The 53,298-nt window shown below is 39.7% G+C and overlaps 2 protein-coding genes across 2 annotated transcripts; both read right to left on the bottom strand.

The window, feature by feature from the left end:
* Positions 1–16,478: 16,478 nt before the first annotated feature.
* Positions 16,479–36,796, bottom strand: LOC114566035 (S-arrestin). Its single transcript, XM_028594379.1, has 18 exons — positions 36,689–36,796; positions 34,805–34,874; positions 31,919–32,001; positions 31,209–31,269; positions 30,121–30,165; positions 27,817–27,850; positions 27,462–27,732; positions 26,064–26,123; positions 25,908–25,975; positions 25,081–25,216; positions 23,879–23,963; positions 22,406–22,450; positions 21,744–21,912; positions 21,534–21,611; positions 20,810–20,824; positions 20,110–20,162; positions 19,875–19,884; positions 16,479–17,227 (listed from the first exon to the last, which is right to left on the bottom strand). Exons 1-18 carry the CDS (start codon positions 36,794–36,796, stop codon positions 17,104–17,106), a joined length of 1,515 nt encoding a protein of 504 aa, XP_028450180.1. The 3' UTR covers positions 16,479–17,103.
* Positions 36,797–37,718: 922 nt separating this feature from the next.
* Positions 37,719–46,280, bottom strand: cldn15la (claudin 15-like a). Its single transcript, XM_028594085.1, has 5 exons — positions 46,064–46,280; positions 40,382–40,546; positions 39,832–39,913; positions 38,155–38,268; positions 37,719–38,053 (listed from the first exon to the last, which is right to left on the bottom strand). Exons 1-5 carry the CDS (start codon positions 46,278–46,280, stop codon positions 37,975–37,977), a joined length of 657 nt encoding a protein of 218 aa, XP_028449886.1. The 3' UTR covers positions 37,719–37,974.
* Between the last annotated feature and the right edge of the window lie 7,018 nt (positions 46,281–53,298).

The raw sequence follows: 53,298 nt of genomic DNA, 5'->3' as shown, positions 1-53,298 counted from the left end.
AAAACAAACCAAAACTGTACTCATTTTTAATTATTCTAAGTAGGTAAGAATTGTATATGATATGCATGTTTTTATATTATGTTTAGATTCTTTTTATTAGGACTGGAGTTGTTTATATATCATGTTTAGATCTTTTTTTTTTTTTTTTTTTTTTTTGAATTGAAATAGTTAAGTATGTAAATTTTATTGTGTATAAAAGCCCAACCAGGGACTGGAGTTGAAAATTAGCATCTGCTATAAACTTTTTATGCAGCACTTCAGTGACAAGCTTTGTTTTGACACTATGTCTGTTTGCATTGTCCCTGTCAAATAAATAAATAAATAAATAAAAAACTCTATGGAGAGTTGGTGGTATGTAACACTTGTGCTTATTTAGTGCCCCTAAATTTGCATGAGGCCACTCCATTTGAAATGGTCTAGATCCGCCACAGCTGTCCACGGAGCATATGTCCGAACTAGTCTCCACAGCATCCAGCCACACTGATCTCATAAAGTGGCGTATGTATGACACGCCAATTCGTATGCCATTTTGGCGTGTTATCAAGACACATAATCGCTTTTTAGCGTGTTTATCAACGCCGTTCAGCTGCCATTGACGTACATTACGTATGAAGGGATGTAAGGCTGCAGAGGGAGGTTGGTTGGGATGGGGGGGATGGGTAAAACACAGGACTTTCACCCAGGAGAGCTGGTATCGCGTCCCACGTGTGGTTGTTGTTAAGCCTTCGCCAATGTTTCTTTCACAAACACAACCGTTTATTGTTTTCCTAAGCGTGTGACGTTGGTCACGTCATGTTTTTGTCGTATTTTTGTCGTTTTTTTTGTGTTACTTAAGCCTTTCCCAATGTTCTTTTCCTAAACCCAACCTTTTTTTTTAAAATATTTCTTTATTTACACGCGTGTGATGTTGTTCTCACGACAGTACGGCACGTTCTCGTGATATGTTTACATCCGCTGTATACAGCGTAGACATACACGTGGATAGCCCAAAATGCGTCCAGATAACACGCCACTTGGCTTTAGGAAAGTGACGTGTATGTTTACGCAAATTCATGATGCCACGTTGGTCCACCTGCGAGTGTCAGCTGTGTCTGCCTGGCATACTCTGTGTGTATGACGGCTGATTAAACCCGCCATTCTTCATGGATAAAGTTATCATCGTGACATCGATGACATTTTTCTGTATTCCTTCAGCTGACCTCAGGATGCTCTTCAGTCCGCGGCAGAAGCCTTCAGACAGGAATGCAGGTTTTGTTGTTGACTGTGAACAGGCACAGGCTGTGGAAACCAGGCCACTTATTAAGGTTAGCTATTCATCTCTTTGTCTTCTTTTGTGTGTCAGCCTTGTTCCCTCAGGCTCGGTTTACCTTTGTGTCCATTTTGGTTTTGATTTTTTAGAATAAAAGCTGGCCCCGGGACATAAAGGAGACGTCTCTGATTCCACGGCCGACTCTGCGATGGGGTGATATACAGCGTTTCGGAAAGGGACCGAGGGAGGGCGCGGTCTTCCCAAAACATGCCTTTTCTTGTGATGGAGAGGACCGAGAACTGGCAAGCCGCCTGCTGCTTTGTGTGCGAGCCTCCTGTTTGTTCCCTTCACTTCAAAGATGAACTGCTTTAAAGACAGGATTTGTGGGGCAACCTCTAGCTCACCCAGTAAGAGTGTGCGCCCCATGTAGGCTTAGTCCTTTGCAGCTGCCCGGGTTCGAATCTGACCTGCGGCCCTTTGCTGCGTGTCGTCCCAACTCTCTCTCTCTCACCACGTTCCTGTCTATCCACTATCAGTATCAAATAAAGGTCAAAGCCCCAAAAAGTAATCTTATAAAAGACGGGATATGGATTTTTGTGCAGTTGATGCTTCGGATTGAAGGCGTCGATAATTTAGTTCCTTGCTTGATAAATTTACTTTCATCATGCAGCACAAAGAAACACAAAAATCATCAACTACAAAACCTAAAAACACATCTGTGAAACAACATGAGCCCAACAATAACGTGGGTAAGAAAGCATGAAGTTTGCTCCATTTCCGGGCTGCAAATAACAACAGCTTGCATCATCTATTAATCTATTAGGGCTGTATCCAAATATTCAAGTTTAGATTCTCTGCCCGAGCCCGAACTTATTTCATATTTTCCGCCAGGCCGGGCCGGGCTCTCGATCAAGCGTTTGTGTTTTTTTAATCATTACTTTATTAGTCTAATTGGGTGGGGAGAAAGCTATGCTTCTCCAGCTTCTCCCGTAGCTCTGGGTGTATGTCCTGCACTGATTTGAGTGTGAGGTAAACTGTGCTACATCATGTCTCCCACATCTGCAGCACGCATGCAGACCGTGGCGAAGGACCATATTAATTAGGTGACAAGACAAGAAAGTCTCCTATATGGTTCCATGGCTTTGATTATGTTGATGGCTTGATCTGTCACCAACACTATTCGGCTGAGGAAGCTAGGGTTGAGTTTTTTTTTTTTTACGTTTCTTCCTTTGGATCCATTTGCGATCCATTCCAGTCTGAATAAACAGCGCAGTTTACATGCTTCGTTTGTCGGGTTTAAATCAGGCTCGGGCTCATAATTACAGTTAATGTGTCGGGCCGGGCCGGGCCGGGCCAAACGTGCAAGGGCTTGGGTAGGGTCTGGCTTGATTTTTTTGGGCCCGATCTAAGCTCTACCATAAATTGGGTAGGTGTTTGTGTGTTTTGAGGCGGTGTGAGAGTCCCGTACAGGAAACAGGAAACATCACTGCCTCTATCTCTGCCACAGGAAGGTTTTAAAACCTCAAACACAAGCTCTGAACTGCCCGGGAGTTTGTGGAACAGCTGACTGTTTCCTCAGTCCCATCTCTTTTCTTTCTCTCTTTCTCCGGGAAATGAAGCTGCCTTCAAGTGCGCTCGCAAACGTTGAGATCTATAAACGATATGATGGTTTTGTTGGTCTGAACATGCCTAGTTCTGAAGCACAAAAGATGATAATTAGGACAGCCATATATAATCTATCCATTATTTTATCAATTAAAAATACTAATTATTTAGTTTATGAAATTTCACAAAACAGTGAAAAATGTGCGTCCCTTTTGACTTGTCTGACCAACAGTCCAAAACAACATTCAGTTTATCATATTAAATCCTCACATTGGAGAAGCTGGAACAGGAGAATTTTTGGCATTAATTGACTTGATAAATAATCAATTAATAAACTAAATGTGTACGTTCCACGCTGCCTAGATTATGCATGAAAATGTTGAAGTATATTAACATCCTATTTTACTCTGAACATTCTATAATTTGTATTTATAATCAAGAAACAGTGTTAGCGGATTCCTCTCCATAATGTACTATGGAAATACTGACAGTTTTAAACATTAAAAAACAATGGATACAGTACATAAATGTTAAAATCAACAACAAGAGTGTGTGGTTTAAGGGGGAGTTACGCCCCGGACCTATTTCTTGGCGAACAATGGCCAGACTTCCCTGAATAAGAATTTAACTGATAAACATGCTTCGTCTGGACTTTAATTTTCTCAATATCAAAGGATATTTGTTTAAAGTCTGAGCTTCTTATCGCACATTTACACCGAAAGTGACAAAGAAAAGACAAGCAGAGAAGAAAGGGAGGGAGAGTGAGATGGAGAGATGGGGGAAGAGAGAGAGAGAGAGAGAAAGAGAGAGAGAGAGAGAGAGAAGAAAGTAAACCCAGCTTCACTGAAGTAGAGTAGTAGTAGATAAGATATTTAAGTGATTATGTGCCAAAACTGTACATTTTATGTTCGTAATTAGTTAATGTCATGTATCCATACGACCCCGTGAGCTGTAGTCGTTTTGTGTTGTTACAGAATGAAATCAGTGTCCTCGGATGTGAAATGTTCTAAGATAACAAAAGTAGGCTGCTCATTGTGAAGACTAGGTGCTTTCACAGTGTTAGATTACTGTATTGTTGAGCAGTTTCTTGTATCTACTGTTTGTTTAGAGGATGAAAAAAAAATGATATTGTGCAAGTACATGGCAGAAAAAAATCCCTCTTTTGTCCATTATGGAGTCCTAAATATGTAGAACAAGGCAGTTAATCAGGATGAAATACATTTGTTTATAAGAAAAAATCTTGAAACCGTGGAATAGTCTAATCACAGGCTGAATGTTTCAGAAGGTATTTACACCTTCAATACTTTTTTGTTTGTTTGATTATGGTAATTCATTTAATAAATAAAGCTCATTAGAAAACAGTTTTAAGGTTTTGGCATATTTTTCTTAATATGTAAGAGCTAACAGAGTTAAAGGCCGAGTCCATCCATCATTCTTTCTTTTCTCAGCGTTAGCAAAAGCAGTCACTTAGGTTACCACAGTTAGCTAATCACTAGTGATGGCCAAATGAAGCTTTGTGAACCAGTCTTTATTTTCTGAGCCCACTAGATGGCGTTCTTGGTTTTAAGAGAAAGGCCTAAGGCATTAGCCTGACAAGCCATTGGGAACTCACCATTGGCAGGGCTCAATCCGAGGGGCGGGATAAACGGTTGTCTTTCAAATTCTCTCTGCACTCATAGCCAACCAGAGCAACGCTAGTTGATAGATTAAACTTTTGCCGTATCCAGTCGGCAAAACTCTGAACACTCCGAACACTTTTTTAAGAATGATTTCAGTGCTGAACTCCAAGTCTTTCAGAGTCGCAGCAGCAGCAACCATCTTCTTTGTTTTCAAGTAGCGGGGAATTCACGCGGAACCGTCGCAACTCTGCCGTCCTTATGTTAAGCCCCGCCCACCGACTCTATACACAATGTGATTGGCCTGCCCAGAGTTTGGTTTTTCCAGCTTGCAAGCCAACATAGACTTGCTAGACGGAACCTGACTGCAAATTACAGTTGCTGCCTTTAGGGTGCGTCTAGATTTCTAGGCTACTAAGGCATTGCAATTCAGTGTATTCTCAACCCGTTGTTAAACAGAGAGCGCCATCTAGTGGGCTCAGAAAATAAAGACACTGCTTCACGAAGCTTCATTTGGCCATCACAACTAATCACTAGTCTTGCATTGCCAGACCTTCCTCCACAGCGCTGCGGAGGATGGGAGAACAACGTGCTTTGGTTTATTGGCATTTCTTTAAACCAATCACAATTGTCTTGGGTGGTGCTAAGCTCCGGACGGAGCCACGGTGCCTCTGCTAAATAGTCTCAGGAAGGAACTTGTTTTAGTGGAACATGTGTACGTTCAAAAGTAGTTTTAGTCGTGCAACAGAAAACTCAGATTGGACAGATAGTCTAGCTAACTGTCTGGATTTACCCTGCAGAGATCTGAGGAGCAGTTAACCATAGTCCTCACAAATCAGCCCGAGGTTAGAACGCCAACACAAAGGAATCCCAAGGCAACAGATATCCGGCCTAAATGAGTGAAATCCGGCGGGATTTCCGTTGGCAATGGAGTAATCCCGAAGTGAAACGATGTGGATATAGAATAGCTAATCCGTAAGGTTATGAATAATGTTAACACTGCCACAAATACTCACAAGAGCACTAAATGTGGATTAATAAAATATATATGAAAAGATAATGACGCATGTTTGTGATGGTTTAATTGCTTTTTCTTTGTCTGACAAGAACAAAATTCTGCAGGGAAACAAGACTGGAAAAGATTAAAAATGTAATCTACAGTATCGGCGCAACATCTTTATCAAATCAAATGAAGAACTTGATAAATAAAGAAGAGCTGTGAAAGGAAAAGATTAAAGAGAGAAATCTTGTACTTTTTTTAAAGGATATTGAGAGAAAAAGGAAGGGTGGAGAACGATGGAGAGATAAACAGAGAGAGCATCTCTTCTTTCTTTCTCTATAATATGTTTTTGCTGTTTCATGGTGAAGGAGGTCACTTTGCAGGCAGAAGGCCCAGTTCTTCCTCAGCGGGACAATAAAGACGCACCACCCCCCTCCATCCCTCCTGCCCTCCCCCCTACATCTTTGTCTGCCGGCCTGGCAGGTAACACCGAGCCTGAAAGAACTTTTGTTTTGGGCGAGGTTTATAAATGGATCAAAGCCTGTTCGATCCTGCTCATCTTCTCACAAATCCTTCTACAGACGATGCTGGGCAACTCGGACAGAGCGGTGAGTCTTTCCCAAAACGACTCAGGATTTTATTTTCAAGTCTGGCGGCAGCTCAGGTTTGCTGGGATATGAGCTTAGTTTTTCTTTTTAAAGCAGCACTTTCTGCTAAAGTAAAATTCGGAAAAAAAGAGCAGTTAGCTCTTTAAATAGGCAGTGGCAGTGACCAGCAGTGTTGGGGAAATTACTTTTAAAAAGTAGTGTTTGCTCGTTGCTTCTTAAAAAAGTAATTCCTTACTTTACTTAGTTACCCCCTATGGAAAGTAACTTCTTACTTTACTTGTTACTTTTATGTTACTTTTAAAAGCAGGCATCTCAGGCAGAGACTGAAGTTAATTATACAAAAAATATCTTTTTATCAGTGAAGTGTATGAACTCCACTGCAGACTGGATTCTCTTCTCACAGAGTGACGACTGATTCATTATGAACGAGTCCAGCACGGGTTGAATGCACATCGGCAGGTCATCGGCGTTACACAGTGTTATGTATTATGTTACACGGTGTTATGTATTATGTTATGTAGTGTATGTAATGTCTGTGTCAACTTGTACCGGTCGCACAGCCATGATGGTCCGTGCATTGTCGTAGACACATGCAGCCTCTTTTCTGAAAATCTCTTGCTTGCCACAATTGCTCTGCTACCAACCTCTGTCACACACCGTGTGGAGCTTGCGAGCGCGCAGCTGAGAAGGCTGTGTCACATCTGTCCCTGGGAAAAGTAACGTTGCGCCGAATTGAAAAACACACCACACACCACACTGGTGACCAGCAACTCTCGTGTAAAATTACATTTTTTGTAATTTTTTTGTAATTTGTGATCTGGGCAGAAATGCAGATATGTGACTAAATGTAAATGATTAGTGTCTCAAATCTCGTCCGGATTTTATCAGTATGTGAGAGACTTTAAATGCCACATCTCAGCCAGTCAGGTAGGATCATCTTACCTTTTTCAGATCCAAATCACTTTTGTTTTAAAGACATTTCCAGACACGAGTGTCAGTCTGCTGTTACATGTCAGAAAGATTGTGGCAGATGAAAATGACAACCGAGAACACTAGAATCTGGAGAAATCCTGAAACAAACAGATTTGTATAGGAAACAGCTTGAAGTGATTTCACTCAACTGAAGTTTATAATGATAAGAATACAGAATGAACACTCGACTGAATGATGTGTAGAGATTATCCCCAAGTGTAATTATCTTACCTTCGTCCTCTGGGCTCCCATCATCCCCCTCTTCCTCCAGATGTTGTTGAGGCTGCTGGGACTCCTCGTCCTCTCCTCCCTCTGCTCAGCCATGCTGCTACCAACCAAAACCAACACCTCCAACGAAGTTAACAGAGAGGAGGACCCCAACACCCACCACTGGAACAGTACCTTAGAAGATAAGGAGTTTTCTGGTTCAAGTGAGTCGTCTGGCGAGATAGGTCCCCCGTGGTTACCCGCCACCCGTAACATGCCGATGCCGGTGCCGGTGCCGATGCCGATGAACCCTGGAGGACCGTGGCTACCCGGTGGCAACATGACTGATCTCCGGGCAGGGCCCATTGACCTGGCGAAGCCCCCCACGCCTAACACGGCGATCTGCGACATGTTGTTGAACGCACCAGTTCCGCCGCCTCTCAATGAAATTCCTTTATTCTGCATCTGTTCGTACTGTAAGGGCACCGGGGGGCCCAAAGGAGACCGCGGAGACCGGGGTCCTCCAGGTATGTAGATCAATTTAAATTACTTGTCTGGTAAAAAAAAAAAAAAAAGATATCATACTGTTTTTTGTGATGGCTTGTCTAATTTTTACTTTTTATTTATAATGCATAGCAAAAACGGGGCTTTAAGGAAGCAATATCTTCTTGTAGAAAGATTAAACCTTGTGTTTGGATAACTAATCTTGTCAAGCAGTTTGCCATAAATTAGTAAACTTGTTTCAAGGCAACTAGACTTGATTGCTCTGAGGCCTAGTCCACACGGTATTTTAGGAAATTTTAGGTTTTTCATCCTTCATTCTAAAACTAAATACCGTCCACACAAACCCTGTTTAAAAAGATCTATCCAAATGAAAACACAAAAGCTGTTACTGTGCTACCTGGCAGCAATGGTGCATCAACCGCTCTGTAGCATTCTGACGAAAGGCCAAAACGCAGAGAAAAAGATAAGTTTGAAAAAATACCTGCGGACTGGGTCTGGGTCTTACTGGGTCTCAGTAAGATATTCAATCTTTTTTTCTGCTTTTTTCATTCCTGGCATACTCATCTCTCAAACATCTGTTGAGCGAAAAAAAACAAATGACTTTTGCTGCTTCAAGAGTTAGACTAATCTCAAAACTAGACTCATGTCATAGATCCATTGCAGAGGGGCACAAATGACCAGGGGGAAAGTACACATCTAAAGTTGAACCAATCTGAGTCTCTAAGAAACAAATAAACCAGAATCCTCTGATGCTGCAAGACAAAGATTAATGTTAGAATTCATTCAGAGCGTAATGTGTAGCGAATAGGGCTGCAAAATATATAGTTTTTTTTATCGTCATCGCAATATGATCTGGCGCAATATACATATCGTGAAAGGTTGCGATATTACGATGACACTACGAGTTTTTTTGTGTTAGTTGAAAGAAAATATCAGTAGAAAACTGCACTTTCTAGTGTATGTCATTCTTTTTTAGTAGTCAATTCAATGTTCAATTTGTTCAATAAAAGAATGTTAGAAATGATTATTTGTTTTAAATTCAACAAGCAATTTGTTGTATTTTAAAAGAATACTGAAAGCAACAGAAAGGCAGAACTGAGTACACTCTAATATCTGTTAATTTATCGCAAGTAATATCGTTATCGTGATATTCAACAACGTTACCGCATATCACATATTTTCCTCATATTGTGCTGCCCTAATAACGAACAAAGCGCACAGACTACCGATAGCAAAGAAAACAGTGACAACAAGCTATAATATTAAATCCAAAATGCGAAGACGCTTGAGAGAAAAACCCGCTCTTGAGTGTTGTAGCTTTAACCTTAGGACACTACAGAATCTACTGAAAAACATGCATTAAAAAAAGAAACAGTTTATAATTTAGATAATGTTTTAATAAAGTAAAAAAAAAGCTCCAATAGTGTTAATGTTTGATAAAATTAAATCTGTTCAAATGGGAATTAAAAAATGTCATGACAATTAGAACCACTGGCCTCTGCAGGAAAATGTGAGGACTGTAAATTAGGCAATAAAAGCACCAACAACTGAGCTGACTGTAATCTTTGATCAGGTTTTCCTGGGAGTCCTGGGCCAAGAGGATTGACGGGGTTCCAGGGTCGACCAGGATTCACAGGCCATCAGGGGATGAAGGGTGAGTTACACAAAAAGCACTCTCCGTCACGCTACTGGAAATGACAACAAACACAACACAACATCTTGTCTTGTTGTTGCAGTTTGGGGCTGCACATCTACAGGCTAGCTTGCAATCACAGTTGTCACTTTGGAGGGCACATCACTTCTTATGGACACAATACCACAATGAGTAATGATAACATGTTTCAGATGGATATCAGTTTCATCCGTCCGGTGCTTGGTTAGCCTAGCTTACCTCAAAGACTGGAAGCAAGGACGAACTACTAGTCTGATTTTATAAATCTTCTTATCTGATTTAACCCTGTACAATAAATCGTTAAGAAATCGTGACCTCGATTCACCCCTGTTCGCGTTTTAATTTTCAAATGACTTGACATGTTTTAATTGTGTAAAGACATGTTCAAGGAGTTCAGATAGAGCCTGTATCAGGGCCATATTTAGTTCAATGTGTTATAAGTCACTATTTTTGGTAGCCTACTGTACTTAAATGGCCAGTATGTACTTTATTTTCTTTATTCATTGAAGCCTCTGTGTTTACAGGCTTGTGGTGATGCGCAAGGTGCTATAGGTGCCAAAAAAAATCTATGTTTGGTAATGCCAATTTGTTTTGTTTTGTCATGGTTCAAGTGCGCAATAAACATTACACTTTGTGAGATAAAAATCGTGGCAGAGAATCGAGATATCAATTCTAAGCTAAAAAATCCTGATTCATATTTTTCCCCGAATCGTGCAGGCCTAATCTGATTCTAGATTTGACAGAGAAACTATGTTGAACCAATGAACTGCTCTCTATAAAAGCCACTTTGTGAATCATTCTGTGAATGTAGTAGCTTTCAATTGATTATGATATGTGAGTTAGAAAAATGAAAAAATCAAGGTGAAAATTGTTGCAGTGTCAATGTGTCTCGTTTCAGCCCATTTATCTCAGTGTAGCTGTCTAGGTTCTGATCCGTTGGTGAGTATGAGACTTTGTCATTGTTGATGCTACCTCCAGATGGCGCCACAGACAAAAAAACTAAACTATTCATGTCCTACATGATAATGGCTGCTGTGTGCGCTTGAAGGCTATATCTAAACTACTACCTTTTCATTGTTAAGCGGCGTTTTGTGACAAAAACGATCTATCAACGTCCACACAAGAGTTTTAGCTCCAGCAGCAGAACTAACCTGCATCCATATTAACACGTCTGACAACGTATATCACATGACAACACATATCACATTCACACACACTGAGCATGCGTGTGCCAGTTGAAACAGGAAGTAGATTGTTTGACTTTACTCTGCGGTTGAAAGTCATGGATGTATACTGTAAGTTGAAAACACAGAAAATACTGTGGCGAAAGAACAACATTTGCGAAAAGTTAAGAGCAGGGATTTATTAGCTTGGAGTAATGGCAAGTGGAACTGTTTCTGAAAGATATGTATGAGCCTACCTAACCAATATGACTGGGGTGCGTCCTTGTTTCCAAAGGTCTCTGATTGTGACTAAAAAGTCCAGACTAAAAAGCAACCTCAGCGTTTTCAAACCAAAATGGCAGCAGCAGTGTTTCCAAATGTCTCCATTTTAGAGACTTAGAATTGGCGGAGTAGTGTGAACCCGAGGCGTAAAGATAGTAAGATATTCCTTTTTAAACCAAAATGTAGGAGTTAGATGTAGCCTAGATGTTCCCTGACACCAAACAAGTATAATCTGTCTCAAATCCATCTTGAAATGGATCTTTAAAACCAGCAAATGGACTGGACCTAGAATGGTTGCTTTTCAATAAACCATTAAAGGTGCATTATGAGTTCCTGCATGACGTCACTTCTGTTGACGTTCCAAGTAAATACCAAACAAAACCGAGCAAGCTCGCCCCTCCCCTCATGTTTCCGTAACTGTCACGACTAACTGACTAACTGTCACTAACCCCCACCCCCTCCCACAACCATCTTGTCAGTGATTGGCTGGAACGTGGTTTATTGTATTTTGGTGCACAGCCTGTGCCCCTAGTGTTTGTTTGACGTTTACGACCCCTGTGTTGTCTCCCGAGACCGGGCTTTTTCAGGGTGTATTCAGGGGGCAGGCAGCTAGCGGATCAAGGAGAGATGCCTACGATTTGAGACAAAAATGAAATTGCGCTGAAACCATGCAGGAACTCATAGTGCACCTTTAATTTAGTGTGTCTTAATGCGGGTCACCTCTTGTTGCTTTTAATTTCTATTGTAATCATTTCTGTCTTTGTTGTTACAGGTGAGAAGGGAGACGTGGGGCAGATAGGGCAGGCTGGCCCTCAGGGTTTCACCGGGACGAAGGGCGAGCGAGGCTTCAAAGGTTTGTTATGATCACTCTACATTAAAAGCTCACTCTATGTAAAGAGTTATTAGTATTACATTAACACCACTATCACCAAGACAACATCATCTGTCACGGTTTCAAAAATAAAAGTTTTATGATCTGACATCGAAGAGTTAAGGTTTGATTGCGTTTAGGCACATAAATGACGTTGAGGAAAGATGGTGGCTTGAGTTAAGACTTTGTTAACGTTGGGGGACATTCCTGGTCATCATGGCTACAATGATAACTACTTGTTTAACCTTAAGGGAATAATCATGTCATGGTCAAAAGAAACCAATGTTGACTGTTGGAAACGGGAAGAGAACATCTTGTCGGCTCATCCAAGAGTCATAATTTGAACGACCACAAGAAAGCTTTGTCACTTCAATGTAAACATATTTTGTATGTCAAAATGTAACGCAAATATTGTGCGTCTCCAGGAGAAAAAGGGGACCAAGGATTGGATGGCCCCCCAGGCTCACAAGGCCCCCAGGGTGAAACTGGCACATGCCCTGCCACCTGCCAGAGTGTCCAGGGTCCACCAGGTCTACAAGGCGTACCTGGACCAGCCGGAGCCAGGGGCCTGCCTGGGGTCCAGGGACCTATGGGACTCAAAGGTCTTACGGGCGATAAGGGTGACATGGGTAAACCGGGGGAATCCGGGAAGAACGGAACAAAGGGTGATCAAGGTGAGAAAGGGGTGTGTATGTGCAAAGATGGGGTGAACGGCACTAATGGGAGTCCAGGAGTAAGCGGGTTGAAAGGGGACAAAGGTGACACTGGTGCAATGGGTGTACAGGGCCCCATTGGACCAAAAGGCAACGAAGGCAACATGGGGATCATGGGGCCACCTGGGCCCTGCTCCCCGGCCATCCAATCTGCTTTCTCCGCAGCTGTCAACCAGTCGTTTCCTCCTCCAAACTGGCCTGTTGCTTTCCCTGTCGTCATTAACAACCAGCAAGGGCACTTTAACTCAATCATGGGCATATACATGGCCCCCATCAATGGCACCTACGTTTTCACCTATAACCTGGCAGTTGCTACAAAGCCCCTTACAGTGGGCCTGTTTGTTAACTACATCTCTGTAGTCAGAAATACAGAAGTATATAGCCGCTCCAGTACCAGCCAGACTATTGTCCTAAACCTCAAATCGTTTGACCGGGTGTGGCTGCAGGTGAAGAGCGACCTCACCAACGGCATTTACACCGACCTGGATAGCAGCAGTACGTTCTCCGGGTATCTGCTGCACCCTGACTCCTGTGAAATGCCCTTTGGCCGTATGTTCGTGCCCGAGTATCATTATAAACCGGGCGACTTCACCTGGGAGGATCCTTCAAACAAAACCACCACCGCCCCTCCACAACATTAGGTTCTAGACAGTCAGTCAGTCGCACAGTTATAGACGAAGAATCCACACACACCCAATCAAACACTTAGGGCCCTATCTTGCACCCGGCGCAGCGCAGCACAAAGCCAGACGCAAGTGTCTTTGCTAGTTTAAGACCGACGCAGTTGTTAATTTCCCTTCCAGTGCCCACGTCGTTTAAATAGCAAATGCACCTGCGCCCATCTTTGCGCACATGGGCGTGCTGGTCTTACAGGGAAGTGTGTTTAGGTGCATTCTGGGCGTATTGCTATCTTGAGTAGTGGAAAGGGATTGCACCATTGACCAATAAAGACCTGGTCTAAAGTCAATAACGCAGCATTTCATTGTTATTTTAACAGCAAATTAGTAAAATGTGCCTAGGCTCGTGCACAGCGGGCACACACTATGCTTGTTACACACACAGGGAAGCGCAGCAGCACACACACATGCAGAAGATAAAAAATTAAAATATTACGGTGCAAATCCTCCATCATAATAGCAATGCTCCAAGGTCCAAATGCGCCTGGCTTTTAAAGTGAATAGGAGATGACACTTTGATTGGTTTATTGCATGTTACGCCCAAAACACACCTATGAATTATAGAAGACACTAAGTACAACACTTTTGAATCATGCACCTTTTGAATCCTAACCCTAGCAAAAGTGGATTTGGACACGCCCTAAACGCACCTGCGCCATGCGCTTCACGCCGTGTGCTTAGATCGTTAAAATAGGGCCCCCAGTGTATTTATAACTGCATGTTTTAAAGGAGGGGTATTCCGTCACACAGTACATTTTGATGATATATTAAATATTGACTCTCTTTCACTTGTGGACTGCATCTGGGCCGTTCTAGACATGGTCATTGGTGGTTGAGTGTGGTAGGAGGTAAAAGGCGTGCTTTGCAAAAAAGCCAATAATAGTGCTGTTATTACACTGCAAAAAAAATAAAAATAATAATAATCCCTGATGTTTCCTCTAGCTCTACCATGAGTTTGACGTTGGTGGTTTTGGGTGAAATAATTTAACAACAATTGGATGGATGTCCATGAAATATGGTTCATATATTTATGTTCCTGTCAGGATTAATCATAATAACTTTGGCCGTCATCAGGTCAGATTTGTTTGTGTGCAGTGTATTGTGTGCAGTATATGGCATTTCTGGAAACCAAACAACATCTTAGAGAAACTATAAGATATTTCAAGAAATTAAGAAGAAATGTGATACAGGAAAATACCCCCCCTTTAAATGTTGAGATAAATTTACTCTTTTGATTCAGCATTTACTGAAATATGAAAATGCATGTAGCCTTACATGTGCCAGCTCGACAAATGCATTTAATCATGAACTTACTTTAATAAATGGCCAGACCGCTGAGCTGGTCGCAGACTTTCAGTCGTCTGTAGTGGTTTTTACCTGCTCAAATGATAAATGTTTTAAAGCACTTTGCATCTTCAGAGAACATGTATTTTTAAGTAAGAGTTCAGCTTGCTGTAGGTTAGTTTTAGAGCCTTTATAAATTTTGCCTTTCCAAATGTTTATGATGCATAAAGTTCATTGCCTGAGAAAGAAAATTAATTGTATTTAATTGCAACCAAAGTGGCTGCTTCAATCACGAGTCATTTTATTTCAGACAAAAGCCGAGTTTGCAAAAGAGTCAAAATCAACCTCGTTTGAAGTTCGAGGTGTCTTGTCGACAGTTTTACAGATGTCTCTTTTACAATGCTGATCTGTGGTGAAAATGCGTTTTTGGAACAAGTGGACTTATTATGCATCATATCTAAAAGAAAAAAAAAATTAAAAACGCCAAAATGCCTGAATTTTCATGACAACTAAAATGTATAAAAACCTTAAAAGGAAGCCGAGATCATGAGCAGTATAGTACACCTTTAGGAGGATTTCTGGACATGTGATTGGGCGATAGAGCTGGTGATCAGACTCTGCAGAAAGGTGGCATAACAGGGATAAAATATCCTCTTCAGCCCTCGAAGTGTTTTCAGCGACTGTGTCATTGTGTGATGAAAGCTGTGATCTGTGCATTGTGGTTTTTGTCTGAAATTAAAAGTAAACTTTCTCTTGAGGATTTGTGTTTGACTGTTTCTTCAGCGGTTTCTTTTTTTGTGCATAATTCAGAAAATATCAGATCAGCATATTAGGTCCAATGTGTAGGAATTTCTCCCATCTAGCGTTGAGATCATACATCGCAATCAACTCTCTCACGCCACGCAGTTCAAAGTAGGTATTACAGCTACAGTAGCCTTCACGCTTCCAAAAGCTGGTCTCTTGCACTTTTCAATCTCCTTTTTCTTTTTCTGGGTGAAGAAGAAGACTCCTGTTCCTGAAATTTGGATTTTGAATACGTGTGGTCCTCCATGTTTCCTTCTTCAACCTTGCCAGGACCGGGAAGCTACGATACCCATTAGCAGCATTAGCAGCACCTGTGAGTTTATCATGTGACAGCGAAAACGCAAAAGGTGGAGCAGTATGTCCGGTATGTCCCTTACCAGCTAACGTATTTCAAGATGGAGCATGAATATGGAGCATCTACCCCAGTTCATGCAAACGCAAATGTAAAATTTCAAGTCAAAAGGAATACTTGGATTTATATGGTGGTGGTAAATATGTATGAAAAAGGACAAGTTTGTGAACGGGCAACACAGATTTTGATAATGAACGACTAAACACGTTACACACTGGACCTTTAAATTGAGATAAAGCTCAGTATAAGTCTGGTGATACTCAATATTTTTGACCAGACAAAACCAACAGTGAATGCATCTACAAATGTGTGGATACAACTTAAGAGGAGAAGCCTTTTGGGTGCAGAGAAAAGGTCTTGGATGTTTTATTTCAACTCGTGAAAAATGCAAGCTAAAACAAAACTGTGTTTATATCTTTGTTTAGTGTAGTTGTGTTTTTACAGATTCACATCTTCAGTAGGAACCAATGGGCTTGGAGATGAGAGTCACACACACTATATTTAGAATATTTCAGTGCTTTACCTTGCTGTCAGAAAGCCTTTTACAATTAGAAACTGAAGCCGTTATCTCTGCTCTCTTCAAAGCCACCAGGATCCTTTGACAAAAACAGTAATTTTACCTCGCAGAACACAGGAGTTGCTGCTCCACTGATGCCTCTGTTGGTTAGTCTGTTTGTATTTTTGTATGACTTTGGTGTTTTAAAGGGGTTGGAACAAACAAATCTAAAAACCTAACTGACTATGAATACAACCACACTTACACAAAATATACAAACTATCACTTTATATCAAAACTATCACATGGAACCACTAAAAAAAAGAGCAACTAATGTGAGAAGGGATCAATCAGCTTTTATTTCCAAACTGCACCGTTGCACAGAGCATTAAACCTTCTTTAACTGCCGAGTACAGTTCATGTTTTTACATACGTGTTGCTAAAGTAAATCTGAACTCAGCAGCAGCAGTTTTACAGTGTGATCATTTCCTCCAGAGCACAGGCCAAAAGGAAACTCGGCGTCTGAATGGTGACACAACTTATCAATTGTTCACTGATTGTAAAAAACGAACATATAACTAGTGATGTTGTCTCAAAATGCTTTGGATCTAAAAATGCTCTTTTCTTACAAATGACTTCTAATCTAATTCATAGACCATATCGGTCTTTGAATGAGATTTAGCTACCGTATTAAACTGCTTTTAATTAGCCTTCAGCCTCAATATTATTATCCAAGACACATTCAGACAATGACATCTCCACGTTAAGTCAGCGTGTCTATATTTATATATTTTATAATATAATATTATACTTATATTAGACATCACTCCTGGGATGATCACGTCGCTCAGGGCCTGCTGGATGTGGAAATAAGTAGCTGTCTGCTAACATCTAAACTTTTGCAGGCACATTCCTTTAATTAAGTCTAAAGCTATTTTTAATTAAATCTAAAACTCAGAGGTGACGTAAACTTCCAGTGGTCTTATTTACAGCCGTCGTCACTCTGGCTGACTCTCCGTCTTTCTCCTTTATTTCTCTTTGGGCTCCATATCGTCACCGCCCGACACGTTTCCATCTTCGTCCTCGTCATCGACCATCCCCTTCAGGTAGGAGCGTTTGAACTCCTGGAACTCCAGCTCGTCCTCCTCCTCACTACAGACGACACAGACGGACGACAGCAGCGTTGGAGAAGAACTGCTAGCATTTACTGTCAGACTGTCAGAGTCAATAAATCAATCAATCACATGGTAAATAAAAATTAGGTTGATAATTTTTCCGGCCGCGATAATTTCCATTTGCATCCTTGTTTATTTTCCTCGTCTTTCTCTCTCTACCAAAGAGACTGGAAAACCACTCTCGGTTCCTCAGCGTAACGAGGAGTGAACCCTCTAGTCACTTGTCAACCGCATGATCTCTGTGTGGGCAGGCGGGACTCCTGGTGTAGCCTACCACAGAGTGCAGCAAAAGAGCTACGTGTGGAGAAAACGCTGGTTGAAAGTTGGAGGAATAAAAAAAAAAAAAAAAAAGGCATGGCAATGGTTTCAAAGCCAAACGCGACATCTGCAGTGTGGGAACACTTCGGATTCAAACCCGAATGACCGTGGTGAACCACTTAACCTAAGCGAGCCGGTATGTCGCATTTGTTGTAAAACAGTAGCAACTAAACACGGCAACACAACAAACATGCATATGGACCTAAAACACAATCATCTGGTGCAGTTGGGCCGTTTCTGTCTTCCCGACAGTAAACAATCAGTGGGGCGTTTAGTCGACAAACAAAGTACAAACAGGACAGTGCAAAATGGTGTGCACTCACAGACAGTGTAGCTCGCTTCATTGCTAAAGAGATGCTGTCCTTTAGTATCGTCGAAAAGCCGTCATTTCGGCGAATGCGCACTCTCTCTCTCTCGTCCTTGGTGCACACCCTGCTGTGGACATAGACTGAAATTCACTTTTGCTTTATTTGAACAAAGCTTTATGCTGGAGAAATTATTTTTAAAAAGCATTTTGCATATGGCCTGTTGAGACATATGCTTCATCTCTTTGGCCCTCTTTATGTCTGAGCCTAATGTTTAAAATGCAATTTTGTTTACATCCATTTTATTTATTGTTTTGGTTGTGTTTGGTTTTATTCCAGTGCATTTTTTGTTAACAGAGACTGAGAGTCCACGACAATATTATCGTTTATCGCAATGATTTCTGGGACAATTTATCGTCCAGCAAAATTTGTTATCGTGACAGGCCTACGTAAAGCTGAAAACAGCCCTTTACGACGGCGAACTGAAGCCGTTATCTCTGCTCTCTTTAAAGTCACCAGACTCCTTTGACAAAAACAGTAATTTTACCTCGCAGAACACAGGAGTTGCTGCTCTACCGCTGCCTCCACGAGTTAGTTGGATTCACTTCGGTGAACCAAAGTCACACAATAACACAAACTAACTGATCAAGGCAGCACTAGACCAGCACCTCCAGCAAATCCTCTGATTTTGTTGCCAAGTTGGAACATTGAGTGGAGGGACTTCGCGTAATGCCTTGTGTATTTACACCCAACTTGACCGTGAGTTTGCAGTGTTTAGCGATTGTTACCATAATTCTAAGCCAATAAAGTGTGTTCAGTAGGGTGGAGAGGACAGCACGGTTGTTGTGTTTTTAGCGGTTCCTACAGTAATTCTAAGCCGAGCAAGTGTCTCTGTCAGTAGGAAACAGAGCTCCGCGTGAGCATGGGCTTTTATGACTGTCAATATAGCCAGAATCTAACGTTAGCTACTTTGCTGTGCTGTAAAGTAATGTCCCATGTGAGACAAGCATCTCTCTGCTGTGGTCTCAGCCGTGAACTTCGAGTCTGGGGAGGAGGGGGGTGAGGAAGACGACTCTCTCCAGTATTTTGAATTTGTACTGCAGTTACTATTTTAAATAATGGCTGTCAGTATTACATATTGCACCTTTAATTAAAACAAAAAAATGTATAGTAGAAAAAAGGAGCATGAAGACACAGAAAAGCAAAAACACCAACAGAGGGAAGGAGATACTGCTGATGAAGATATAGAATAAGGAGCTGATAGAACAGTGTTTTTCAACCTTTTTTGAGCCACGGCACATAAAAAAAATCCCGCGGCACACCACCAACCAGAAATGTTACAAAATGACACATTGTAATAATCTAATCTAATGTAAAAATCTAATAAGATCAGAATCTGCATTTAAAAATGTATCCATCGCTGTTGCAGGCTTACGTCGATGATCTCGGCCCTACTGCTTACATCCTGTCACTGCGGGATGCGTTCGAAAGGTGGAAGTAATTCTATTGTCTTAAATCAACAAGGTCATTATTGCGCTATACTGCCACCTACTGATACAGAATAGTATTTAATTTCTCTGCCAGTCATCATATTGCAGGTACAGATGCGCAACAATCTCAAATTATTTGCAGTAACTCAATAAAAAAGTTTGTTGGACCAATTAAGTAAAATCGGATAATTTCTCACGGCACACTAGTGTGCCGCGGCACAGTGGTTGAAAATCACTGTGATAGAGGGATGAAGGCCTAAGAAAATAAGAGCTGATGAAATGGTAAAAGATCCTGGAACATGATCTTGTCTCTGGATGAATTGAACACACAGAGGACATTTACACGAAAGCGTCACAATAAACAACAATGTTGGTCTTCAGGCACAACGACTAGACAACCAATCCTGTTCGATTATTAATTAATTCCAACTGGGAATCATGATTCTTTGAGAGTCAAACACGACTAAAACTAATTAAAAGTAATATAAATTTGCTTGGAAAACCATCTTACTTCTCCTTTACTGTTGGCAGCAATAAAGAAAGGAAAGACAGGAAAGACCAGAAGGTTTAGTTTCTCCATTTTCATTCACCCAACAACAGAAATCATATTTAAACACATTGCTATACATGAATAAATAAATCTGTTATAAACTAAATGTAGATGCTACATGTAGTCAACAGAAGAACCAACAGAAGTGTTCATCTGCCATAAAACTGAGAGAATGAAATGCGTGTCTGTGTCTTACCTGCATCAGGTTTAGGATGCATCAGTTTGAAGGGAACTTCCAGGCCGACCTCACTGCAACACAAACCAAAATGTTAATTAAAGATTTCACAACAGTGTCAACAGTGTTCAACAAAGAGTCAAGGGCTGCACGATATTGACGAAATGTGATATTGCGATATCAGTTATGAATATTGCGATATCGATATTAATTTCGATATTTTTAAACATATGCAAAATTACAAAGGTTACGGGAAAACACATCAAAATAGATTCATAATAAATTAAACAAGTTTTCTTACAAAACAAGGTTTAGTTCAACTGACGGTCATATTGGACTAAAAACATGAATAAATAAATAAGGCCATGTCTACAGAACAGGACAAGTTTTACTGGTTGTACAGTATTAAATATATAAATAAAGAGAAGAAGACACAACTTTTCTTTCTCTTCTCTGATTCGTTCCGTTTTGTTGTCTCTATTTCTTCACTTGCACTGTCACTATGCACACACGTGGTACGCTCCATAGGGTTTGACACGTAGTGGAACCGTGCGCTGACGTGCACTGCTTTGGATTTCTGATAATAACTTGCAAGGCAACTCAAGATTTCTCTATATATCGTGCAACAATTAATGAACATTCATTTGTTTCTTCCGCATACTGTAATTTTTGTATCACTTTCTACAATTCTGCAGAAGAGAACAAGTAGACATGAACTCACCTTGATCCCATTATCCTTTGAGCCGCAGCAAATAGGGGGAAAAAACTGAATTATGTTTCCATTTTAACGCAAACATTTGAAAGATGGAAACAGTCAGGAGGCGGCAGGTTCAAAGTCAACCCAAAATAAGCAACACTTACACAATAGGAAGTTAATAAAGAATGTTAACTAAACATGCAATGAATGATTTTTATGTCAACTTGTTTGCAGCAGAAACAAGTTGTTGGACGTATCATTACAAAAACCAACTCCCGAGGGAAATATTTTTTACATTGCATGTAATTTAGCTGATGTTTTTATCCAATTGCTGTATACAGTATGTCAGAGGTTGCACACCTCTGGAGCAACTATGGGTAAGTGTCTGGGACACACAGACACACACTCCCAAAGACACACACGCAAACTCACACACACAGTGCGTTTCACTATCTTTGTGGGGAACCGTCATTGACATAATGCATTCCCTAGCCCCTTACCCTAACCTTAACCATCACAACTAAATGCCTAACCTTAACCCTTACCCTCACCCTAACCATAACCTAATTCTAACCCTAAACCTGCAACCAAGTCTTAACCCTCAAAAAGCCCTTTAAACTTGTGGGGTCCAGCATTTTGGCCCCACAAAGCTATCCGGACCCCACAAGTATACTGGACTCCCGGTTTTTGGACCCCACAAATATAGTCAAACAAGAACACACACACACACACACACACACACACTTACCCTCCGACGATGAGCTTCACCATGACTCTGTATGAAACCATGATCCCCATGACTTCCTTCAGAACACCTTCCTTGATACTGAGAGAGAAGAAAAACACAATTTAATAAAAGACATTAATCTGCCGCGATGACTGAGCTGTCCTTTAGATCCGTGATTGATCCATCCGTCCATCCATCCATTAGATCCATCTAACGTTTGTGTTTGCTCACATGCTCGATGATGCCAGGTTGGTGTCTTCATGCTTCAGTTTGCCGTCCAGAGCGATGCCCTTCCTCTCAGTGTTGTTGGCCAGCAGAGGCAGCAGCTTGTAGACTTTCTGCAGAGTCGCTCCGGGAGACACCGAATCCCTGAGACATGAAGACACAGATACACATTCAACTTTAGGAAGACACACAGAGTACAGCAAACCAAGAGGTATAGCAACAAAACACAACACTAACTTACAGGATCACTTTAAACTTTTAAAACTAGGTTCACAGTTGAATTTAGTGAGACGTGAGGACGATGTAGGGAAGCTAAATCAGACATTTTGCTTCAAAATTTGATGAAAAGCAACATAAATGTTATCCTGCATAATTTTCCTTCTGGTGGTAGAGACTTTGTCGATGGAGTTTGGAGTGGAGTTTATACAACCAGAAAACTGTCATGGAAATACATATTTTTTTCTTTTTTTTAAGCTGTAATTTCAACGTGCTGTGACTGGGCTGTAAAACGTGATGCTCCGTTTTTCTTTTTGTTATGAACAAATGAATAAACTGTGATGATAAAAACTCTCTTTGTAATGTCTGTTAAAAACCACATGTAGTGATGAGGAAGACAAGAACAAACATGATTACCCAGTTTCCAAGTCGATGGCCCCAGATTTGAGGACTGTAGCTGTCGTTGGAGTACAAAACCACATTGGCGATCTGATCCACTGAGGAAGACAAGAACAAACATGACTCATTTCGCAGATGCTCCCCACAATGCAGCAGTGTTTCAGCGCATTCTCAAATGGGGGGAGCTAGCGGTGTCCCCCACCTTAGGGGTACAAGCTGGAGGATTGCAATGGGGTGCCACTCATTCCGTTTATGTTACAGATTTTACTTTACCGATTTGTGTCCCCAGCAGCAGGGGTACTCTGGAGGACTGTTCAGGTAAGCGATACAGCATGTCCCCCAGGCAGGGGTTATTCTGGAGGACTGTCAGGGGTACGTGTCCCCTTGACGGCTGGCTCTCTGTCTCGGGTACTGCTGGAGGACTAAATATCAGGTAATAATCAACTGTAAAGTAGGGATCCCTGTAAGAAATTTTTGACAAAATGTTTTTCAGTATAGTTACAAGTAATGAGAAACTATAAAATATTGACTTACTCTCTGGTAGCAAAATATTGAATTATTAACTCATTATATATGATCAGTATCTCAGAATATAAACAAGAATATCAAAGTAATGAGAAACTATAAAATATTGACTTAATCTCAATATATTGGCTTAGCTGTTGTACCAGACCATTGAATACCTCTTTATAGAGACTTTTTTTATCTCAAAATACCAAAAAATGTGATGTTTTTTTGTATTATGTCGCCTTTTTCTTTTGGACATATTTGTTTCTACTCCTGAATTTGTTGATAGTGTTTGGATGCTTTCAATTTTCTTCCTTCCTTCCTTCCTTCCTTCCTTCCTTCCTTCCTTCCTTCCTTCCACTGTCTTTAGGACTTTCTCCTAGTTTGTGCAGGGGTGCGTGTCCTTTTTTCAAAGTTTTTGTAGTTGATTTTGAAGTTTGTCACTTTTTTTGATGTTTTTGTCACTAATTTTGACCTATTCCTTGCCTTTCTTCCTTACGTTTTTCTACTGTCTCTGTTTTTTCTCAAAGTTTTTGTTGCTTATTACAAAGTTTTTTCCCACTTTTTTCTAAGTTTGTCACTTTTGTCGCCCTAGTGTTTCCTTCCTTCTTTCTACTGTTTTTTTCTCAACGTTTTTATTAGTATTTTTGACTTATTAATATATTCTTGCCTTAATTCCTTCTACCGTCTTTTTCCAAGGTTTTGTCTTTTTTTAAATGTTTTGTCACCTTTCTTCATCATCATTTAAATGTTTTCTAAGTCCAAGGCTGTTGTTTAGTAAATCTATCGCTGACATTGCTGTATCCTTCCTCTTCATAGAGAATTTTTTTTCTACCAATATATCTGCACTGGTTAGGGGGTACATGACTTAAAAATACTGTTCAAGGGGGTACATTATTGAAAAAAGCTTGAGAACCTATGGTCTACAGGCTTCATAACACTAATACATCTCCGTATTACAGTGTGTGTCTGAACGTCCCTCCTGTTATACTGAATATAATATGAGCAGCCATGTTTACCAGAGACAATGATGTTCTTGATGTTTTTGCTGGAGTTGTTTGTGACGCTGACGTTCACTTTGATGACCTCACCGTGGTAGTAAATCTGGAAATGGGACACAAGGTTAGACAATGCAAACCACTATTATCATCTTTTCACACTACTTACACACAGTATATGCAGGAATCCTGAAGTTAAATTGAAACCTAAAGACCCTTTTTCAAACTATTTAAGTTGAAGGTTGGATGCAGTATTTGGCAGAAGTTTTTTTTTAAACTAGCTGAGAAATGCAGGCTCTCGTCTCAGTCCAGCTGAGTGTCAAACGAAATTCACACCGACAGGCAAAATATATCTAATGTTGAAACTAACGGACACTGAAAATCCTTAGAGACGAAGCTAAGGTTTGAGGCTAAATAACAGTGGATGTAAATCTCTGCAGCTATAGCTCTCCTGCATGGACTTTAAATGTTCATAAACTACAGACTTCAGATCACTTATTATCATCAATGAATCCCACAAGGAAGATGACATTGTTTTTAAACAGAACGTAGGCGTAGAAATCATAACGTCTGGTAGATATAGTTGCTTATGTGACTGTTTAATACTTTTTAATGGTCTTCATTTTCGCTGAATTGATTTATCAACTTTTAATAGTTTTTAAGTCCCAGCAGAAAACCTTGTTATTTCCCCGTTTTACAAATTGTTAAAAGTATTTTACATATAGTTAACGAGCTGATCATAATCAGCCTTAAACTGGAGACAGAAATATAAAAAATAAAAAACATCTTGAGTTATAAAACAGTGTTTATCAAAGAATATAAAAAGACAACTCTTCACATGATTATACATGATTATATTGTGTCAATGTTGTAGGCTGATATGCACTTTTTCCTACCCTATGTAGGTTACTTTGACGCTGCTATCCATGCACCTTGTACTGGTATCCAATTGTCCTTGTACTGTTACGGTTGTGTTGCAGTTGGACTGTGTGTAGAACTTGTATGTATTTATATGTCTTGTAGTGTTTATACTTGCTGCACACCTAGTCGCCCTTCAGGGACACAAATAAAGTTGAAGTTGAGATAAAGGTGTGACGAGCATAATGTGCACCAACCGTTAATAATTTGATCCACTGAAACCTTTTTTTCCTGACTGACGGCCTGAAAGAAAAACATTCACTACGTTGTGCTTTGAGCTAAAGATAACCGTGAAGAACACCCACCTCTTTGTCCAGACTGGCCTTGAGGTGCAGCTGTTTATCTGACATGACAAAGTCCTTGGGGGTATCAACAGAGGGCTGCACTCCCTCGCTGTCTGGAGCGTATTGGACCTTCCTGAGCAACAGCTTCACTGTGCTCCTGTTGGTAAAACCAGAGAGAGAAATATATAGAAATAATAAAAATGTACAAGTCTGGGTCAGACTTAGTTTCTTATACTGACTGGTGCTATTTCAGTGTTATGAATAAAGTAGTCTATATCCACAACGTTCTACTTTTGGGATAGTTCAGATATTTCGCCAGATATATCTCATTTTGGCCGGATGTCCTGTCCGCCTCCACTCTCTTATTGTTGGCGTTCTAACCTCTGGTGGATTTGTGAGGACTATGGTTAACTGCTCCTCAGATCTCTGCAGGGTAAATCCAGACAGCTAGCTAGACTATCTGTCCAATCTGAGTTTTCTGTTGCACGACTAAAACTACTTTTGAACGTACACATGTTCCACCAAAACAAGTTCCTTCCTGAGGATATTTTGCAAAGGCACTGAGGCTCCGTCCGGAGCTTAGCGCCGTTCTAGACGATTGTGATTGGTTTAAAGAAATGCCAATAAACCAGAGAAGGTTTCTCTCCCATCCAGGAATGCTGTGTGGACTAGCCAGACCTTTCTATGCAGCGCTGTGGAGGAGGAAGGTCTGGCTATAAGAGACTATGAATAAATTGGCCTAGAGGGGCCTTGCAGTTCTTTTTGTTTAAATATCCTGTGGACGATACACACTTTAAGTTGCGTGACTTCCATATTCTTGAAGTCAGGACGGATCAGCTGAGACTCACCGTTTGCGTACCTTAGCGTCCTGGCTCTCAGCGCTGAATGCTTTGATCTCAAACTCCACGGCACATTGCTGCAGAAGTAGAGAGAAAGTGTTGTCACCATCCTGTGATGGGTTCACTTCATCAGAACTGGTTTGAATTTCCAGTTGAGGATCTTACCTTGCCGACATCATTGGGCCCTGGCTGGAGAGCCACTGAGCAAGGCAGGTTGTCAGGAAACTGAGAAGACACAATGTCAATCAATCTTTACTTACAGGAGGCTTTTTGTGCAAAAACATGCAACGAAATGCACTTTTACTTAAAAATGAGATCAAAAACAGGTTCAAGTTAAATGTTTCAGGGCTACGGTTATTTTCTTTGTTGATTAATCTGTCTGGTCTCTAAAATGTCAGAAAATGGTGAAAAACGTGGATCAGTGTTTCCCAAAAAGCCCAAGATGACGTCCTCAAATGGCTTGTTTTGTCCACAACTCAAAGATATTCAGTTTACTGTCCCAGAGGAGAGAAGAAACTAGAACAATATTCATATTTAACAAGCTGACAGTTTTCACCAGAGAAGTTTTACCGTTTTATTGACTCAAATTGATTAATCAATTATCAAAACAATTGGCAATTCATTTCTTGTTTGACAACTAATCGATTAATCTTTGCAGCTTTAATAACAAGCAAAAATTAAAATAACTGAGAAAAGTCTTTAGGCGAGGCATCTTTATTTGTATAGCACATTTAGGCTTGTATCTATTATTGCATAATCGTCTAATCGCATTTTTTTTTTACATTTTTTTTTCATTGTTTAACCGCAATTAAAAGCTAACTAATTGTGACTGTTGATGTTTTATGATAATAAAGAGGCGTGTTTACTTCATAGGCTGTGTAATTGTGTTATTATATTATCTGGGGTCACATAACAGTAATGTAACCAAAAGATGTATCCTTTCATTCATTCAAAACTTTATTTGTTTGAAAAAGTACATTCATTTGCCTGAAAGAGACAATTATATTGTAAATGGCAATTCAGTGTTTCTCAAATGGGGGTACGTGTACCCCAAGTGGTACTTTGGAGGACTGCAGGGGGTACGTGAATGCTTTTTTCTAAGTTTTTGTCGCTGTTTTTGAAGTTTCACTTTTTAAAAGTGTTTGTTTCTTTTTATCACTATTTTTGACCTGTACTTTCTTTCGTTCCTTCCGTCTTCTTTTTTCTCCAGTTTGTCAAAGTCTTTGTCGCTTTTTTCAAAAAAAAACAATTGCGACTTTTTTAAGGTTTTTGTCACTTAAGGTTTGTCTTCCTTCCTTCTGTGTTTTTTTACATGTCTTTTGCTGTTTACTAAGTTTTTGATACTATTTCCCACCTATTCTTGCCTTACTTCCTTCTTTCTACCGACTTTTTACGCTTTTTTTAAGAGTTTTTTTCATCAGCATTTAATTGTTTTCCAGTTACATGGCTGTTGATTGGTAAATCTATCGCTGGTCAGGGGGTACTTGGCTTAAAAACACAATTGAAATGGGGTACATCATTTTTTTTGAGAACTACTGCTCTACATCAGTTGTCACATCTCACCTCGAAGAAGAACGGGTAGGCGTTGTTGCCCAGCTTGTGCAGCAGCTTGGCCTGCATCCTGGTGTGGACTCCCTTCTCAAGGTCCTGCAGAGGCGGGTACACCTGGCGGGTGGCCAGGTACAGCTCCCTGCGGAAGGCGATTCCCATCACGTCCATGTCGTCTCTGCCGTACCGGAAGGTGCAGGACAGGGTGACGAACACTGGAGGCAGAGTAGAGACACCGTCACTGTGATGAATGGCTGACAACAAATATTCTAAATTCAAATATATACTCAATTAGTAAAATATATATTTGAATATTATAAGAGAGTTAAAAAACGGCAATACAGCGGCTATCTGAGTTGTGCGATTGTACGTTGGCTGCTTCAAATGTTCAGCCTGAGCCCAGCCTGTCGTGAAGAGAACAAAGAAGACGACACAAAGACGCATTAAGAGACTCGGTTGTTTATGACCAAATTATGAACAGCTCTGTGTCATGTTCTGTCTCTTGCATGAGACAGAGAGAGAGACAGAGACAGTCAGAGAGACAGAGAGAGAGTTGGAGAGCGAGAGACAGAGAGAGGGAGAGAGACAGAGGGCCCTATCATGCACCCAGCGCAATAGCCTTTGTACACCGACGCATGTATCATTCCTATTTTGCACCCGACGCACAGCGGACTTTTCCCTCCACAGACTCATGTCGGTAAATTTGGGAATGTATTTGCATTCATCGAAAAGAGGAGGAGTGTTCAGGCGCAAATGTTCCCTGATGCTGTTTGCAGTTTCAGAAAACAATTCCGCCACAGACCAGGAAAAACCTGGTCTAAAGTCAGTGTTTTACACAACATTTCCATGAATCATGGATGTGTTGACAGAGATGGAGTGGGGGGGGGAGGAGGAAGGGGCACAACAGGAGCAGGTGGTGCGTTTGGAGGCCCATGCTCCATGGCTGCAGCAATCCTCTCCAGACTTGAGGAGATACACCCGAGAGGAGCAGCAACATCATCACCCGGCCAAGACGGCATTTATTACTTTGCCGCATGACAGCTCCCGCAAATCCGACGCTCTTAAAGGGAATGTGAGATGACGCTCTGATTGGTTATTTTCAAGTTACGCCCAAACCACAACTAGCTATTTCAGACCAACCCATTTTAGATTTGTGTCGGGCGCAAGATTTATCCCACCGGTATAAATAGCAACAGCGCCCGAGATCCGCCCACAAAGCTAGTTGCGTTCTGCGTTTCATACTTGCGTTTCAGATTGTTAAAATAGAGCCCAGAGAGAGAGAGGGAGCGAGAGAGAGGACCAACGTTACACAGGTAGTTATGGCTCAGAATAATGATCTCAGAAACATGAGGTATGTCAGGTTCAGGGATCTTTTTAAGGAAAAAATTAGCACGTCCAACAATTCTTTACAGGTGGGCTGGAAAATATCCCAGATCAAAAAGTAGATCTAAACATGGAGAGAAACTGGAATCATGTATGTATCCGTACATCTATCTTATTTTAAAGTGTATTTTCAGTAGGTTTTTTTAATCGTTTGTGTTACTCCACTGTACATTTTTGTTTTAATTAAAACCTTTCTTGGGGGAAATGTTTACATGAGTTATGGGTGACAGCAAACACTATACCAGCTAAAGTGAATGAATTTTTCTTCCATGATGAGATGTAATATGGAACAACGGTATCATTTCAAAATAAAACTGGAAAGTGGGGGATGGATAAAGAGCTTCTTTAACTTTAACACCAGTTTGACTTGTCAGCATAAAAGATAACAGAAAGTTTTTGGGAGATGTCTCCAAAAACAACAAAACATAAAGAATACATATTTTATTTATTATAAATACATACATATTATATTTAACTTCAATGAGGATCTGGAAAAAGATGGCACATAAACTATATGTAATGCTGTCAGACAGTGGGACAACCTAATTCATTTCTACAACCTTAACCCTTATGTTGTCTTCCCGTCATTTAAATTAAAACTTTTTTTTTCAACGTTTCTTTTTCGTTTGACACTTGACAATTTTTCCGAAGTTTTTGTCACTTTCCTGATGTTTTGTCCATTTTTTTGTCACGTTTTTCCAAGTTTTTTGTAATTTTTCCCGATGTTTTTGTTGATTTTTTGCTTCCAGTTTTTGAAACTTTTTCTGACATTTTTGTCACTTTTTTCAGGGTTCTTTTGTATTTTTTTTTTTCTTCAAATGCTATAAAATAGAATAAAACACCCAAATTAAATCAAGAGTGTATTTATTTGTCGAGAGCGTTGTACCATCCACGTTATTTTCTTTGACAATTTGGTTGAAAGAAATCCAAATTTCTGATATAGAACTTTTTTAAAATGGGTCAAATTTGACCCGAAGACAACAGGAGGATTAAAGCTATTTCAAGGGGAAATTAAACTTATTTTATAGAGATAGAGACTAGAAACCTCCATAAAGGCTTCATGTGTCCTGTAATAATGCTAAAGAGTGAGTGTGTGTGTGTGTGTGTGTGTGTGTGTGTGCCACTGTGTCTTTCTGTGTGTGTGTGTAAGTGTGTGTGAGACCGTGTCTGTGTATGTGTCTGTGAGTGTGTGTGTGTGTGTGTGTGTGTGTGTGTGTGCATGGCTTAGTGTGTGTGTTTGTGTCTGTGAATGTGTGTCTTTGTTTGTGTGTGTGTGTGTGTGTGTGCTGACCTTTCCTCCGCTGCAGAGCCTGAGGATCAATGATGATGACTCCATCTAGTGGTGAGAAAAGGTCAAAGCTCTTTAGGCAATTAGAACTGGAAGACGATGATCAAAATGTGTGTTACAACTACTTAAATAAGCCTTCTTCATATGATGCAATAACTGTGTTTAGTCCATTTTTACAGCAACAGTTTCTTATTTGAGTACAAAGAGTTGTTTTCCTCTTTCATGATTCAGTCATTTCATTCAGTAACATTTACAGTTTAAACTTTGTTGATATTACACAGAAAACTACACTGAAGTTAACATTAAAAGACAGTTTAAAGCTTTGAAAGGGAAATTCTTCTTTTGGCTTGGTAGGGCAGTGTTCATAATAATCTTTCATCATATTGTAATTCAAGTGTTCTGAGTGAAAACTAGACTTCTGCTCCTCCTCTTGGCTCTGTTTTCAGGCTTTAGATAATCTAGCTCTGATGGGAGACTTTGGCCAATCACAGGACATTTGAGAGAGAGAGAGAGAGTTTCTATTGGCTGTTCTGCGCATGCAGACAGAGAGGGCAGAGAGAATGAAGTCTCAGTCTACTTCCAAGTTTTTTTAATAACTGAACAAACTTTGCCTTTTAAAGAAAAACTTGTGCTCGGCCTAAAAGGCCACACAAATCCGTTCTTTAGACTGAAATTAGCTGTAATAATTAGAGTGAATATGAGCAAACATATAAATAAAGACAAAAAAATATATAAACTAAATTTGAGCCCAGAGACCCTGTTGAGATGCCAGACACTCTGAATATATTAAGCAGAATTAACAGCCAATTATTCACCAAATATTACAAAATATGTTTGGGCTGGGTATCGTTCAAATACCGTGACTTCGATACTGGTTCCTAAACAATAACTTCTTTATATACCAATTTTTACCAAATGACTAGCCTGACGTGGTCAGATTCTAGTCAGAATATGAGTCTGATGCCGCTCCAACCGAACCAGGAAAGAAATGTCTCTGCACTCAATTGGATAGACCTACAACCAATCAGAGCAAGGGATATACCTACAACCAATCAACGGATAGACCTGCTGTTTTTCGTGGGAAAACTCACCCACTGGATCCACAGAGTCAACACGGTCGACAAAATCTCTTCTCCCCATGTAGACGCCAACCTGAGTCAGAAGAACAGATACTCTGGAAATGTGACACTTTGTAATTCTTAGAAGCAACGACCAGAGTGCTGTGAACAATATATCAATAATTACAAACTAAAGCATCTTTAGACCATCATTTAGACCAGTGTTTCTCAAATGGGGGTAGGTGATCCCCTAGAGGTACTTTGGAGAACTGCAGGGGTACGTGACATTTTTTGCAAAATGTTTTTCAGTTGCAATGCTGTAGTTACTTCTACTGTCTTTTTCTCTCCAAATTTGCCACCTTTTTGTGAAGGTTTTGTCGTTTGTTTTGACCTCTTCTTGCCTTTCTCCCTTACTTTATTCTACTGTCTTTTTTTCTTCAAACTTTTTGTCACTTTAAAAAAAAAAAAAAACTTTTTGATTATTTGATTTTGTTGTCACTTTTGTCGTCAGCAGTCACCGGTTTAATCTGGCAAAAAGCTGTCAATCAAACTCAGTCCAGCTCACGCTGTAGTGACTTTGTGTCGACCTCAAGCAGATCAACTACTTTATAGAATTAAACTCAGTGAGATGGAAAAATTCACCAAAAGACATTTGCAATTACTAATCCGCTGTATCTGAGGTCATGAGCTCCTTTACTGTCAAACTATGAACTGAAGTACTTCCAGTCAGATATTTCACTCACCGAATTGTCCTTGCAAATCTTCTTGTAAACAACATTTTTTGGACTCATGTTGGTGCAGATCGAGGGCAGCGAGTAAGCAGCGCCTGAGAGAAAGAAAAGAGACACAAACATCTTCATTTAGATCTGGTGTGTGTGTGTGTCTGTGTATGTGTGTCGTCATTTTTGTCACTTTTTTCGACGTTTCTGCACGTTTTTTCTCCCCTTTTCCCCTTTCCTTTTTTCTTCTGTGCTTTTTTGAGGTTTTAGTTGTTTTTTGTCTTCCCCGACATTTTTTAAGCTTTTTTCGTCATTTTTGTGACTTTTTTCAACGTTCATTTATCAATTTTCTTTCAAATGTTATAAAATTGAATAAAACACCCAAATTCAATGAAAGTATTGAAATTATCATTTATTTTACTTGTAAAGAGCGTTGTATGGAACCATCCACATAATGTTTTTGAACGTCATATTTGAGCGTTTTCTTTTGGGGGTGCAAATGTTCCACCAAAACAAGTTCCTTCCTGAGACTATTTAGCAGAGCCACCGTCGCTGCGTCCGGAGCATAGCGCTGCCCAAGACGATTGTGATTGGTTTAAAGAAATGCAAACAACCCAGAGTGTTTTTTTCTTCTATCCCAGAATGCATCTGGGGTGTAGCCAGACGTTCCAGACTCCTCAGCACTGTGGAGATAGAGCCGGCAATGCGAGACTATCTGTATATAAATAAAGGAGTTCCCCTTGTTGAGTTAATTGAGTTGAGACGGCTGAGAGATTTAACTCTGCTGAGCTTCTTAATCCTTTTAAAACCTTCTCAGATGGGTTTCACCTCTCCCCTACTACGCAACTAATCACACTAACTCACTCCATACAGGCTCTCTGATTTACTGTTATTGTGTTGGAATCAACTAAAATAATCAAACGGTTCACAAAATGCAAAGGTCAGCATGTTCACTGCACATCTAGCTACAAATGAAATCAAAATAACAACTTCTGTCATACTCCAATGTATGCCTTTATGCATATTACTTGACAGCATTATATACAATTTATGTTGTCTTTTTTGTCTTTGCAGCAAGACAAGCTCCATCCTAATTGCTTCCAAGTCCAATATTGCCAGTGGTGTAGTCTAAAGCATTGTAGTGGGTATACTGAACCACATGCACATATATAAATATTTTTTTGGGGGGAATATCAAAGTGTGGGGTCTGCGTGTCCTCCCCCAGGCTTATTTTGAGCATCAAAGACTTAATTTCCTGCATTCTGATACACTTTTATGCACCAATTTATGGTGGGAATACCTTTATTTTATCCTATGAGAGGGAAAACACAGATGACATTCAAAATATATCAAAAATATAATGGAATATAAAGCAGTAATGGGGCTTTCACATCAGGGACCTGAGCCTGGATCACAAAAGTTGACCCCAAAGCAACGAGGACAAAATAAAATAGGCTCCTTATATTAGTCTTAAATATGCAGTAAAGGGAGGATACTGGCGTTAGTTTAGGCGGAGCATTTGGGCCCAGTCGCTACACACACACTACACACTACACTACGCACACACTACGCACTACACACTACACTACCCACACACTACGCACTACACTACGCACGCACACACTACACTACGCACTACACTACGCACACACTACGCACTACACACTACACTACGCACACACTACGCACTACACTACGCACACACTACACTACGCACTACACTACGCACACACTACGCACTACACACTACACTACGCACACACTACGCACTACACTACGCACACACTACGCACTGCGCTCAGCGAGGAGCGTGTCGATGAAAGATGAGAGAAGTCTCTCTACATGTTCTGCAGTGTTAGTTAAGTTTGCCTTCACATTACTCAACCCCGTATTTGTGAATACAAATATCTGAAGTGAAAGTTCTGTCACAACACTATGTTGTTGCGTATCACTGCTCAGTTTTAAGTGGGTACAGTATATGGAAATCCTGGAGATTTCTTAGTTGTTATGCTGCGTAACACATAGACTACACCACTGACTCTTGTCAAGAAAATGTACTTTAAATCACCCAGAGTCACAGATTTATCACAGAGAGTTTCAGTAGATGACCAACAAACATCATCCTCTGTCCCCAAACCCTCCATCTGGATTAATCATTCTCTACTTTTGGGTCTTTGTTTGTTATTACATCCCAGAAATCATGTTTCCTTTATTGAGGGACAGTACATATTAAAAACATGTCTGTAAATATGCCAGATTTAGCTAAAAGAAATCTGAACACAAATCTACTTCTTTCCCACAGACATATGTATATTTTCTTTAGGATGGTGGAGCTAATTTTAGATTTTCAGGACTTAAAACATGTTAAAATATTCTTCTGTCATACTCACATCTTTGCCCACACATAGATATAATGCATGAGCATTGTATATATTTGACCTTGTATTAATTATTTCCAAGTCAAATCGAGTCAACACAATTTCATTTAAATCACAGAGAGTCACAGATTTATCTGAGGGCTTCAAAACATAAACAACAAACATCATCATCTGTCCTTAAACCCTCGATCTGGATTAATCATTCTCCACTTTTGAGTCTTTGTTATCAAGTAAATCCATAAAGATTAAATCAAGTCGGAACACAAAAATGAATAAATGTACATTTTCTTTAAGATGTTGGACTTTAAACAAAGAAACTATTTGCATATCCAACATTTTCGTCGATGCAGGTAACTTGGAAAATATCCCATCAGACTTGAAAGGAAGATCCTGCTCTGTGCTTATACCATTTTATTGAAAGTTTTATCCCTCTAACGTTTCGGATTTTCAGGACTAAAAGACACAAAAGGACTCCGAACATGTGAAATACTCTGTCTCAATGTAGATGTGTGTTAGGGTCAGAGAGACTCACCTGTGTTGCAGCAGAGGAAGAAGACGTGTTGTTGGATGAGAGGGGGAGACGGCCGTCGGTCAGAGGAGCTCTATATGTAAACACCCCATCATCCTCCATCAGCCAATCAGGTCACCCGGCTGTGAACTTTGCTAAACCCGCAGTACTCAAACTGACCCTCCTCCTCCTCTAGAAGCCAAACAGACAGACAGACACACACACACACAGATGGACAGACAGACTTTCTGTGAATGAGCCGACTGAGAGGATTGACGCTGGTTCCCCCTCAGTCAGCACAACACGGCCAGATTAGAGAGAGAAAGAAAGAGGGAGAAAACACACAGCTACATTATTGTTTAAACACGTTTCCTTTAACTACAGCTCAGTTCCTCAAAGCTGAAAAAGAGTTACACATACAGACATAATCATGTTGTTCCAAGTTATTCCAATATTCCAAAATAATGCACAAAACCGTGTTCTCTTCTTTCTCGTTTAACTTGTTCTACAAGTGGGTCTATAAAGGGTCAGATTAGACACATTAAGGGAGAGAGGGAGAGATCTGACACCTGATCGACAGGCAACCAAATGTAACCAAGCATTACCTTGAATAAAATTACAGATTTCTCAGGTTTAAACATTGTTGGAAACATTTGGGATAACAACTCAACAACATTTAGAGTTATCTATAACTATTTTTTTTTTTTACATTTTAATGGGGAAATCTTAATGCTGATCTCATGAATCATTTATACACATAACTATGAAAAGTAAAACACTGTAATTAATACTGTCAGCACCACATTGGCCGGCGGTCACCTAATTTGTAGGATATCATACACATTGTTGTGCATACATTTTCGTACGTTACCATACGAACCTGTTAATGAATGTGTTTAAGGTTATATATTATAATTCCAAATTCATGTGAACAGGCAGATAAACAAAGATGTGTTCAGACGTCTGGGTCCAGAGTGAGGCAGCCTGAAGGTTGAACAGCTGGTTTGATCCGGTTTACAGTTAATTTGACGACGTCTATAGATAGACAGAGTGATGCTGTGGAGATTTAATCCGCTGTTCTGCCTGTCAGCAAGTAAACTGACAGAGGTGGATTATTGCCCTGCAGAACATTAATCATCATTATTATACAAGAGATTACAATACACACACACACAGACACACACATACTGGCATGCATGTGCAGGATACAACCTATGTGGTCTGGTAATTTGAGTTGCACTTTACTTTATTTCACACATTCACGATATATGTGATGATAGTTATGATAGTTACAACCAGTATAAGAACATTTTTAAGTGACCGTCCTCACACAGAAAACAACCGTATAGGTTTTTTGTACAAGCAGCCTTTAACAACCCACATTTACATTTGTTGACCACATCTAGTGGCCGCTAGCCTGGAAATCCAGACCCAAATCCGAAAGAATAAGGGTCTGGCTATGAGTAATGAAAATGGCCCAACTCGAGCTGCGGCACCAAGCATGCATTTGAAATATCACTGCACGTGATTGGCGAACACTACGACCAATGTTTACTGACTGATTCTGGACTTCGACGGACGTTGTTATCTGTTTAGCTCGCCTCTGGCCCGCCTATATCAGATACACCGGTGTGATTGGTGCATCATTACTCATTGCCAGAGTGACTCGCTGAGCAAATTCAAATTGTGCTCTCACGAGAACTCTGAATTTCCAGGTTAAGTGGCTGCAGTAATTCTCACAAAAGCAAAACAGGACGTAAGGTGAGGAAGTATTGGTGTGCTAAATGTCCTGGTAAGGAGGTCGGTTGGGGGGGTTGATGGGTCAAACAAACACAGGACTTTTCACCCCCGCGGCCGTCTCCCGGCATGTGAGGCGTCCTTTCCCTGTTGTTTTTTCCTAAACCCAACCTCCATCCCATTATTGTTGCACGTCACCCGTGGCCATGTCCTGGCGTGTGAGGTGTCCTCCCCCGGGGTGTGGCGTTTGCTTTCCCCGTTAATCTCTATATAGACCATTTCTTGCTGGCCACCATGAAAAAAATGACAAAAACGTCCCCGTGAACACGTATCAACGTCCCTGTAAACACGTATCAGTAGATTAAAAATAACGTGACCATTTCACGAACCGCCGTGAGACCACGTTGCCCGTTTAAAGATAAATAAAGTAAATGGCGAGTTTATGGAACAAATGGAGCTTCATCCCTATCTGTGTCCTGTGCTTAACCGGAAGTGAAGTAATGTTTGAGTTTAACCCAAACCATCATCTTTTGCTAAACTTAACTAAGTAATTTTGGTGCCTAAACCTAACCAAACTGGGTCCAAAAGTCAACAGTTGCTTTTGGAAGTTAACAGACTTTTACAGACTGTGACGTCACCTTACGTCCTCATTTTAGTAGGTTTACGTGACTCATTTTAAGTCAAACCCTAATGTTTCATTAACCCTAAGTAAGTATTTGTGTTACTTAAACATAACTATTTCTGTTTCACAGCGTTTACTACATTTACATTTAATAAAAATTAGGTATACGTGTTTAAAGCGGCCACCTTGCAGCTGTAAATATAATGGTCATTTATTCAGTTTTGGGAGTCATTGACATTCAACTCTTCTTTCGTTTAGGTATGAGGACATGTTGGTTTATTTATGTTTTTGTTAACAATTTATAAAGATATGCACAATGGTGTCGAGACTCACAAATGTGTATATTAAACATCAAAAAAGAATCACAACATAAAATGTGAATGAACATGTATGCAGGCCCTTTAAACCTTTAGAAAACAAACCAAAAGCCTAATTTATTATGTAACACAAACTTTATTCTGATAATAATAAACACCAAACAGAATTACACAATCGTTAACAACCATCTAGTCTATATATTTATCCTTAAGATTTAGGTTTCCACGTCAAAAACTGTTAAAAAAAAATAAACTAATATTTCAAAAGGACAGAAAAAGAACTACCTGTCCATATATGTTATGAGACATTTATCAGCAGACATGGTGTGTCTACAGTAATCATTACATTGTGGGAGCTGTCCTCCCATTTGGGGACAAACAGCTGCTCTCCTAAAAAAAAAGACTTAGTTTTAGGGTCTCTACTTTGTGACGTCAGTTTACATGAATCAGGTTAAAGTTAGGGGCATTGGGAAGTGAAGGTAAGCCCGTAGAATGTCCTTAAAAGTTTTGATGTGTCTTTAGACGTAAGCTCTGGCTGAATCTGGATCAGACTTTGTAGCCGTGTAAACCGTCTGTGGTTTGTTTCCATAAAAACCGCTGCGAAAGAAGATAAAGAGAGACAAAGTCAGACTCAAACTGAGCGGTAAAGTCACTGAAATTAAAGGGATCCTTTTTGAAAGAAGGATAAAAGCACTTACGCTTTCTTGCCTCCAGCTGTTGCTCTCTTACAGGAGGTGCAGAGGAAAGCTCCACCCAGTATAGCCAGAGAGGCTCCGCCCCATCCAATGAAGAGACCAGTACTCAGCTCGAACCTGCAAACACAGAACTCACATTTAACAATATGCAACAGGCTGTTCTCATGAAGCATTGGTATACGTAGCTACAAAAGGTAAAGCACTGTAATTGGAATGTACTGTATTCCAGGTAATAATCACTGTCAGCGGCACATTGACTGCTGCTGTATAAGAGTGTGAAGATCCTCGTAGGGAGGTGGTCGGGGGGGATGTTTGGCTCCTAAAAACACAGGGCTTTAAAGAGGGGGAGCAGAGTTCATGTCCCGGGAGAAGTTAAAGAGAAAACACCAGGAAATGGGCGTTTGTGTCCAGGAAGTACTACTTAAGGGGGTTGGTGTTTTAACCCAAACCACAATCTTTTTTCTAATCTTAACTAGTCGATTTGGTGTCTTTTGCCGCATGACCGTCCCCTCACAGTGCTCTGTACCTGTCTCACAGTCTGCTAAACTAAACTGTCACGTGACCAGGGGATGTTTGGCTCCTAAAACACAGGGCTTTCAAGAGGTGGAACGGAGTTCATGTCCCGGAAGAAGTTAAGGAGAAAACACAAGACTTTCACCCAGGAAATTGGTGTTCATGTCCAGGGGGTACTACTTAAGGGGGCCGGTGTTTTAACCCAAACCACAATCTTTTTTTAATCTTAACTAGTTGTTTTGGTACCTAAACTGTCTTTCGCTGCATGATGGTCAACTTTTTCTCAACTAAACTTAACTGTAACAGCTGCTGAAAGGACCGTCCCCTCATGGTGCTCTGTACCTGGCTCACAGTCTGCTAAACTAAACTGTCATGTGACCAGCAGGCGGTTTCCGTAATTTCTTAGGATATCATACAATTGTACGTATGTTTTCATAAGATATCTTTCCCATTCATCAGAATGTGTTGACACATGACAAGAGCTTGCTTTTCCATTCCACAGAGTGCATACACAGTACTTCCTATTTCCTGTTCAGGGAACGTCAGTTAAGGGAACTTCCCTCGATGAAATTCCTCCGATCAAAACACGTTGTGATGTCACCAACACAGATATCACTTCCTCTGTGCGTTACCCAGGTAAACTCTACTCCCAAACAGTTCCACTCCCAGAGTGTCAAAAAACGATTCTTGGTCTTTGGCATTAGTTACTGACACAAAAAGTCTCTGTTAGCATCTCAGTCAGATGTAGAAGGCTTTCACATACCATGTTATCCCATTGATAGCGATATTTGCCGCTCTGGGTAAGCCTTTGGCTTAATTTTTCAATGCACTAGGACGGGACTCTTGGCATCACTATTTGACGTTCTTGGACTGATTTTGTGTCATTTTTCAACGTGCAGGGTAAAACCCCTTAGTTAAGGTTAGGAAAAACATAATGTGTGAGGTTACAAAATGTATGTTTAGGTGACACGCGGGACAAGAACGGGACATGAACCTTGGTCTCCTGGGTGAAAGTCCTGTGTTGTGTACAACAAAGGATGATTTTTGCGTTGATATCTGACGCTGAGAGCCACTGACCAAGCGTCAGTATTTGACGGGTTGTAGAGTGAGAACGGGTCGACCTCTTGCCCATCACTTTTTACAGATGTGTGTTTGGGTTTAACTCACTTCACTCCTCCGGAGAACGGGTTGTGGAAGTCCTGCACGACTCTGTAGGCGTACCAGGAACATGCGACCATGCAGCACAAACCTGCAACACACAAACAAAACATGAAAACAAATTGTTTCAGAAGTTTTCTTCTTTAATCTGTGATGATGGCTCCCTCTCTATGCTGACGATGCTGCCATATTTTCTGTTAGATATCTTTGTGTCATTGGTCAATGTTTTTTGATCTGCTACCTTTTTAATTTGCTAAAACATAGTTTTATGTATCATCTCCAAGTAACTAGATATGAACATTGTTTTGTGTTCACAGTTATCCATATTTATTGACTTTATTTATTTATTCCCCCTAGTTTATTTTATGAATGTTTCTGTATTTGTTGTATTTGTTTCAAATTTGTATTTCTGTTTTTAATGTTTCTGATTTCGAACTTCGCTTCGTGCCTGCCATAAAATGTTTTAAGATTTTGTTATGCAAATCTAATTGAGCTATGCCTCTATCACATGTGCACATGAAGGTAAAACTTCAGGTCATTACTCGAGCTGCAGACTCACCGGCAAGCATGCTCAGGATCCCGCCTGAGATGCAGATCTTGGCCTTGGTTTGGTCGGTGGCCGAGCCGATCTTGATGCACTTCATCCCGAGCATAGACGCGACCATGGAGGCAAGGCCGAGCAGCAGAGAGATGATCATCAGAGCCCGACATGCCTGAATGTGAGCTGCAGAGACGGAAAGATACAGTATCTTTACATCCTGAACTCTTTAAACAAGACTTCAAAAAATCATCTCTGTTAGTTTTTAATAAAGTCCATGCTTTATAAAAAGTCCCCTGTTCATGGACACATGTACAAACTGTTACTTTAAACATTACTATCAAAATTTAAAACCTAAAAACAAAAAACTGACATAATGGAAAACACATCTTTAAAATGATAATATTACAAAGTTTTGAGAACAAGTATATGACACAATTCATAAAATAGCTGCATCGTTTCCAAAATAAAAGGACAGGTGAATTCACAAAAGTATTGCGAGGCTTTGCAGCAACTAAACCTGTGCAAATTTAGACATAAAGAAACTTTTCTCAAAGCACCTGAAAAGAGTAAAATGCTGCCAAGCAAACAGCGTCCTGGTGCCCCTCTGCTTTTTTGCATTTATTTTTGTTTGCAAACATTTGGTGCAATGTTGTCTCCTTTCAATGCCAAAGTCTAAGGCTGCTATTGTCATCATGGATTAATGTGTGGATTGTTTTCTGGATTAATGGATTAGTTGTTTGGTCTCTAAAATGTTGAAAAATGTGGATCTGTGTTTCCCAAAGCCCAAGATGACATCCTCAAATGTCTTGTTTTGTCCACAACTCAAAGATATTCAGTTTACTGTCCAAATTTACAAAGATCAGCGGTAACAGCCGCTTTAAGCCACACACCAAAATTATCAGCGTCTTCAGAGAGTTGATGGAAATGAAGCATATTTATAATGAGTATCCTCCATTTCCAATCACCTTCTTAACAGTCTGAAAGTTTTAAGTCACAGGTTTTAACCTTGCTGTTTGCTTTTCTACCCAGGACACAAACCGTGGCCTCCTGGGTTACGGTTAACCCTTCAAAATCAAATGATTTAAAACACATTTTTAAACTGTAATCTTCAAATCTCATCTCACTGCTCACATTTAAATCCTAAAGTCTTTTAAGTCACCTTAACCCTTGGGCCACGCTCAATCTCAAAACAGTGTGCACCGTGTTGCTACAGTTTCCTGGTGGAACGACATGTTTCCTTGGAACGGCGTGCAGCGGCTTTGACATATGTTTTCTCTCGTTTGGTGGGAGTTTCTCTCGTTTATTGGCTGTGTCCCAGGTAATAACTAGTCAGCAGAGATGTGTCTGTAAACCCGCGGTAATAAAAAGGCAGCGTGCCTGCGCACACTACAGGGTTGTTTCAGTTTCAGTTGTTTTCAGTTTAAAAAAAACGCGTTGCTATGTTTTGTCGGAGCTGAACCATGAGGTTGTCATCCTTATGGGTAAAAATTACTTTTGACGCGTTTTAAAAAACCTCGATCTGGTCACTTATATGCATGACTAACACCAACTTGTGTTGGTCATCAGAGGATTTTGAGTAGATCACACACGGATTTACTGTATGTCAAAGGTTAGTCAAGAAAATTGTTTTGAAAACATTTAAAAAATGTTTTTTAAATGCAATACAATTCATTGATTTTACCTGAAGAACGTTGTAGCGAACCATCCTATTTTGGGGCAATTTGGTTGAAAGAAACCCTAATATTATTGTTCACATAAAATGATTTTCTTTATGAAAACAAGATTTGGAAAACTGTCTTGATATAGACGACTTATATTCGGAACATTTTACTGCAACTTACAGAGTTCTACTTTAAGTATTTTAACTACACTTCACTGATGCAGACTTCAACTTCAGTAAGGTTTTAGGGCACTTGGGAAGTTCACCTTTTTGGCCCATATACAGAGGAACAGTCCTCACCACGGCGGCCGCGGGTTTGGTTCCGACCTGTGGCCCTTTGCTGCATGTTATTCCCCATCTCTCTTTCCCCTTTCATGTCTAAGCTGTCCGATCTAATAAACAGAGGTGTCAAGTGACAAAGTACAAATACTTCGTTACCTTACCAAAGTAGAAATTTTGGGTATCTATACTTTACTGGAGTAATTATTTTACAGCATACTTTTTACTTCTACTCCTTACATTTTCACGCAATTATCTGTACTTTCTACTCCTTACATTTTAAAAATAGTCTTGTTACTCCTATTTCAGTTTGGCTTGTTTTCATTCCAGCTCGTCATCGTTCAAAAACACACACACACATACACACACAAAAAACCTATCCAGATAAATCGCTCCATCCGGAGAGAGTGAATTTGATTGTGGTTGGATGAGAAGTATAAACATAGCTATTCCAACACCCTATTGGTTTGTACGTGATCCATTACACATGCACAAAACCAGTGCTAATACGCCACCGGTGCTTTAACGACCGTTATCTATTGTACCGAATAGCAACACTGATTTCGGTGCCTTATTTAGGTGCCACTTAAATGACTGCGCTTCTTTCTGATGCTCCGAAAACGAACGTTAGAGGGAACTGAAACATCGCCGCACGGGATGCTAGTAAACACTACACTAGACAGCAGGTAACGTTAGCCTACGTTTAGCTAGCAGCTGGAGTAAACACGGTTAAAATGCTGACAGCTAAACGGTGTAAAAGTGTGTCTGTATTTCACTGTGCACTTTTTCCGATACTTTTGACGGTTTAACAAACAAAACAAAAAAACTATTTGGTCACTTATATGCACAACTAACACAATCCATGTTATTTCTGGGCAATTTGGTTGAAAGAAACCCATATTGCTGATACACAGCAACCACAACTACAACCCTTGCATGAAAATAGTAGCAAAACAAAATGAGAACTTATAAAGAAATGAATCCATTGAAGAAGAAAAAGAAAAGGAGAAACTGGAAGTAACATTATATGTGTGAGTTTTACAGCAGCTGTACTTTAGTCATTAATAATTAGCAAAATGACCTCTAATGATCATAAAAAACCTGCCGCACCTCTTTATGATCCACACACAGTTTCAGTGAAACAGTAAACTGGGAAATAAATAATGAATCATACGACTTCATTATCAGGAATATTAAAGATGTGTCTCTTCTCCTGTGCATCAAATCAAAAAAAGTGTTTTCTTTTCTAACTTAAACTGTCTCAGGGAAGGCTTTTTTCCAGCTTATGAACCCAAGTTTAACCCTCTTTCTCTTCTGTCTGTGGCTCCATTTTCCCAAACTTCTTTTGTTCAAACTCACACAACTATAGTTTAAATTATCACAGAGATAAAAAGGTAAGATACCAAACATGGGCTGATGTTAAAGGGACATGTTTCTGAAATGTTGAACAAGACATCCAGGATATTTGGTGGATGGAGTGTTAAAAGTATGTTTGAATAATTTGTGGGTAAATGTAAGGGAGAAAATATGTGTTAACTAAGAGGTTAACCAGTCTGCATTTTTATGTCTTAGAAAGCTATAAGAAAAACCCTCTTTCTTTTCTTTCTGTGGCTCCATTTTTGTAAACTTTTTTGTGTTTTCTTCAAAGTCACAATAAACTGAAGTTTAAGGGAAGTGTTTCACAGACATCTAAGATTTAAATTGGGTGTAAAAAAAAGTCTTGTGTTTAATTATGTAAAAGTATGTTGAAATAGTATGTTAACTTCTGGGTAAATTTAAGGTCCAGATGTTAACCAGTCTGCATATGTATGACTAAGAAAGCTATAAGTACTGTGTGAGGATAGATTCAACTGCAAAAAGCCAAACTTGAATTGAAATTAAAGCCAATTTCTTTTGATTATGAAAGGTGTTTCCTACCATTATATCATCAGTTGAGGATGCTGTAGATTTTAACAAACAAACAGGAGGAAACCACACTCCTTTTTCTCGCATCTTTGTTTCAGAAAACAATAGTTCTCTCTTTAACCTTTCCCTTTAAATATCTACTTTATTATCCCTTCTTTTGTCCTCAGGTCAAATTTGACTCATTTTCAAAGTTTCTATATCAGAAATTTGGGTTTCTTTCAATCAACTTGTCAAAAAAATCAATTACATAGATGGTTCCATAAAACGCTTTTCACAAGTAAAACAAATGATTTGTTCACTATTTTCATTGAATTTTGGTGTTTTATGCAATTTTATAACATTTGAAAAAAAATTTTAAAAGAAGGTTGAAAACCATTGACAAAAAAGCAACAAAAACGTCAGGAAAAAGCAAAAAAAAGGTCCAAAAATAGCGTAGAAAAACCCCACAAAACCATCGGTAAAAGTGCCCAAAATGTTGAAAAAAATGTTTTAAATTTTGACCCAGAAAAACTAAAAGTTGCATGGTCAAGGGGAAGACAACACGAGGGTTAATCAAGTTCATCACTTGATTTTGATAGAAAAAGAGAAAAGTTTTGCACTCATACTCATACTTTACATAGTTTTCTTCTTGTCAGGCAGGAAAAAAAAAAAAACTTAATTAAGTCTAGAAAGGATCTTGGTTTGGCTTAAAGTCAGACATTACTTCACTTCCGGTTATGTGACACAGTGCATGACATAGCTCTATAAAGTGAAAGAAAAAAAACTTGCTGCTTGATTGTGGCGAGTGTTATCCTCCATTTTATTGTCAGTGGAGTGGACGATGAGGCTCAAAATGGCGCCCAAAAGACAGTCTTCCATGAAATGTGTTGGTATAGGATAAACAATCTAGTGTTGAATTAACTTAACTAAATCAAGTTGTGGATGAAGTTTTCTTTGACAGTCAGTCTAACTAGAATCTGATCTTCATTCTGTTTCAGGCGGGAAACGTGTGGCTGTAAAACCAATCAACCTTTGGACAAATATGTCTGAAATGGCGCTACATGGCAGGTTGACCTATTTACTGTGCAACGGCTCCAACAAGCTTTTAAAATAAATGTACAAAAGCTCACTTTTATGAGCGTTAGAAGCTCCACGGATCAGGAAGTTAGGATCAAACAGGTGTTAATTTCATCTTTTAAAACATGAAACCTCTGAGATTTCCTTTAGATTTCCTTTAGCAGCTTTATGACCTCATGTATACGAGGAAGTTACATCTTCTTCACTTCACTGAGTCACTCTTAATCAGTCTTAAAATGTATTTGTGTCACCAAAAAGTCAAGAAAGTTTATTATTAATTTTATTTCTAAAGAATCCTTTCTAACCAAGTTGCAGATGATTCAAATCTTGGCAAGAAGTCATTTAATTTAAACAGTTTAAGCGGCCCCAGTGGGGAACGTCACTTTTGAAATCTAGAAACATAGAAACAGATCTAGAAACATTGTTTTTAAAGTTGATGAGGGTATCTGTTTTGCTTGATTTTTTTTCAACAATAACATTTTCCATATTTATGTTATATGAAAGATTCGAGAAGAAAAACACAAAAAGCATTGAGTATCTTTGACTTGTACAGCTATTTTTGCATTAATGTGATATTATTCTTTCTTATTATATCATTATGTTCACAATGTGTACAGCCTTTTCTTGCATTTGATCTGTATATAAACAAAATTCATTAATTTCTATATTGTGTCTGAAAATTGCAAATTCAAAATGTTTTAAATTTGAATTTGTAATCTCTGTACTCAAAATGTATCCCATATGTACACTATTTCAGAATACAAAAGCCTGAATCTCATTGGGTGGGTGTTGTCTCTTACCGGGGAGGGCCAGCAGCGACTGAAAGTCTCTACACTCAGCAATGCCGGCGCTGTTCTCAGCGCAAGAGTGCCACAAGTTCTCAAACTGCCTCTGGGAGATGATGACACTGCCGGACACAGTGGAAATCTTCCAGTAGTCGTTGGCCAGCGCAGAACCGGTGACCAGCCAGCTGATAATACACATGAGGAACCCGGTCGCTTCCACAGCCGTCGACATGGTGGCAACGTTTCCAGAGAGACACCCAGAAAAAAATCCAACAAATCTATAAACAAGGAGCCGTCTAAAAAGTGTCAGGAATGGTGGGATCACAAGGTCTTTTCTGTTCTAATTCAGAGCCTCGGTGGGTGAAGTCAGAGTCAGGATAGGTTGTTGGAGGCTCTGGTCTCTCTCCGTCAGTTATTTCTTGTTAATGTGATGTCTGTAGATATAACTGGAGAACTTTACCCTCTCAGGGGCCATAAACTGCTGTGAGCCGCTCCCTGTAGTTCCCCTTCTGCCTCCTACTCAGTTTTGATCATGACGATGATGATTATGGCAGTGAGTCTTTCTGCCACACCTGAAATAACCTTGAAACCATCCACAGGTGTTTGTGTTGGCGTCCTGCGGGAGTCACACACAGAGCTACAATCCAATTCAGTTTTTATAGTGTCAAATCATAACAGAAGTTATGACAGGACACATTACAGATAGTATAGGTCTAGACCACACTCTATAGTTTACAGAGACACAATATCCCCCAAGAGCGAGCATTTGGTGCGATAGTGGTGAGAAAAAACGGCCTTTTAGGCAGAATCCTTGGACAGAACCAGACTGTTGGTGGACGGCAATCTGACACTGCAGGTTGGGTGAGACAGAGAGAGAGAAAAATATGACTCATAATAATTATAGCAGTAGGTATAATGGAATCACATGATGAACAGTGGAAATTAAAGGAACAGTAAAGATAGAACGGACTTCTAGCAGTCGGAGTGGCTCCAAGAACCTACTTCTTCTCTTCAGTTGCCAATTGTTCGACGCATTGCCAGACCTATCTCCACAGTCCTGTGGAGTAAGGTCTGGCTATACCACAGATGCACAGAAAAAAAAAAAAAAAGCTCTGGGTTGTTTGCATTTCTTTAAACCAATTGCAGTCATCTTGGACGGCGCTAAGCTCCGGATGAAGCGACGGTGGCTCTGCTAAATAGTCTCAGGAAGGATCTTGTTTTGGTGGAACATTTGCACCCCGCAAAAGAAAACGCCACAGATTAGAATATTAAATGAAGTTAACTGTTGACACAATACAGTAACGTGAGCTATTTAAATTAGCTGATACATGGTTAAACCTCATTGGCTCTTACCAGTGTATCTCAGTGTGTACTTCGTCCACAGCAATCCCACCACACCATCAGTCCCAAAACATCCCAGTTAGAGAAAAAATGCCGTAAACATACTCTTTGTAAATATTTACAATCATTCCCTTAAAGAACCAAGCAGGCCTGTCTTGTTGCACCATCCACATCTTCTTCACCACTTGACATTGTCAGTGAAAAGGAGGTGTAGAGGGCTGTGGGTGGCTGGCGTGAGACCAGTGGAGGTGTCGGTAAGAACAGTCTTCCAAACAGTCAGTGTGTAGCTTGCTAGTTTGAGAACGGCAACGCATAGATGTTACTGGTTGGTTACCATAGTGATTCTGGTGTATTTGAGGTGGTGAATAGGGCTTTTCTAGGTGGTTAATGAGCGGTTGCCGTTACTCGTTGCTAGGTACTTTGGAATGATACCAAATGCCATCAAAAAATGATTTTATATACAATTAAATCAGGGGCAGATCCAGAAATTGTAAACATACCTACGGAATTCAATTTCTGGCAGCTATATTGACTCTTTTGAGATAAAAAACTGGCTTAAAATCTGTACATCATTTGGGAACGGATAAATTGATGAAAAAAATAATGCCCTAACAATAACACTAAGGGCCCTATTTTAACGATCTAAGCGCAAGGTGTGAAGTGCAGCATTACTATTATGATGGCGGATTTGCACCGTAATATTTTTATTTGTAATCTTCTGCATGTGTGTGTGCTGCTGTGCGTCTCTGTGTGTGTAACAAGCATAGTGTGCGCACGCTGTGCATGAGCCTAGGAGAATTTTACTAATTTGCTGTTAAAATAACAATGAAATGCTGAACACACCTCCCTGTAAGACCAGCATGGGCCACAGATGGGCGCAAGTGCATTTACTATTTAAATGACGTGGGTGCTGGACGGGAAACTGACAATTGCGTTGGTCTTAAACTAGCAAAGACACTTGCATCAGGCTTTCAGTTGGGCTTTGCGCCGCGTTGTGCCGGGTGCAAGTTAGGGCCCTAACTGTTCTCCAACTGTCTTCATCATTCTGAAACAAAAACACATTAAGTGTTGCCCTTTAAAAAGAGGGTTAAAAATGTTTCATGAATTAAGTAGGGTATGAGCACCTTACCATACATACTGAATCACAGGCTCAGTCAGTGCAAGCATCTCATGCTTATACACCCCTTAGTACATTCATGTGGATTTTTTATTTAGTATCTTTTCTTTTATTGTACATATTATTCATGTGGATTTGTTATTTTATCATCCTGTTTATGATGTGTGTGTATGTTGTGTGAGATGTCTTTAAGCTACTGGGATCTTGAATTTCCCCTTGGTGATTAATAAAGTATCTATCTATCTATCAAAATGTTTCTTACTCTGCTACAAACTGAAGTTTACTGTTCACATCCTCCCTCTGGTGAACAACTTGTTTATAAAGGAGAAGGTTTCTATCAGCAGGAAGGTAAAGGACAATAAACATTTTTATGTCCAAATAAGGAGCTCCAGGCGCTTCCCTGCTGTCAGGCCGATGAGTCAAATGAATAACGAGCCAGTGATACTAATGACATAACTTCGTCACTTTATAAGACCTGAAACTGTTATGAATAGATAAATTGTGGGAAATATGATACATTTAAGTTATTTTAACACCATGTACCTGCTGTTTATTGTGTCTTCTTGTAAAATTGATTTGTCTTAAATGGTAACTTCAGTTTTTTTATCCTGGACCCTCTTTTTCTAAGTGACTGATGGGAACAACAATCTTTGAAATTGGTCCAGTGTCGAGCAAGATCGTGAAACAAGCTGCAATGTAACCCTAAAAAAAAAAAGATCCTTTATGTTTAACATAAAACTGAAAAATCAACATCACCAAACCCACCAGACTCCATGTAAATAATCAGTACCTTTATCATTGTAAAACACACTTCATTCAAAGTGGTCAGAAACTAAATAAAACTATGAAAAGCCATCTTGGTTCATCTTTCCACTGTTCCAACAATCATCACTCTGGTTTGGTTGAAATAAACCCTTAATTCACCCATATACATGTGGAAATATACTGCCTCTATACATGCTAAAAGTACTGATTATTTACATGGAGTCTGGTGTAGTTTGGTGATGGGGATTTCGGGGCTGTTTCATGTTAAACTCAAATTATTTTACTCTTTAACTAAAAGGTCTATCTCTGTAGGGATCCTTTCCATAATGTTGTCAGACACTTAGACTAATAATCTGAGTCTGTCAGCGGCAACAACAGAACTTTTAGTGGACACTAACTGATGCTGAACATTTGTCCTGTAGGTTACATTACAGCCCGGTTAACACTTGCTGGTTACAGCGTTCTTGCTCAATACTGGACTAATTTCAAGGATTTTTGTTCATAGTAGTCACCAATTAGACACCAATGCAGGAAAAACCGAGTCCAGGTTGAAAAAAAAAAAACTACATTACCCTTTAATGGAAAAGTAAAATCAGCTTGAACTTGTGTGAACATATTTTTAAATGTTTTGATGTGTGCAGTTAGAATGAATGAACATACAACAGATGATGTTTTGGCAGGCTGATGGTTTTTCAGGCTAAAACAAAGATAGAAACAAAGCAGACGGTTAGTTTGCAGGTTGCGTGAGTGGTTGTCTTTTATGGCTTTATGGTCACTAACAGTTAATGTTTGATCATCATGAGAGTCCAAAGTCTGACACTTCACACCCAATCTGTCTGTCCACAGATACACAGAAACATTAGTATTATTAGAAGATTATAGAAAGAAAATACACTACTTATACTTCTTCTAAACTTGTCTAACATTCTTTACAATAAATAAAGCACATGCTTTTGCAGTTTGTAAAAAAAATCCACCTTGAATGGATTTTATATTGATACTTGAGAAAACCCCCCTTCTGATTATCAGTTATTTTATGATTGTTCAGTATTTGTTGCTCACAAGAAACTCTAGATCTAAAGCAACACATTCTCATGAACTCACTTCCATTTGAGAAACATTCACATGACAGTTACATTTAGCAGAGAAAAGGTGACTGTGAGCTGGGTGCAGGGCACCGTAAGGGGACGGTCATTTCAGCGGCCGTTGCCAGAGCCAGAGCTAGATGCTGTAAACATTCGGGTCTCAGAGCACAAACCTATTACCCTGGAAAGCCAGAGTTCTCGCGAGAGCACAATTTGAATTTGCTCAGCGAGTCACTCTGGCATTCAATAATGATGCTCATTAACTATGCCCTGGTAGCCGAGCTGCACCAATCACATCGTTGTATCTGATATAGGCGGGCCAGAGGCGAGCTAAAGAGATGACGACACTTTAATCTACCAGTTAGCTCCGCTGGTTGTTAAGCGTATCGGGCTCTTGATATGTCATCCTGTGTATTGTTGTGATTGGTCGTAGTGTTATCCAATCACGTGCAGTGAGATTTTCAAATGCATGCTTGGTGCCGTCCCTCGAGTTGGGCCATTTTCATTACTCAATGCCAGACCCTTAATCTTTCGAATTTGTGTCTGGATTTCCATGCTACAAACCTATACCTATAACCTGAAAGCATGCTCCATTTACGTTCCATTTAGTTCATGGATTTTGGTGAATGTGGGCATTAAATGTATTTTGTGAGAAAGCAATGAAAATGATTCACAGTTTGGTCCACATAGATTTCTCTTTAGCTGATAGTGTTAAGACATTTCACAATGTGACTTTAGTTTTGTCCACTGTAAAAGTATAACAATCACTGGGGACATTTTATACTTCACCTACTACTAATTATACTTAGCCTACAGACTTTCACTGAAGGAACATTTTCAATGCAGGACTTTAACTGTAACTGAGTATTTTTACAGTTGAGTATCAGTTCTTTACTGCAGTAAAGGATAAGAATACTTTCTCCAATCCTGCATACAAGAAACAACAAAAAAGAGACAAGAAAAACACAAAGAAAGAAACGAGACGTGTAGTTTGAAGCAGTGAGTCTCTGCAGCCAGAGGGCAGCAGTGTCAAAGTACAGAGCACAGAGGTGATCATCATTTTATTGGTTATTATAAGGACCCCCATTAGCTGTTGCCTAGACAACTGGCTAGTCTTCCTGAACACAATAATTCAGACAATATTAAAACATTTTATGACACATACAGGAAAAGAAAAAGTAAAGAAAAATAACAAACTCTAACAAGTATAAAACAAAATACTTTTTTTATTTAGATGAATCATTAAGAACAGGTTCTTATTTACAATGGTGGCCTGACAAGTGGCTAAGCCATGTAAGGAAAGGGACAGAGGGCTAGAACATGAATACATTAGACATACATACAGTTTAGATGACATAAAATACAATTTGAAATACAACCCAGAACACGAAACACGTATACAGAGAGGAACACACAGGTACATGGGTGGGTATATCAAGTAAAGAAGATGTTTTTTTGAGGGGGTGAAACAACAAGATGACTTGTTTGTCTCTGTGGTTTGTGTTCTGTCGCTCTGATCAATGATAACAGATGTACCGCTTATTTTTGGAAAATACTGCGGTCGACTTCTTAAACATTTATGTGTATGTATAATAATGATGTATTACTACACATTCTTATTCATAATATCCAATGTTTTATGAATCAGAGTTTTAGTTAATTATTTATGATTTACGGGGAAAATAAGAAAAAACTATTTGGAAACTTTTATTCCCTTTTATTTATTTTTACATTTGTTTTTGCTTTTTTCTTAAAAATAAACAGATATATAATGTATGTGATGTTTGTGGTTTTGTATATACTGCACATGGTGGTTTTTTATTCACTAAATATTTTTTTTCTTTTTGATTTGAGCTGTTTCTTTCTCCGATTAATGACACAGATCCAAGCTGAGAGAGTGAATACTGAGCACTGAAATCAAACTCCAGTTCCTGGAATGATCCTTTAACCAGAGTGGATGGTTGTAACTGTCATTGTGTTGTTAATGTGAGAAAGGCTGCAGAGCAGAAACCCACACAGCCCGTCTGCTGCAGGAAAGGAAGTGGTGATTCTCTGTCAACAGTTTTTTATGATTTCTAATAACCACTGAGAACAGACTCATATCTGCTGCTGCTGTAAACACTCAGGAACTCCTCTTCCTCTCTGCAGCTGTGTGTCTTTTCTCTTGTGGTCTGGAAGCCTTTTTTTCCACGGAGCCCTCTACCCACACGCAGTTTAACTGACATTAGAGAGCAACAATGTAGACCCACCTGGAGGTCACGACTTCATTTATGGGTATTTTAGACATCAAAGGTGAACTTTACAGTTTTAAAGTCCTCATACAAACACGACAACTCACATCAGTGTTTTCTGATCTGATGTCTCAGTGGTTAAATTCTGCATTGCAAATAAGGCATCTTCTTATTAAATATGTGCTTATTTGCATGCTTACAACAATGTACAAATCAGACTTTGAATGGTATCTGAACAAAGCCCTGCGTAAAAACAATATTCATAATATAGGTAGGAATGAAAGTATAAAGTTTGGTTTATGTAAGTGCTACTGAAGTGGCGATTTTTAGCTGAGTATTAGAACAAAATCTTTGAAGATATGGATTATAAAATTAAGACTTTAAAGACTACAGGTAAATATGTGTTAATATTTTAAATAGCAGACATCACCATGAAACCTCCTCAGTGTATTACCTACATTAAGACAATTAGTTTTTGTATTACAAGTTTCATGAAATTGAATGTTTAAATATTCAAACAAGGCATTATCTAATGTTAACTTTTGCTGAATTTAGGAGAAATCTACAGGCAAAAATGAACACAGTGTAGTAATATAAATGTTTTCTATCTGCTGGTCCTAAAGAAGACATGTTATGGAAGAACAATAGCCCAAAATCCAGTTGTAGCTTAAAAGCAGCTTGCCTTACTTTTTTTTCATGTGTGTAAATAAC

The sequence above is a fragment of the Perca flavescens genome, chromosome 12 (genome assembly GCF_004354835.1).
Source record: "Perca flavescens isolate YP-PL-M2 chromosome 12, PFLA_1.0, whole genome shotgun sequence".
NCBI lineage: Eukaryota > Metazoa > Chordata > Actinopteri > Perciformes > Percidae > Perca > Perca flavescens.
This window is presented reverse-complemented; position numbering and strand designations above follow the sequence as displayed.

Bases quoted from the DNA above. Each gene is read 5' to 3' on its own strand.
- LOC114566035 (XM_028594379.1), bottom strand. From the start codon at position 36,796: ATGGTCTATATAGAGATTAACGGGGAAAGCAAACGCCACACCCCGGGG. The intron at 25,976-26,063 runs GTAAGATCCTCA...CTACTTCTGCAG, and splicing joins GGCCCAATGATGTCGGCAAG to CAATGTGCCGTGGAGTTTGA. The intron at 21,913-22,405 runs GTCCTCAAATCT...GTCTTCCTAAAG, and splicing joins GTACTCCAACGACAGCTACA to TTGAATGTGTATCTGTGTCT.
- cldn15la (XM_028594085.1), bottom strand. From the start codon at position 46,280: ATGTCGACGGCTGTGGAAGCGACCGGGTTCCTCATGTGTATTATCAGC. The intron at 40,547-46,063 runs GTAAGAGACAAC...CCGTCTCTGCAG, and splicing joins GTCGCTGCTGGCCCTCCCCG to CTCACATTCAGGCATGTCGG. The intron at 39,914-40,381 runs GTGAGTCTGCAG...TGTGTGTTGCAG, and splicing joins GATCCTGAGCATGCTTGCCG to GTTTGTGCTGCATGGTCGCA.